General features: G+C 47.1%; 1 protein-coding gene across 5 annotated transcripts; it reads left to right on the forward strand.

The window, feature by feature from the left end:
* The first annotated feature begins 21,691 nt into the window (after positions 1 to 21,691).
* Positions 21,692 to 46,858, forward strand: LOC146809786 (uncharacterized protein ZSWIM9-like). 5 transcript variants are annotated; one of them, XM_085616635.1, is made up of 3 exons: positions 21,692 to 21,777; positions 24,854 to 25,710; positions 44,611 to 46,858. In XM_085616635.1, the coding sequence occupies exons 2-3, from the start codon at positions 25,373 to 25,375 to the stop codon at positions 46,607 to 46,609; spliced, it is 2,337 nt and encodes a 778-aa protein (XP_085472761.1). In that variant the 5' UTR covers positions 21,692 to 21,777; positions 24,854 to 25,372; the 3' UTR covers positions 46,610 to 46,858. The 5 variants fall into 5 exon arrangements, with proteins under 5 accessions (XP_085472761.1, XP_085472763.1, XP_085472762.1 ...); XM_085616637.1 differs by lacking the exon at positions 21,692 to 21,777 and adding an exon at positions 21,868 to 22,385 and having other exon boundaries at positions 44,614 to 46,858; XM_085616636.1 differs by lacking the exon at positions 21,692 to 21,777 and adding an exon at positions 21,868 to 22,033 and having other exon boundaries at positions 44,614 to 46,858.
* Positions 46,859 to 72,089: the final 25,231 nt, after the last annotated feature.

Raw genomic sequence — 72,089 nt, forward strand, 5'->3', positions numbered from 1 at the left:
GGCAGTTCAAACTGTTTATGGCCCCTTCACAGTCGAAACTTCTGAAACTGTTGATGCAAATTATAAAAATCTCTTTACATTAAAGAGACATCTATCCTTTTTTTTTAACACATATTTTATTCGGCATTTCCTATATGAAAAAGCAATTACATGGCATAAATGCCCCGAGGAGCACTCCCAAGGTATAATTGCTAACATTATACTTCTATCACCCAGTATTCAGTCTGGTAATACATCATGCTCTACAAACAACATCAATCCTCATCCCACAATTGGGGCCAGAATGTCAGCCATTGCACATACGATTAACTTCGGAGTGAATATGTTATAACAGTTTCTGACAATTCCGTAACTAATTTACCCCCTTCCCCCACGCTAACAGGTGTAGTCGTATATGTTCCTCCTTAGTTAACGCCTTGCCTGTTTTGACTAGTGTCTCGAGTACGAAGCTGGTGGCTCATTGAATAAGCCGGTAGGAGACCGAGGAGCGCATTTGGGTGGCACATACCGTTGGTTCCTTTGCTAGCAATGGGGTTAGTGAGTGGGATATGAATTTCTACAACTGGATATAACTATGCCTAGTGTATTATCTAAGCTTAACATACTGTGTTGCCACGTCAGGTATGGGATTGTGTGGTCTGCTGATCAGCCTCGTCTAAAGCTTTAAAGGAAGCTAATATTAGATTCCACTGCATGGCTATAGGCCGTTTAAGGAGCCCCCTACGTTCTTCATGTCTGAGAGCGCCGCTTTCTGCCAACCCCCATGTCTCTACGTCCTCCTTCCATCCTTGTGGACTAGGGGGCATTTTGGACTTTCATCTCCGAGTTATTCCTCTTTTTGCTAAAAGTAGAGCTAAGTCTGTACATTTAATCTGGACTTCACGTCCCTTGCGACGAGGATATAGCCCGAATATACATGCTTCAGCAGAATAACCACCTGCATCCCCCACCACCCTCTTCAATGTAGTAGTGACCGATCCCCAGCATTTGTGCACCTAGGGCAATTCCATATCATATGTAATAAGTCAGCATCTTGTGCATTGCAACGGGGGCAGGCTGCTGTGATGTTAGGGTAAATCGCATGTAATTTGTGTGGTGTCAGGTAGGCTTGTTGCGTCACTATTTATTGTATAAACTTAAAACCCGTGTTTCGGGACACACGCGTGGGATATTTGAGCACTGTCTGACAATCTTTATCCGTAAATTGTTTGAGCAAATCCCTTTCCCACTACTTCGTACAACAGTCAAAGGAGTAGTTTGGTGCACTCTGATCTCTTTGTAAAACCATCTAATTAAATGTCGCCGTTTACCAATGAGATATATTAGATGTACCAGCTCATTCGTGGCGAGCTCAATCTCCTGGGGCGCCCAATGTTGTTTGATGAAGTGTGTTAAGTTAGCATGCACTAGGAATAGAGAAGCCGGGACCCTTTGTTCATGGATGAAATCGGTGTGTGTTGGGAGCATGCCGTCTCCGAACAGAGCTCTCCCCTCGGAGACCCCTTCTTGCGTCCACTGTGCTATTCCACGTTTTGTGAGTATCCCTGTGTTAGTTGGTATTCCTAAAATGGAAATATTTGGGGCACAGGAGGAGGTATGTGCTGTGTATTTAATCGTGCGCTTCCAATATTCCAACGTAATCTTGAGGAGGATGGGGTAGTATCTCAGGCACTTCTGCCTGGGGATAAAATGGCATGCAATCTGCCGTGGTCTAGCTTTTGGGTTGTGTACGCGATTGTGTATAAGTTTCGGCCCGCTAACCAATAAGAAACCCATTGTAGTTGGCTCGTTAAACAATATGCATAGAAATCAGGAGCACCCATTCCCCCGCATCTGTCGGCAACTGCAGCTTAATCAGGCTAAGCCATCTACGGCCTGCTGCCTATATTAGATCAGCAAGCCGTGAATTCAGGGTCTTAAAAACAGCACCAGGAATTGTAAGCGACAGGTCCGTGAGTAATAAAGAAGTCGGGGTAGCACCACCATTTTCGAGATCGCCAGACGGCCCGCAATTGAGAGAGGTAAGGTCGTCCAAAATGTGACTTGAATGCGCAGGGAGCAAGTAGACTTTTTTATGTTGCTATCTTGCCATTTGTACTCCTAGAGACCGGAAGGAGGATTGAGCTACTGTGATGTCTTGATTCCCAAATGGAATTACTTGACTTTTCAACTCCGCCTTAAAGGGTAATGCATAAGATTTATCATGTTTGATGGCCAGCCCTGCTATTCGTTCAAACCGCCTAAAACATTGTGCTACTGTGTCCAGATTATTGCGCAAATCCCTGGAGTACATTATCATGTCATCAGCATATAACGAAACCTCATGACGGATGTGATTAATTCCGATCCCCCATGCTGTGGCGCCGGTGCGAACTTTCTGGGCTAAACTTTCAAGCTCTAAGACAAACAGCAGGGGAGAAAGAGGGCGGCCCTGTCTCGTTCCCCTCTGCATATATGCATAATGCCGGCGAGATATGCGTCCCTGTCCTAACCCGGGGGCTGTGGTCCTGTATTTGTACCCAGCGTATGACCTCGGGTGGGATTCCATACCTCTGCAGAGTGGTTAACATGTATACCCAGTCTAGGGTATCAAATGCTTGACGTATATCCAACAATATACATCCTGCTCCTAACATAGTATCCGGGCAAGGAAACATGACGCTGCAGAGCCGATGGATGTTGAGGGACGTGTTACACGCAGGTATGAATCCACATTGATCATAATGGACTAGTTTAGAGAGGAGGGGTTGGAGATGGGCGGCCAGGACCTTGCTAAGTATTTTGTATTCAGTATTTAGAAGCAAGGGTGGTCTATAGGAGGATAAACTGGTGTGGTCTCTGCCGGGTTTGGGTAGAGATTATTAAGGCCTGTATCATCGTGGGGGGTAAGGTCCCAGTTGTGAATGCCTTTTGATACGGTTTGTCAAGTCTGGGAACTAGCAAATGAGCAAATGTGGCTTAAAGTTCCACCGGCATTCCATCTAGACCTGGGATTTTGTTTTTGGGGAGAGCTTTCATTGCCGCATTTATGCCGGGGATTGATATCGGTGCTGCTAACTGTTCTTGCATTTCAGCCGACACCTGCGGTAGTTGTACTGTGCTGAAGAAATCGTCTGTCTCCAGCGGGTCAACTGCCAATGGGGCTGTGTAAAGTGCCTTATAATATGCGTAAAAGGCTTCGTTTATATATTTTGGGGTTGTCACCCGGTGTTGTTGCGGGGTGACTATTTCTAGAATTGGTGTCGGTGGGGGGTATCCCTGAGTATCCGGGCAAATAGTGTGCCTGTCCTATCTGCTTCTGTGTGTATTTTTTGAGTATATGTACGATAATCAATTATCCTCAATTGGTCTAGTAATCCCGCATATTTGATGCGGACTTCCTGAAGGTCAGTTTTAGCAGTGTCATTTCGGACTGCTTTGCGTACCAGCGTGGCCAAGGAGTCTTCAACTTATTTAAGTTCCCTGTGCACAGTCTGACGGGCCCCTACTGTCGAGTGCTGTCCCGCGCAGCACCACTTTAAGCGCCTCCCATTCAATCCCCACCGACGAGGCAGTTCCTGTAATGCTGGTAAAATATGAGTCGATAGTGGAGGCAACAGTAGCAAAAAACACACTGTACCTCTAAGAGAGTTGGACTGAGCCTCCTGGTGGGCACCGGCTAGGGGGCCCGCCCCAGGAGAAAGTGGCTTCTAGTGCACTGTGGTCTGAGATTGTTTTTCAGACGTATTCTGTGTGCCTCACCTGTGTGAGTAGTTGTGGGCTACAGAAAATGTGGTCTATATGAGTATGTAAGTCGTGTATTGGCAAATAGAATGAGTACTCTCTCATGCCCTCATTATGACTATGCCACACTTCATGCAGTGACCAGCCCAGACCCCAGTCTCTCAAAGATTTTGCCAATCTCATGGAGGGCGCTCTGGGAAGCGGAGGCTGGGACTTATCCAGGGTGTCATCTAAGGCAGCATTGAAGTCACCCCCAAGTATCCAAGGATAGAGGGTCCAATCAGCTAATACTACCCCCACCTGTGTGTAGAATGTTTATTGACTCATATTGGGCGCGTATAAACTTCCCAGGACTAATGGAATACCATCAAGTTTGCCACGAACTAATATATAACAACCTTACTTGTCAATTTGTGTTTCAAGCACTTCATATGGGCTCCCTGCTCTGACCCAAATTGCTGCTCCTCATAGAAATGCCGAGTATATTGTGGTAAATAATTGACCACTCCACTTTTTCTGTAATCTAAGGGCTTCTGATGAGGCTAAATGTGTTTCCTGTAAAAATATATTTTGTGCCTTGAGTCTTGCTAACTGGGCGTGAATCCTATGTCTTTTGTGCAACGATCCCATGCCCCTCATATTCCATGTGGTATAATTATAGTGAGTAACCGTCAATATGTATTTTTCTCTCGCAAATGCTACCTGTCCCACTACTAAGATGTTTCACTCTATTGGGATGAGTATTATACCCTGTCAGCATCCCTCCATAACTTCCCAATACACGATCCAACTGCAAAACACTGTTCGACCAAACAACTAAAACAATTTCGACCCAATTAGGCCTGCTATTTGTTCCATTACAAAAGGGGTCATTGTGGCTTAAATGTTCTTGTGCTACCACAGCTATCGGAGGATGAAACTCTGTCCAAGGGGGTGTATGCACCCACCGGGGCCAACCCCCTTCCACCTCCAGTCTGCAGGATAACCAAACGGATGAAAGAGAAGTTGACAGAGCATCAGTCCCAATCCCATTTGTCCTTATCTAGTTGACAACACCATATGGCAGCTGGTGGAGGCAAAGGCACGCCAGAGGGCTGAACCCCTTCAGTCCGACACTACACTTAGGGGTCCCCTGCCACTAAAAGAAAAGGGGGGTCTCACCTCCACTTGGGTCAGCCTTCTCGTTTCTGTTCACTTATGTAACTAGTGTTGAGTCCAGGCAGTTCTTTGATATGACATGGAGGAAGTGGCCCCGAACAGGCTCCATATATACCATCTGTTAGCTTCGCTGCCGCTTAAGTCAATAAGTCATTCGCCCTTTGCGGTGTTATTGAGGGGAAAGGTACCTGACTGTGATGCGACTCCGATTGAGCTGTATTTCCATTGGAGGATTCATCATCCGTGCTCTGCCGTGTATCATGGAACGAGGCGGCTGAACGTATCGCTGACCGTTGCTCCTCTAACATTTGTTCGGGGGGGTCCTAGGTCTTCATCTTTTCTACGTAGTTGTGGACGTCAAGATTTAGGTGGGTGTTTCGCCTTTCCAGGATCCTTGTCACGTTTACGGGTTGCTTCTATTGTCGAATCCAGAAAGGTGTGTTCCAGCCATTCCCAGGCCTCTGCTGGTGTGTCAAAAAAGTGGCTTTGTTGGTTGTGTATTATCTTGAGCTTTGTGGGGAATAAGTGGGCATATTTCAGATCAAGTGTTCGTAGTTGTTGTTTGATTCCTTGGTATGATGCATGCTTCTTTTGGACCTGAAGTGTGTAATCCAGAAATAGGGAGATTCTCACGTATTCATGTGTAATTGGTGCTTTTTCTCGGGCCGTTTGCAGAATGCGGTCCCGGTTCCTGTAGTTGAGAATACGTGCAACTATCGGTCGTGGTGGGATCCTGGTGCACTCTTTCTGGTGCGGAATCGGTGGACTTTCGACACAGAAAGCTTCAGCATTATTTATTCGGAGCTAGTCCTCTATGTAGCTAGTGGCATTTTGACCTTCACTTCATTCAGGTAGCCCTATTATCTGTATATTGTTACTGCTCGAGAGCCCTTCGGTATCTTCCATTCTTTCTTGGAGTATCATGACTGGGTGTTGCAGCCGTTCAACTGTTTCGTTTCGTTCTTTCCGCCATGGTGTCACCTCTTATAGTGGGGCAGTATTGGTGGTTACCTTGTCCGCCAGTTTCTTGTGATCAGCTGAGGGTAATTTCTGTGGTCAGTGTTCCCAATTGTGTTTCCATAGCCTTTCGCAAGTTTCTGATTTCCTGTAGTATCATATCCAGCTTGTCTGGAGTAGAGCAGTCCAATGACGGGGCCGTCTCTTCTGATAGTATACTACCAGAGAGCAAGGATGTTGTCAATCGCATCGTTTCATCTGCATTTTGCTGCTTTCCCTTTGTGCGGCCCATTGTTGATCTTCGACTTTGTAGTACACTGAGTTGCAGACTAACAAGGACTGTTTGACTACTTCAGTGGTAGGAATAAGTGAGCTCTGCTCCCCTTGCAAAGTTGTACCAAGTTCACCAGGGTGTGACTCCACCAGTCTATGCCAGGTAATGCCAGTCGAATGAGACTCCAGAATTTTGAATGCTGTTTAGTTATGGCTTCCAGTTATATCGTGATGTGGTGCCAGGAGCAGGAAGGATACACAGTTCCGCATGGCAGTTACTGAGGCGGGACTGTAGATTAGCACTGCCCGCCTAGGTCTGGAAAGCTGTCTTGGAGCGAACCCGACCCTGGTCTTGGGCTGAGTTGTGCGGCCGAAGGTCTCCCTGTGTTGTACCCCGTGTTGCCTCTCAGTAAGTTCCTCTCACAAATACAGTCTCAGCAGGTGTACAATTGAGGGACCACGGCCTGCTGCGTTTCCCCCCTGTGCCCGTGGACACTGTAATGAGGGTGTGGCGCCACTGCCACCTCCAAGAAATGGATAACCAGGTCCCAATAGTGCATGACTCAGACGTCCAAGCACTATATTCAGGTGGGGACTCCGCACTGGGATCGCAGGATGCTCCCTGACCTCCCTGCAGTCACCACAATGCTCCGCTTCCCATAACGATCCATTGATGTAAAGGGTGGCGCCACAATCATTCAAACAGATGCACTGATCAGCCCGCGACGCGTGTGCCCCGCTGTCGCCTCCGTCCTCGTGCATGTTTCACATAATCACAACCCAGGTTCCAGCGTGAATACACACCCAGCTGTCTCAGGTGGGTGCAGTGTCCCCGCACTGTAGATGGTAGGAGTCCCAGGCTAGGATCACGGTGAGAGCTATATCCTAAGTGCAGACAGCGAGTGGACCAATGACACCTTTTCACGGGGGCCCTGTGCAGAGATCTCTTTTAGCTCTTGCACTCTGCCCAACCCGGGTGCATGCCGGAGATTATTGAGGGGTAGGTGCCATCACGCTTCCCGCCTGCTATCGTAGACCCTCACCTCTGTGCTCTTATACCATCGATGATCCAGCAGTATCTGTCCGCAACCGCTCCCCAGCTACCGCTGACAGCCAGGTCGTTCAGGAAGATGGCGGTTCTGTCGGTGAAATGGACGTTTCACTGTGCTGCTAAAATGGCAGCCCACAGTGCCAGCCGACCACAGGTCGTCATCAGTTGCATTCACTGCAGGTAACTTCTCGCCCTTTGCAACTGACCAAGGACGTGGGGTCTGGAAATCACCCACCACTCCATCCAGGGGTGCGATTCCCCTCCGGAGACGACAGAGACACCTCAGGGGGGAGGTGTAGTTACATTGATACTGCAACTGCACGCGAGGAGTTAGGTTGTCATCTCAGATCCATCGCCGATATCACAGCAGGGCGCTGCTTTATATCCCCCAGTTCACTGCAACTTCCAGGCGGCACCCTGCTGGTCAGGCGAGGGGGACAACCCTGTCACGGCAGGCCTCGCGGGCTGGGTGCGCCATCTTGCTTCAGTGTTTGTCGGCTTCCAGCCTCTAGTTGCGGGCGAATCGCTGGCCCGCCGCCACCTACAACAGCCCCACGGTCCACACCATGGGTTCACAGTGCAGGATCGGGCCGATGCTCCGCTGGATGGGCCGGTGTGGAGATGTCAGGACCCAGTGCGGAGCTGCTCAATTAAGCGTCCGCCATCTTTGGCGGTTAGCCACACCCCCTCCCCCAAGAGGCATTTAGGCTTTCACACCATTTTCAACAATGCTTGCATCGTACTTCGCATATACTGTCATATGGCTAAACTATGTGCTTTGAACATCAAGGTGAAAATGCCGAAATCAAGCACCAATGAGATTGTGTAAAGGCTAGCTGCCTCTTTCCTGTAAATAAATCTTATCATCTGCTACAAAAGTTTCTGAAGTCTCACAGTGAATAAGCCATAAACAGTGTGAAGTGCCCAAGATCACCATATGTTACAGTAACGCCGAGACTCAAATAGGGGTTTTGTACTTTGAGATGTTTATGCTCTGTGAGTATTTGCCCAGTCAGTTAGAGTAATTACTAATGTGGCAACGGAGTGCTTTTAATGTATATATGGAGAAGACCGAAAATATTTAAATGTGTAAGCAAAGAAAGATGAGTTCTACATTGAAATAAAGGCATACAATTTCAGCAGACAGCGCATGGTGTTAAATATTTATTTTTCCATCAGAAGTCTCCTGGCGGATGCAGTAGATGTATAAAATCAATAAATTAACTGGTAGTCATGTTTAAAATGTTACTGTTTCGAATTGTTTGGCACAACACATTTCCATGCCTGCTTTCAAACAATGAAATGGTCTTTATAAAAAGAAACATAATTGAAATGTTACCAAAAAGGGCATCATAAATAGACGAAATAAGTAAAACATATTTTATTAAGGTACAAAGTATGTTACACCAAAAATCCAAGTAGGACTGTGATTATGTTATCGAACTACTGCAGTCACCCGGGCTTTATTTGATGTTCTAAAACATGGGTCACAAAATTCATTATGAGTAGGCTTTACTGTTTTCAGTTTCTATTTCTGGTAAATTCTGGTGGGGTTTTTTCAGTGTTTTCAATACCTTAAAAAACAGTTGTTATCAGTGGTTACACATTTGTGCACCACTAAAAACAGAAAAAGGGTTTTTCTGGAACATTTTGCTTTTATTATTGGTTGCTTTCTGCACTGATAGAACATGGTATATAGACAGTGTACATATAGTGTATATGAGGTCCAAATATATTTTTGCAAATTAAACTTATTGTAGTACACCATACAATACTTATTCAGTGAGTCTTTGGACATGTGCGCTCGCTCTTTCCTTCCCAGGTAAACTTCTGTGAAAAGACCCTCTCAACATTGGCACTTGAGACGGGCAACGCCAAAATGCCAGTACACAATTTCTTAACTCTGGCCGCTGACATAGCTTTCCATGCCAATACTGGTGCACTTGAAGATTGTGATTCTTAGGGTAGGTTCTGCAACATTTGCATTGAGCTGGGTGCTTATGCCCTCAGAGTAATTGAAGCGGTCAAAAATGAAGCAGCACTTTAGAAACTCCGGAGGAAATTCCCCTTTACTGAAGTGATCTAGAACTTACAGAGTACCACAGTGAGGTTTCATTGACTTCAAATGCCATTGGTGGTGAAGGGACATTTCTATGTATCATTGCAAGCCATTTCTCATACATTGTAAAATAAATGTTCCTGATTTGGTCTTCAACATTGCTTATCTTACCAAGTGGCAAGCACTCTAACATGAAACGTTGTAGTGCCAAAGTCACTAAAGGTGTCGCCCTGCCTACTCTCAAGGAGATGTTTCACATCTATCCAACTATGCCGAACACTTGGCAGACAAGGGTTTTTTCAGACTCTCGTTTTTTTATTATGTTCACTACAGCAGTTATGTTTTCCTGTAAAACTCTAATAATGCAGTAGAGTGTACTTTTTTCACATCACTATCAATATGCGACCAAAGATCCTCACATTTCTTGCCTTTGGCATCATCACTCAGCACAAATTCTGTAAACGGTTGCCACATGGATAATATAGCATTCATAGCCCCTTGGACTGAGAACCATCAGCTAAAGGACACGGTTGTGATGACTCTTTCTTTGATTTCACACAAAGCACAAAATGATAAATATTTGTGTTTTAGTTCCTGTGCATAAGAAAACAGTGCACCAGAATGGACTAAAAAGTCAATAGCATCCCTCATTAACTCTGAAGATTGTAAAGATGCCTTCAGCATACCATCTAACAAGTAGCAAGAATCTCCTACAGGGAATCACTTCAGCTCGGGTATCAATTTTGACAGGTCATCACACAACTTTTTCATATACGTAGCTAAATCACTGAAAGTCCCAAAAATATCACTCTAATCTTTGTTGAGCTTGGAAAGAACCTTTTTTCGGCAGAGCATTCCAAGTGACACTGTGTTCCATGTTTTCACGACTATCCCAGATGTTTGGTGATAGCGCTCTTTATACATATACTTGTCACTATACCTTGCATTGAATATTTAAAGCCTGAGGTGTTGGCAATTCATCCACTATCAATACTGACCCACTAGAAACTGTGGGCTGATGTATCATGGGTTTTTACCCATTCTCTGTGGGTAAATATGATGACACATATTAGGAAAGATTCTTATGAAACCAGCCATTTTACCTATCAGTGAAAGAATCAAACACAGCCAAAATATCAAATATGATTTTGATATTTCCTTATTCTCTACAGTTTATAAAATAATTAAACAAGGCCTAAAACATGCTTCGAAATCCTGCCTCTTTAGAACAAAGACCACAAAACTGAAAAAAGCAAAAGGAAGAAGAAACAATATTTTAGTGGCATCCCTAAACAACAAAACTTAAGCAGAATAATGTTACCCCAGTCTTTCTTACTGCTAGCTTGTATAACAAAGTTACATTGTATTGACCCCTTCAGGAAGTAAAACAAAATTACTCTTTCACTCTCTTTTTCCTTTCATTGAATGGCATTTAGTTTGTGGCTGTGCAGGTGTTTATTCAGTGTTTATATGTTTTCACTGGTGAGGGCTATTTCTCTTTCAGTGGGGTTTTATCAGTTATTATAGGTTTAAACCTAAAACCCCACAGCCTAATTATGAGTTAGCACAAAGAATTGTTATTTGTAAATTCAGGAATTCAAGTTGGAAGTTTGTGATAGCACAAACAAGTACTGTGAAGTTGCTAATTAATTACAATCCTGCAATAAATATTTGAAATAGTTTGTATCAAATAATGAGATCTGTGACAGAAAACATTGTTTGCGACAACAAACCTTCAAGTACACTGCTTCAATCACCAAATAAGCTGGATGTTCTAAAGAATCCAAACTGGGAAATCTGTGAGCGTGTTTATAATGACAAAAATTCAAAAGCACAGCTTCAATCATCAAAGAAGATGGACGTTCTAAAGAATCCAATTTGTGAGCACAACTGCACAAATGACATGCGGTTGCCAAGCACACTTGATCTCAAAGAATAAAGTAGATTCATGAAAGTAAAAGTGCAGATGAAAGTTCCAAGGAGGGAGTACTTGGTCCAGTCTCCACTGATATAAAAAACACATTAAGAGAAACCCGAACCCAACAGGAAATAGCATGCTACAACCAACAGAAAGCAAGGATAACAGATTGGCAAGCTGACTAACAAATGGAAAGTAAGGTTGGGTTGTAAGCCCCTCTTAAGATTTCTTTTAGGACTCAACTACACAGCGCATGTGCTGTCTTGAAAAGACATGTTGTATATACTTTGTGGGCTTCAGCTCGCCCATAGGCATCCCATGTGCTGACTCCATTGTCGCTCTCCTATTCTTTCTCACCATTTGTCTATGGCATGCATGATTCATGCTTCTCCTGTGTTTCGCCCTCCCTGAGAGCATGGACCAAGTACTACTATCCATCCACTGCTCCCATTTTAACCACTGTTTTAGGAACTACTGTGTTATTTGATTTTGAGCACTTCACACAAGCACATGTGTTTTCACTCGCTCTGAGTGTCGTTTCTGTAAGCAGGCCTGTAAATCTTGTTCCTATCTCGTCACATTTGCTCTGCATTCAAAGACTGAGATCAGATATCAGATGCTGCTTTCCGAGGGCAGTTGTTCTGTGCCTCAACCCCCCTTCCGCTTCACTGCTTGACCTGTCCCCCCACCCCCTCACTCATCGCTGCTTGCGCCCTCCATTCATCATTGCTTGTCTAGTACAGCACTTCATATGAGTGCATCATTTTACAGGCCGTCTCTACCAGCTCCTCCCCTGCTTGCATTCTGTTGTTGCTTCCACGGTCCCTCCTACCACTTCTTGCATTCCATCAGGGTTGCTTACACTGGGCATGTGCCTCCCACCGCTTTCCGCATTCGAATGGGTACAGCCACAGAAGGAGGCACTGCCTGACACTGCAACTATCTGGTCATGTGAAACTTTACTGGACTTGCTTGGGGATACAGCACCAGTCAGATGAAGACATTGACGATGTGGTGTCATGGCATTTCGGAACTGAGGAGCCAGGTTTCAGTCTCACCATCAGCTCTACATTGTGTGATTCTGCAGCAATCACTTAATGTCCCCCTGCTTTAAAAAATAAATGTGACCTTGTGTAACTCAACTGATGCTTATGTAAATTGCTTCAATACCTTCAGTTCGAGATTGCACTACACAAACCTTCAAAAATCATCTTCCTTAAAAAAATAATTGCGCTCAAGAACCCCAGGGGTGACAGTGCTGAGCTCTACAAATGCTGATTGGTTGACTGACACATACAATTTCAGTGCCAAACAGCATCTTCTTTCAAAAAAAGAATTGCGCTCAAGAACCCAGAACCCAGAACACTTCACTGCCACTTAGAGAGGAAGGGGAGGCGAAAATCACCCCCTTGGTTTAGACAATAGGTTTAAATTTGTATTAAAACAGGTCCATTGTTAAATGCATGGCCCTTCATTCTGATATACCGCCAGACGACACTGCCCCGCGTGTGCCTACAGTCAACTTCTAGGTTTTATACACTATTTCAGAGCCTCAAACATCCACAACACCTGATTGTCAAACACACGTCCCCATTCAATGTCAAACACACACAATAATCAAAGCTGTTACCTCGAGACCTGGCTTTTCGACAGAGACCGCGCACCCCAGTGCCCAAATACCCCCAGCGGTGGCAATGCTGCACTCTACAAATGTTGATTGATTGATTGACACATACGATTTCAGTGCCAAACAACGGGCCCGATTCACAGAACTAACTTAAGATAAAATCCTAAACTTACTACCATTTTGGTATTCACAGAATGCACTTACTGCTTTTGGTATTCACAGAATGCACTTACTACTTTTGGTATTCACAGAATGGATTTACGACTACTAACTTTACGTCTGCACTCGGGCCGGAAATTCTGGCCCGGAGGCGGGGCTTCCGGGACGGAGGCGGGGCTTCAGGCCCAGAGCTGGAGCTACCGGCCCGGATGTGGGGATTCCGGCCAGTGGCGGAGATTTAGCCATGGCCAAAATCTCCACTTCTGGGCCGGAAGCTCCGCCTCCGGCCTGGAAGCCCCGCCTCTGGGCCGGAAGCTCTGCCTCCGGGCCGGAAGCTCCGCCTCCGGGCCGGAATTTCCGGCCCGAGTGCGGACGTAAAGTTAGTAGTCGTAAATCCATTCTGTGAATACCAAAAGTAGTAAGTGCATTCTGTGAATACCAAAAGCAGTAAGTGCATTCTGTGAATACCAAAACGGTAGTAAATTTAGGATTTTGTCTTAAGTTAGTTCTGTGAATCGGGCCCAACATCTTCTTTAAAAAAAAAACGATTGCGCTCAAGATCCTGGAACACTTCACTGCCATTGAGAGAGGAAGGGGAGGCAGAAAACAACCCTTCGCTTTAGACAGTAAGTTTAAATTTGTATTGAAACAGGTCCAGGGTTAAAGGCATGGCCCTTTATTGTGGTATACCGCCTGATGACACTGCCCCACGTGTGCCTACAGTCCACTTCTAGATTTTATACACTATTTCAGAGCCTCAAACATCCACATCGCCCACGTGTCAAATACACATCCCTCCAATGTAAAAACACACACAATAATCAATGCGACGTGTACATATCACTGCAGTGTCCCATGTACTGCACCTCAGCGCCACACACAGGAGCAGATCTTCGTGGCAACTCCATCAGCAACAATTCTCCTCTTCAGCGTGCCCACAGTACGCTTCCCTCTGCTGCCTGTCTACCTGCTACCCTGTTTGTGCCTCCTCTGCTAGTTTCTTGCTCTGCTTGCCTTTTTTGCCCATTTTTCTGCCCTCTTCGTTTTTGCCGTTTTTTGCTTTTCTGCCCTTGGTTTTTCTTTTGCTGCTCGTTTTTCTGCCCTCTATTTTACCCTCTTCTGCTGTTTTTCCTTTTCTGCTTGTTTTTCTGCCTTGTTTTGCTTTGTCTGCTAGTTTTTCTGCCCTCCATTTTGCCTTTCTGCCCTCTTCTGTTTAGCCTTTCCTGCTCTATTTCTGCCATCAGTTTTGCCTTTACTGTTCGTTTTCTACCCTCTTTTTTGCCTTTTCTGCTCTCTTCTTCCCTCCTCCTGCTGTTTCCCTCCTCCCGTCACCCAGGCTCCCACCTCCCCCTCAGGACCTACTTAATGGAAGCCACAGCACAACCCCATTGAGGAGGGCCTTGTGTCAGCTCCCCCTGCAACAGTTATTCTGTCCGATTTGCCTTTGCAGACTGGCTACCTACTGCCCTCTGTTTGTACATCTTCTGCCCATTTCTTACTCTGTTTGTCTTTTCGGCTTTCTACCCTCTGTTTTGCCTTTTACTGCTTGTTTTTGTGCCCTCTGTTTTGCCTTTCCCGTTCATTTTTCTGCCCTCCGTTTTGGCTTTTCTGCCCTCAGTTTTGCCCATTTCTGCTCAGTTTTCTGCCCTGTTTTGCCTTTGTTGTTCAGTTTCCTGCATCACTTTGCCAATTCTGCTCATTTCTATGCCCTTTGTTTTGCCTTTCCTGCTCGTTTTTCTGGTGTTTTGCCAATTCTGCTTGTTTTTCTGCCCTTTATTTTGCCTTTCCTGCTCGTTTTTCTGCTGTTTTGCATTTTCTACTCGTTTTCCTGCTCTCTGTGTTGCCTTTTCAGCCCTCCTTTTTGCCCTCTTCTGCTCTGTTTTGTCTTTCTGCTTGTTTTTCTGTCCTCGGTTTTGCCTTTTTCTGCTTGTTTCTTCCCTCTTCCCGCCATTTCCCTCCGCCCGCCACCCAGTTGTCCGCCCTTCCCCTAGGACCTACTCAATGGAGGCCGCAGCATGACCCCATTGAGCAGGTCCTCGTGCCAGCTCCCCATGTAACAGTTCTCCTGCCCGGCTTGCCGCAGTCAGCTACCCTTGGCTGCTTGTCTACCTGCTGCCCTCTGTTTGTGCCTCCTCTGCTCATTTCTTGCTGTTTTGTCTTTTCTCCTAAATGTTCTGCCCTGTTTTGCCTTATTCTCGTTTTTCTGCCCTATTTTGGCTTTTGTGCCCTCCATTTTACTTTTTCTGCCCTCTAGTTCGCATTTTCTGCTTGTTTTTCTGCCGTTTTGAACTCTTCTCCTCTGTTTTGCCTTTTCTGCTAGTTTTTCTGCCCTCAGTTTTGCCTTTTCTGCTTGCTTGTTTTTCTGCCCCTTTTCCCTTTTTTTGCTCGTCTCTTCCCTCTTCCTGCCGTATCCCCAAGACCTGGCTTTTCAACTGAGACCTCGCACCCCAGCACCCAGATACCCCCAGAGGTGACTGTGCTGCGCTCTACAAATGCTGGTTGATTGACACATATGATTTCAGCACCAAACACACACACCACTTGAGTACTAGGCACACAACACTTCAATGCCCAACCTACATAAACACACGCAAACACATTACCTCTGTCACACACATCACATAAGTACTACACAACAAAATCACTTCATTGTTAAACACACATCGCTTCAGTGCCACACACACACACTATGACAGACCAGTTACATATCGTCCGTTCACACCACCTCAGTGTCAAATGACTATCGCCTGAGTAAAAACACACACAAACATCACTTCACTGACACAGTTACACATCACTTTAGTGCCAAACATGCACAAGTATCATTTCAATATGTAGCTCATACCATGTCTGGGTCTCATATCCATCACTTTAGTGCTAACCACACAACTTGAATGTCTCACAAGAAATTTCATTGTCTTACAAACAAATTAGTGGATTATACACATACATTTGCCACATATAATACATCACTATCACAAACACAGTCCAGTGCCTTTCAAAACAATACTTCTGCCAAACACATTACTTCACTCAAAGTACTGTTTTTAAGTCGAGCCTACGCAGCGCGCATGTACTGTCTCCAATACATGCTGTAATCAGCCTATGGGCTTTAAGCATGCCCATGTATTTCCATTTGTTCTTTGTTGTGCTTGTCTTGAATGCTTCCTTTTTATTGGTGCATTTTTCTAAATGTCCCTGCTTTGTGTGCTTAGTCCTCCCCCTGCGATTTCAGTAAGAGAACATTTTGTTGGCCATCATGCTACATTCACACGCCTTCATGCTTCCTCCTGTTACAGCGTGTGATGGCCCCTCCTCCCATTTGGCATCTGGGCATTGCAGCCTCAGTGTTCTTTTGGTTGCCCATTGACAATTTTCGTGTTCTGGTGTTGTGTAGCTGTACACCATGTTATTTTAGTATTTATTTTCCATTATGTTATTATTTTGTAATTCTCCATTCATTCTGTGCTTTTCCGGTTTTATACCTCAGCTCAGTAAACCTCCTCCCCGCACAGAAAAACAGGGCCGGTAAGCAACTACCTCAAAGGGCGCATCCGAACAAATTGATCACAAAGGGGCCGATCAGCATAAAAAAAAGGACAGAAAGCGAGGTCCTCCTAATGAATAAAGTGTCGAGTAAATATAGCAACTGCACCATGATGACCTTATGTATAGGCTAAACAGTATAAACCTATCAAAAGGAGAAACATCTAGCACGTAGTGCCAAAATACACTCTCTTGTTCGAGCCGTCAAACCTTCGGGCAGGCCCCTATTAGGACATTTATAGTAACTTACTAGTGAATAGCAGAACGTACACACAATACAATGAGTGACGTGATTTAGGAACAATCAGTTACGATTTATTCTACTAGATCACGTTTACTTCAGTATAGCGGTAAAAAATGTTTTAGCAAAAACAGACTTTTTATTTTAACAAAAACGTTATTAAAAATGTCTTGACTGTTCAGAACCATGGAGGAAGGACTTGCGTTCATACTATTCTATCGCAACAACAGACAAACAAAAGGGTCCCTCGCAATCTGCCGACTAGCGCTCAGAAGTCCCCATGGACGTGCTGTAATTAATTGTGCTACCGCCTACCGATGCATTGTCACTCGTGGAACGGTACTATACTCAGGTAAATTAACTCTTCTTTTCATCACAGTCACAATCATTCACAGTGAATTTATTTTTATTTTACTTTTTGCAGTTTAATATAGTATGAACTCTACCCTAAGGTATTGAAGTGCTTTACATACCACCAAACTAGTATGAGCACTGTTGACCAATGTGCATATGTACCGGGTTTGCTGTGACCATACATATTTTAGTGCATCTGTTTCAGTGCCCCGGCAGTGTTTTAGGTCAAGCCTACTTTAACTCCTAACATGCAGTTAGGGATTCAGTACCGTCCATCAGAAGGTGAAATGTTTATTGTTTATTAGTGGTGTCTGCTCTTGAGAGAGACGTATTAGAGCGGCGATATTGAAAATAGTATTTTTTTCCTTTTACCTTATCAGACAATCCAAATACCTAGGACACTCGTTTTGAGTGTAAGCATTTGTTAAAAACCCTTCTTTACAAAATGTCTTGTTTTCATTTGTTGCTGATACTCACTGTAGTGTCTCCCATTTGCAACTGATGCCTCAAATGTTTTTATTATTTCTGTTTGTGTTCACGCGCATAAATGCATGGCGTCATTTCCAGCACTTCTAATTCCCATGCCCTCTATATAAATGCTCTTCCCCCTTTTCCCTCGTAACTCCCCTACCCTTCTGTCATCTAGTCAAATTTCCTTCCCCTTTCTCCCTTGCAACTGAAGAGCATGTGGCATTTTGGCCAGAGCTGTTGACTGGAGAACTGGGGAACCAGGTTTATTCTCTGCATCGGCTCAACTCCTGTGATTCTGGGAAAATACCTTTCCCGTGCTTGAAAACATGAATGTGAATTGATGTAATGGTGCTAATGTCATGCCCTCAAATACTTCTGGATCGTGTTTAAGCTATACACAACTGGAAAAATAAACTACCCTCCTTTCTTCAGCTAAATCCTCCCAGGTTTAATTCTTCCTAGGCCGAGTTTTCTTTTTTCTACAGTTTCCTGCTCCTTTCTGTTCTCCTTTAATGTACTGTGTAAGTATTGAACTCCATATAATACACTCCTCTGTGTGCCTCCACCACTGCATTTAAGGCCTGTAGTTTTGTTTTAAGGTTCATAAAAACGGGATCAAAATTCCAGCTTGAAAGGTACTTTTGGCACTATAAAACACAATGTATTGTCAAATTTGTTTGGGTCCAGTAGACGTGAACTTTGCACTGGTTCAAAAAAAGACTCTAGTTCACTTCGTTTAAAGCTTGCACAAAGAACTCATATTTGTTCTGCCCTAATTGCAGTATCCTGTTCTAAACTGTACTTTGCAGGACTGTCCTACAATCAAAGAAAGTATCCCAATGAGGCCCTGGGGTTGAGCAGCAGTTCAGCAGAAGAAAAATGTATCAAGTCATCCCTGTTGTATGTTATTACACCGGTGTCACTTTACAGACCCAGCTTCTTAAAAGTGTTAATGGGCTAATTGCTGTGGCTAAAGCCTGCTGTTGAAATACTGCCACTGCTTAGCTCCGCGTTTGCAAACATCCCTTTGCTCTTCTCAGAAAACTTGCCAAGCTTACCCCCTTTTGTTTACATTTCCTGGGTGATTTATAGGAGATAATTTCCATATATTGGTTTCACGTTTCTTCTTGTTATTATAAAAACACATGATCACTGACCTCAAGCACCCTGTATTCAAAATTACTTTCATGTGCCAAAAGCTGCACTTTCCGTAATGTATCATAAACAACCACTTTAGACTTTCAAAACCGTGTACATATATTCATGAGTTTACTCAAGAAATGCAAAAGGCTAATCAAACAACCATTGGCAAAGGCAGTATTTCTAGCGCTGGCTACTAGCCTTTTGGATTGGTCAAATGCTTCTTCTGTTTTTTCATGTTTTTTTAAAAACTCCTAACGTAAAAAAATGGCTGAAAGCAAAAATATTTTGGGGTCTCTAAAAGCACGCATTGCCTAGTCCATGGTGAATGGAACTAGATTTTTCGAAAGTGCTCCTTATGAAAGGGCAGAATGTTCCTACTCATAGTGAAGTTAGCCAATGGCTAATGTGTGACCCTTGGCTGTATGCTGTAGAGTGGAAAAAAGTGTGAATGACAGACCAATGGATGAAGGGGTCTGTCCGAAAGACCTATACCAAGTACATTATACATAACATTTTAAGTAACATCAAAAAGGCCTTGGCTCAAGAGGGCAGATACATTGCGTGATGCTGTAGAGGTCTTGACTAACACCATACATAAAAAACATACACAGCTTTTCAAAGCCATGCTTAGACTTTGTGATCACTTGATGGTAATCTCGGATGGAACGAAGGAAGATTATTTATAATACTTTCATTGCCTGAACAAGAAATATAACATCCATCTAACATGTTCTTTGCCACTGTTCCTTAGACTCTTCTCTATGGCAGTTCTCTTCCTGTCATTTCTTCTTTATGTAGTTTTCACCAGGACTCTCTTCTCTATAGCAGTCCTGCACTTGTTCTTTCCCGTAGCGCTACCTATCGCCCACCTCCGTTCGAGACAATGTCTCCCCCACCTCCACTCACAGTGGAAGTGCCTCATGGGGTGGTGCCAGTGTTTATGCCTGTGATTACAAAAAGGAGTAACGGTGCATCAGCTGTGGGTACTGCATCTGCCTGGGGAACACTTACCATCCAGCCATGCAATGCTGAAACACATTAACATTGACAAAACTAATAGATCTCGCATTGCCAAGACCTCTTGGCTTTGCCAATGCATGGAGGGAGATCTGCAGGTACTGCACGTCTGCTGTGTTTTGTGGGATTCCCATTTCAAAATGAGTTTAGAAGCAGAGATGTGAAGGGAACCCCTAGGACTACTAGCAACCAAAGCAGCACTCCACAATGTTCATACCTTCCGTACAATTCATGGACATAAACATCACAGGGGGTTGACTCAGCATGTTTTCATTTTGATATTCGAGCAAGTCTTTGCATATAATAATGTTTTGTAAATGTGTGCGCGATGAAAGGCAGCCTTTCTTAGTAATTATGTTTCATTATTTTTAAATATAGTAACACAATCCACAAATACATTCCACACCATGCCACATAATACCAATCAGCAAAATTTCACTCAATGCCACAAAATTCGACTGTACATTTCCATTCCACACCACATAATTTGATTACAAACCACATATTTCAACTCAACAACACAATTATGCAATACACCACATCCATCCAATCCACACTACAGAATTCCACAAAATCCAACAGCACACCACATAATTAAAATCCACAACACACAATCCCATTCCACATAATTTCAGTACACTCAGTACCACATAATTACTATCCACATATGTCCCCTGCACACCATGTCACATAATTCCACTCCACTCTACACAATTGCACAACTTACAATTCCTATCCAACCCACATAATTCCACTCCACACACACCCACTTTACTCCAATCCAAAACTCATGGGTAAAAGATTTTGGGGCATATCATCAAGGCCATACGATAATTATCGCTCAGCGCTCTTAGCTTGAGGATAATTATCGCCGGCCAACTCAGAATTTTATCGCAGAGATAGCATGCTATCAGCAACGCTTATCTCCAAAGTGATAAAATTCATAGCGCAAGCTGCCAATTGTGCGATTATCGCTGGAAATACAGCGATAATCGCACAAGGTTTGGCGAAAGCTTGCTGATAGGGCAAGGCATACTTAGCCATGATATCCACCTTACTTAGGATATCATGGCTAAGTCAGTTTTGAGGCAGGCGTAAGGAAAGTAGTGATAACAGAGGTTATGGCTACTTTGCTTGTTGCTCTGTAGGTTAGCGTGCCCTTTGATAATTGGAGAAATTCTCCAGTTATGTCAGGGCAGGAACGACCACTTTGCATCTCATTAGAGATGCAAAGATAGGCGTTGGGGGAAAGGGCGATAATGCAAGGATTAACGCGATAGCGTGACCTTGCTGATTAGGCCGCTTTCCGTCCGAAAACAGACGCTAAATCTCCGGGGCTTGATTATATGCCCCCCCTGTCATTTACATCGCCAATACCACAAACTCTCACAAATGCTAGACCAATTTGAATGGCAAATGCTTGTTCTTCCTTCACTTTCAGCCGTGCTGCTCAGCAGCCGCGCTGCGGTACAACGTGGCTAAAGCATTAGCTCTCGCATAGACCTTGCCAAATCTTGTTTTAAAATACAAGAGATTTCACGCAGGCGACACCTCCAACGAGCTCTCTCGACGATCAGCCAACAGACGAGGGGGCCACGGTGGTCTCCTGTCACCTAAGCCCCAGTTCTAAGACAAACACTACTAAATTCCAGCCCGTCCTGACCCTTGGTTGCAACGACAAAGGAAATATGGTTCATGCCCAGGGGTGGTGTGAGGGTTGTGAGAAGGACACAAGACACTGGCTCTCGGTGGGCCCCGGCCAAGCGAGGGGCCCCTGAAGGCAGTGAAGGAGACCCGGGGTTCAGATCGGCAGGAACTGTGGTGGTTATTGGGGGGGTTATGGACGTGAAACTCAAAGCGTGGGGTGGTGGGTGTGAGACTGAGTAAAGTGGTGCTGGAGAGGGGAGGGGGTCAGATTCACGGATTCTGAGCCTAGTAAGGGCGGGATCAAAGCCCCTCGGAGGTGAGAGGGGAGAAATGGGGAAGGCGGGGGCACTTCTCCGGCGTGCTGTGCGGCTCTGAGACAAGCGGCCTCGGCGCGGATAAGGGAGGCCGAGAAGGGGGCTGGCCAGAGTCCGAGGTATCGATCGGAGACCAGGGGCTAAGCAGGGCGCGCGGCTCCACGGCCCGTACTGAAAGGGTTAACGCTCAGTGGTGGAGCGGAGCCTTGTGGGATGGTATTGTTGCAGCCGTCCCTCCCCCACAGTCGGAGCGGTGCTTTGTGGGAGCAGAGGGGCTACGTGAGGTTCAGCATGTGGAGCAGGGAGTGTGGTGAAAGCGGGAGCTGAGTGTGTGAGGGGTGCAGTGGAGGGAGCGTCTGTGCTGCAAGTACTGGGGTGAGTACACCTGATAATGCAAGAAAAGGGAGGCATGAGCGTGCCGCACGGCGCGAGCTCTGAGCGTGCAGCTTTGCAGGAAAGCCTCGGTGGTGCAGAAGGGATTGCAGGAGCGTGCGGGCTTTGTATTTGTGTGCAGTTGCAGGGCTGGGTTTGTTTGGGATCTTGTGGGCGTGTGCATGAAAGTGCATGCGGTAGAGTACTAGTTTGCTGAGCTAAGACGCCAGGTGTGTGTGTGGGCGTGCAGCAGTAGCGAGTGCATGGCAGGTGAAGAGGATCACCAGCTGAGTCTCGTGCCGCCGGTGCACTCAGTGTCCAGTCCCGGACTTTCCTTCAGCGAACGCCTGGAATTGTAGGTATTAGACAGCCCAACACCAGGCGACGACCGGTGGGAATAAGTTTCTAGGTTGAGGGTGGAGATCATTAAACAGCTTTGTGTAGAGGGGACGGGCCGCCACCATTGATTCCTGCATTGATACTGAGTGGCCTCAGTTTTCCGAGGGAAGGTGCACATTCCTTGCATCTTCATTGAAGTTTTGAGTGTGATGTGTAGCCGTGTTACAGACAAGGTTCTGCGCCCATTGTTCCTCTTCCCCTTTCACAAGAGAATAAAGTAGACGCTGTCATTGCCTCTCAAAGTTATATGTGTCTGCTGAACCTACGCCCTTCCTGTCTCAGCACCCTGTGCGCCCGCTGCTGCCAGTGTACATTCACACCTTTCATCTTTGTCACAGAAAGAGCTGCCTATGTCTTTCCAACATTGGTTTCTCAGCAGCATCTCGCCGGGTTGAGAGAGAACAAAACGTGGCTCCACCAAACAAAGAGCGAGTGATGGGTTGCAGTGTGAAATCATGAATGAGTTATTTTGGACTACATAAGCTCCCGAAAATAAGTTGGTACCCTGCTGTTTTTCAGACAACCATGCTGACATTAATTGGTACCCCCTCTGCCCCATCCATTACTGTTGCCATCAACGTGAAAGGAGTGCTTCCGTGCGAGGATTTTGGAGGCCCTGGTCTAGAATTATTTGGAGGGCCCTATTGGCAACAAATTTTAATTCTATTACCGATTTCTTGCGAGTTCAAGTCGCTGTAATGCCAAAAAATACGGATTTTTTTTTGTTAAACTTTAACAAGATCACAAAAATAGTTGAAATATCTTGCTTTGGACCCCCGAAATCCTTACGATGATGCTAGGTAGAGAGATAGTGGTTGGCCGAGAGCGAAAGAAATTTATTAAACAGAAGTCTATTAAAGAAAAAGTTCACTTTCCCGAGGAACCCCTCAGGTGGGGCCCCTGGTCTATTGCCACATTTTAAGGCTCCTAAAAGAAGATTAGGTAGGGCATCTGGGTGGGTACCCTTGTATCTGGGCACTCCCCGCTGGTGAGGGAGGCACCAGGAGGGTAGGGCAGAGGTGATAGGAGGGATCAGCTCAGTAGGCATTAAGCTCAAACCGGTTAATCGGAGGCTCTAAATTTGACAAGACTATAGAGTGCAACAAGCATTTCCTCCTCCTAGATTGAACTGCGCCATTGGTTCGTCCCCATGGAAAGGATTTAGGCACTATTTTAATTTGGTTCACCGTCATTGTAAACCAGATCTGTGTATGTATTCCCGACTTTTTACTATGAATGTTGTATATTGAATAGGAATTTTAGTGGCTATGAGATTATGTTCTACTTTTAGGACGGAAATCACTCATTCGCATTGGGTTATTCCGAGGCACTTGACACTTTAGTAAGGCACATCGCATAGGTTACCTGAATAATGGAGGATTGTTGATTCTATTTTTAATTACGTTTTTGGAAATTAAGTGTATTGTTTTAACTATTTTATGCTTAATTGTCATGGTTTTAATCAACTATACAATAAAAATGCTAAGTAATTGCCACATTGCCCATGCATTTAAACATCTCCCAGGTTGTCTTGCATGTTTTTGCTAATGTTTGCTTCGGTGCTCTGTGTTCCTGCATGCATGCACCTTTGGGCTTGTAAATGGCTCCATCAGACACAAGTGCTGTCAGATACCTGAAAAACCTGACTAGTAGCGGATAGAGTTGAGAATGCACAGTCTTTCCTTGATGGGAAGGAGGCAAGAACTGCTGACAATGTAGCTTGTATCGGGGAGTGAATGTGAACAAAATATCTAGATTGGGAAATGTGTAGAGACCCTAAATTCCGTTAATGAGCAATGTGTATACTTTTTTTGGCCTCCCACAAGCATTTTCTTAGTGCAGAGCATTTTTTTGATTTCCAGTGCCCTATGTGACAGGTGCCATGTTGACTCTATTCGGAACTCTTTATAAATTGTCATAAGGGGTGTTTGGACGACTGGGTTCACTACCATCAGATCGATCTTTTACAGATAAATACTTTTACATTGATAAAGCCTTCAGCTCGACATGGCAAGTACCGCAGCATGTGCAGTTTACTATTATAATAGAAGTTCTAGCGAATTTGGGTGCTAGACCGTGTTAAGGCTTCAGTGGCATGTTTGTAAGAGTTTTGTCTGATATAGAAAATATTGTTTTAGTGATGAAGGTTGGGGTGTTGTCCTGCCATCTCCACCTTGTTCCAGTGAGCTCCATTAGGCCTTCCACTACTTTCCTGGTTGTATAATGCGTGATTGGGGCACCAATCTCTGTGGAATATGCAGCATTTGTTAAGATTTGTGAGTTGTTCATTTTCCTCTTTATTGATGGAAACGAGTGGGGTTCGGCCATGGAAATATTGTAAGGACATGACCGTCATTGCTTTCATTTCTCAGACAAGAACACAATCTTAAAACTTTTTCTCTTTCTGTTTTTTTTGTCTTGCAGCTTGGTTGTCTCTTCTCAGTACTTCCCTTGGGCAAGAATATTTCTGGTTCCCTTTTTCGTTACTTGCACCATAGTTTCCTCTCAGTTCTTGCTTTCTCTAACTTGGCTCATGGGATGGTTACCTCTGCAGTCCTTGTTCCCCTCCCTTTTCGTAGATATTTTTAGAATATCCTCATGGGCTTCCCCACTGGCAAGGCAGGCGGGCTCCAGTGGGTCTGTGTGGGGCCAGTTATGAGCCTGCATAGGCTAGCATACAAAAGAGTATTTGCCATCTGATATTAATACATTTTGAAAAACAATGTTAGCCTGGTAGCCTTTCTTCAGCATTGGTGTTTGCATCACATTTAAGACTCTGGGGAGGCTTTTTGGTGCCTTTTTTTTTTTTGGGGGTTGGGAGGGAAATAAATCCCCTTCACTTTCTAACCTTAAGTCTTACAACTCTTCTGCCCCCGCACCTCTCCTCGACATTGCTCCCCATTGTTCACATTCCTGACTCATAACCCTGTCCCTCCCCTTTCCATGAACAACTTGAATTCGTTGAGCCCTGCAATGGAGGAGAAGGAAGAGCCCCCAGCTGCCTTCTTGCCCCTGGACCTCTCTCTTCCACCGGCATCATCCTTGCTTGAAGAGCGGGAGCTTCGTGGAAGGGAGTTCCCTTCTTGGGAGGCGTTCTGCACTTACCTCGAATCCTGGTGTGAGCAGAAGGCGACCATCTTCATTATCCGGGAATTCATACCATTGAGCCGATGCGAATGGGCGGCAGACCTGATGAGCCCCGAGGCGGTTGCAGCTCTCAAATACAGCTACCTCCGACTTGTCTGCAAGGGAAGGAGACGGTCCAAGAAACTCGATCCAGGGTAAGGCCAACTTGCTGTGCTGACACGTGCAAAAATGTCAGATTCTGAACTATTAAACTCTGTAGGGCTTATGCACGTATTAGTAGATGGGCAATATTTTTGGCTGTTGGAATTATGTGGCAATGGATACCTAAATGATGTGGCTGGGCTATTTAAATTATTCGTCAAGTAAAGACACATTATGCAGCACTTTCTGTGGCAGTGTGATCTAGCTATTATATCATTTGCCAGGCGTTTGAATCAAATGGATGGCAGTGCTATTCCAATCTAGTCCATTTGTAAAGCACATGGGTATCCGGAGATTTCTCAGCGCTGATCCAAACCAGCAGATCCTGTAGACCAGGCCACCTGAGAGATGAGCGAGAGGCAGTTATTAAACGAATAGCCATGTCTTAAGAGCTTGCCTGAAGGCTGATGCTTTTGGAGAGGCAGGGAGTTCCATATTCTGGGCCTAGGAGTTTTTAAAATAATGACCACCCTGTCTGAATTGGCGGATCCTGCTTGTCGTTGTAAGAAATGAGGTGGCAGATCTCCAGGATCTGCCGGAGTTTTACGGGTCGATAAGCGCAAAGAATTTGCGCTCCCTTCCTGTGAAAAGCCCTGTGTGCAATGCACAGGGATTGGAACCGTACCTGTTGTTCTATGGTTAGCCAATGAAGGTTATATATAACAAGCATTTGCAATGCAATAGGTCTTGCATTTACGAGAGTTTTAGCTATTGGCAATGCAATAGCTTAAACTCTTGCAAATACGAGACCTATTGCATTGCAAATTACTAGCGCCCATATGGCGCTTTCACATTTCTGAAGGCCGCGCCCCTTTCTTTAGGCAAGCCACGTCCAAAGAAAGGGGCATGGCCGACATTAAAGTGAAACCGCGGCATGGGGCGCTTTGACCAGAAAAGCAGCTGTTTGTCAAGTTGACAAACATGTTTTTTATTTTTTGTTTGTAAAAGTGCCCATGCCGCTCTTTCACTTTAATAGCGGCCGCACACCTTTCTTTAGACATGGCTTGCCTAAAGAAAAGGGTTGCAGCCTCAATCCATGTGAAAGCTCCGCATGGGTGCTAGTAAACAAAAATAATAACTATTTGTGGCTGCTATACTTGAAGCGGACCATGCTGCTAAAATAAATAAACGCTGATGCTATAGTTAAAAGCGGACCACCATTAGTAATTATAGTTAAAATAAAAGCGGGCGGTGTGCTGCGACGTAGTGGGTGGTATAGGGGCAAATCATTAAGCAAAATACTGCTTACAGCCAAGATAAAGCAGACCGTGTAACAAGACGAGTAAAAGGTCCAGTCGTTATGGGAGGTACCAAATGCAGAGAAGACGGCCAAGGAGGGACTAACAAGCCTTATAACTGCTCGGAAGCCAGCGTTTACGAAGGACAATGACATAAGTCAATGACAAATGTGGGCGGGGCTTCAAAGCCATACTCCAACACTGCATGCCTCACAGCAGTGCATGCGATGCCCAGGCTTGACCTAAAAAATATATGGGCACATAGAGAAAGAAAATATACATAGTTAGCAAATCATATATCAGATGGTTGAACAGAAACGCCATGTTTCCAGAATGTGCTGTTGTGCATACTGCCATATATTGTTGGGCTTGAACGTTGCTGGTTGTTTATTTTTCAAGAAGGCTTATTAGTTTCGGAGTGACTTGTGATAAAGCCTATAATGTACTAGGATACAGACTCCACCTTAGATTGTTTTTTTGCCATTGGTTTGGTCATGTTTTTACTGCTCTGTTATTGCTGTGCCACAAAAGAATATTTTGACACCTGCGAACCAGCGCACCGATATCTCAAGACATTGAAGATACATTGATGCTTTCAAACTGACCGTGGTGAAGGTTATATGAGAATGCCTTGAGTTGGGGGGAGGACTGCATATCTGCACATGGGAAATTTATATTCTACTCCTCCACCCCAACCTGCCCCCTCTCCCCAGCCCCAGTCATGAATTCTTGTGGTCAGACTTGGCTCTGTAAGCTGTTTGTCGCAAGGGACCACAACGAAAACGCCTGCCCATAAAATAACGCCTCTACTCAAAGAAGACCTTCATGCACTGATGGAAGGGAAAGTGGGCGCTCAGTGCCACAGTGCAGCACCAAACCACTACTGAGTCCTCATCTGCAGAGGAAGCTGAAGGAGCGGACTCTGGCTGTGAAAAGAAGGGATCCTCCTGTATCCTGGATACTCATAAGGATTGGAGGCCCACTTATGTGTCTTCTCGTGACTCCAAAGACCTCTAGGAAGGCGTGCTGGCAGACTAGCAGGAAGCCAAGATCAATCAATAAAAAATATGCTGGCTGAAAAGTCCTAACTTTCACCAGTTCTATGCAGGGTATGCATTTTCACTGGAGTGGAGGGAGAAGACACCAAAAGATCAAAAGGGATGTTTTTTTCTGAGAGGACAGGGGGCGTGAGGAGTAAACTACCTGAGCGCTCTTTTATTGTTTCTAGATGGCCTTGGTAGAGATTAAAGACAGAGAACGTATTCCGGTCATTCGTTTCCTAGATAGCTTAGGGCTTTGCATGAGGACGCTAGAAGTGCAGGGTCACCCTCACATTGGTATGATGGTGGAGTCCCTCCATCTTGTGTTGAAAACGTGTGACTTTGCAAAGGACTCTGACCACGCAGCATAAACATGTAACATATAAAAACGATGCATCAACTACTCAGCCAAAGAAGCACTCTACACTCTAAAACACCTCCTCAAAAAATCCAACCTTTCATTCCCCCTGAAGTTTTTAAGACAGTAGTGCAATAACTAGTCCTCTCAAAACTGGATTATGGTAACGCCATCTTCACAGGAACTCCAAAAATTCACTTTGCCCCTTAAGTTCAGTTCTGAACATGGCAGCGCGGCTACTAACAGGTTGCAAACAATTTGAGCACATCACACTGGCCCTCAAGAGCCTCAATTGGCTCCAAATCGAAGGAAGATGTTTCAACAAGACTGCTTGCATCACCCACAAAGCCCTTCACACACATAACCCCAACTATCTGGAGAGCAAACATTTGAAAGCTGGAAGAGCCAGATCTCTGAGGAGCTTCAACTCACTTCTTATACCTCTGAAAAATAAATTCTCCCAGACACACTCATTTTCTGGAAAAACTCCCAGGACCTGGAACTCACTCCCTAGAGACCTGCGCTGCAACCCCTAATTTTCCTGCTTTAAACGGAACCTTAAACGCCTACTGCTCGACAAATATTTTAATACTCACCCTAACTGAGCTATGTTCCCAAAGCTCACACCCATTCTGACTTGACCAGTTGCAACTGTACATTTATTGTTTCAGCTGTGTACTATGTCTTGTACCCTATTAGCTCACGCTGTACCTATGTCTGCATACTGTAACTAACTTTACGGTCTTACTATTTTCTTTGTCTGTATTTATGCATGTACTTCATTCAAATGATCTCGCATTATATGTAGAGCGCTCTGAAACCTTCTGGTCTAGCTAGTGCTATACACAACTTATAAATAAATTAATAAATACTCAATGTTATGACGTATCACATGCATGAAGTGAAAAGGTCTGCTTACTGGGGTTGTGGAATGAATTTTCCATGTGATAGTTGGTTGGCCATCTTCCAGCGTCCTTACATAAGTCTTTGCCCCTGAACTATGTACGCATTGTCCAGTAATTGACAGTCTCTGTCTACTAGTCAGAAGCAGTATCCACTTTTTGCTCGGGGGAGAGTGCACTTTGCATGCCCTCCTCCTGCTGATTGACAGAACCATGGAGCACAATTGGTGAATCTGCTATTGTCTAGTTCACGGAGGGGCAAAATATGGCCACTTAAGAAAATGGGAAGACTCAGCCACATTGTGTGGCTTTAATCTCTAAATTGCACACGCAGAACACGTTATTTTGCATCTGTGTCGTCTTCTACACGGTGTAGGGACGGATGGTCCACCACCAGTCCTAGCAGCAGCCGGTCTCTAGGGTGTTGAGATAGAGCCCCGCCCCAAACAACACATTTATTTGTCCCTTTGTCAGTCTGAAGTTGAGCCGAACTACAGAGTGGCAGCTAAAGCAAAGCAAAAACTGAGCATACGTTACAAGAATTGTGCTGGCACGTAACGCAGTACCTGCCCATTAGGGGCAGTAGTACATGTTGTTTTACAACATACAAAGTGTTTTTGCATAAACATGTCTGTGTAACTTTCTTTTTTACTTTGTTCCATCAAAATGACATGAACACTGACTGAGAATATATGTGTAAGGGGCAGGGTTGAAAAATGAAAGGAAATGGAGAGTAGAATTGAACAAGCATTGGCATAGCCAATAAGTCTCGCCTTTGGGACCTTATAAGTGTTTAGCCATGCAACAGTTGCACAACTAAATACTTATAAGGTCCCAAAAGCGAGACCTATTGGCTATGCAAAGCGGCCGTGCGGCCGCTAAAGTTAAAGTAATCGCGGTAAAGCGCGGCACGCGCACCTGCGCACATGCACTGTAGCACTATGCTGACCTGGTAGCACTTTTTGGAGCCCTCTCAATAAGTCTCGCCAGACCAGCGCATGCGCTGGGTCAGGCGAGACCTAAAAAGGAGCGATATTACTGCAAGTGTTTTGGAAAATGTGAAATCGAGTGCCCATATTTCTTACTTAACTTTTATACCTGTGGCTTTCTAAATGCATTTTAGAGCAATTGTAGTTTTGTCACCAGGCAGTCAGGTTTGCTTAGCCGACAAAGAAAGTATTGAAATTTAGGGAAGAAATATAAATGAACTTTTGACTTTACGGTAGAGGCTCCCCCGTTGGCTTTTTAGATACCTTTCATGCTTCAGTCCATGTGTTTGAGGGGCTGTGAATTTGAACTTTTACAGTACTGAAATTGGCTCCCTCCTTGTATTTTCTGTTGTGGGAGGAGAGGCAGTCCCTGTGTGCTTCTTCTATTCATCTGGGCGTGTTGATCTCTGCAGAGGTTGAGGAATGCTCTCGCAATAAGAGAAGTATACTACCTTCATAAACCTCAGGATAGAATGACTTGACCCTGCGACCAGCACTACCCATTGCATTGGTCCCCCTGGACCTCTCACTCGCTTTCAACCCCATCAACCAATGGGTGCTCATCAAAGGTTCATCAGTATTGGCCTACACAAGAGGAACTGCAAGTCCATGGTTTGTTCACTCTTACAGAACCATTCCCTTCAGGGCAACTGGGCCCATATCACAACAAGCATTTACAATGCAATGGTCTCTGCATTGGTAAAGTTAGAGCTATTGGCATTGCTCATGACATTATTTTTGTTTATGTTTTTGTTTTTAAAACATTTAAAGAAACGGCATTGTCATGAGCAATGCCAATAGCTCTAACTTTAACAATGCCGAGACCGTTGCATTGTAAATGCTTGTTTATGTACTTGCAAATAAGGAGGAAGACCCCTCGTCTCACCCCTTCCCCTCCTCATAAACTGTCCAGATTTGCCTTCTTGCCAGGTGGTCACCCTACACTGGAGTATACCTTCACCTGCGCCGTCCCGGAAGTCCCCCTGCTCCTCCTGTTACCTCCAACACTCCTCCTCCATGCCAGTCTCAACTCACTTGAGGTACCATAGCCCCAGCGCCCGCTCCTCTCCCTCTCTGATCTTCTCCCCTACAGGCTCTCATCTTCATTCTGTTGTGCACTCCTCCTCCTCGCCCCCTCCTTCATCTGCAGCCCCCTTCCTGTCTTGTTCTTTACCCTGCTGTCTCCAGTTTACTCCTCTCCTGCCTTTCTTCTTTCTTTACCTGAGGGCTCCCTCTCTATTCTCACGCGGCTCCCCACGCCCCTCCCTTGTGCCGCTGCCCTTTGAAGTCCCCCTCAGAGGTCTCCTCCCCTTGGGTCGGCCCTCTATTTTGGCATCTCTCCACCCCGTGTTCACTTGTACCATAGCTGCCAAGGTTTCAAATTGCTTATGTGTGACCTTTTCATTTCATTGTAATTATGAGTGACATTCAGCGATTATGAGTGACACTTTCTCGCGAACGGTAAAATGCCACCCACACTCAGTAGAATAATGTACCCCTGCAGTACACCCCTCCCCCTGTTATACAGTCTCTCTCCACTCTCTCCACTGTCTCTCACTTCCTCGTGAAGTCTACATCCGTGACGTAGCACGGGTGCCTTGGTCCCTAATGCAAGCAATCAGATTGGACTCCACGCCCTGTTTTGGTAGTAAAAACGCAGCTAGTAACTGGGGTGAGGTGGGCCGCTAACATACCTGGGGCTTGGTGCCACTACGCCTGCTGCTCTGTTGGAAGCTACGCCCCTGTTCTGAAACTATCCTTGCACACAAACAGCAGCCCGTGCCTCCCCTGGAGCTTGCCACCTCCCTCCGTTCCCCACTGTGGTCTCTTCCCAGCTCTCCTCCCGGTCTATCCTTCCTGCAGCCCCCCTGCTCTAGTCTGTCACCTCTCTCCATCTTCCTCTCAGGTCAACCCCGTCCTTCGTGCAGCCTGCACCCACCCGTCCCCTGTGAGGTCGCCTCTTCCTTCCACCTTAGTTTCCCTCTCAGCCCCTGCAGACTTCCACCTCCCCTACTCCCTTTCACTCTCACCCTACCTCCTAGTCCATAGCTCCTTCCTCCGGCAGTCTCCCTCTTGGCGGTTCTCGTTCTTCGCGCACCTCTGCCCTGTAACCTTCCACCTCCCTGCACTCTCACTTCCAGCTCGCCTCCATCAGTCTTCTCCCCTCCCTCTGCCCTCCCGTACCCAGCAGTGTCTCTCAGATCTACCCATTCCTCTCCAACGTGCAGCGTACCACTCACTCCCAGCTCTCCACCCTCTCTCCTCTCTCTGCCTTCATTCTCCCCTCCCGTACCCTGCAGTCTCTGTCGCCGGTCTCCAGTCTCCTCCTCCCCGCAGCGCCCTCCCCCGCCCTCCCCGTCAGCCGGATGGTTGTCTCCGGGGCTGGAGGAGGCGGGCCCGGCATGTTCCAGGGATGATGCTGGGCTCCGGGAAGGCTCCGGACAGCAGCAGGTTCCCGCTGCATCACCTGGTCTGGAGGAACCGGCCCCTGGAGCTGGAGAAAGAGCTCAGCGTGCGGCAGGTGGGTGAGCGCGAGGGGAGGGCGGGGCACGGCCATAAGGCATGTGTGGGGGGGGTGGAGACGGGGAAATACTTGGGAGGGTGAGTGAAAGCAAATCTGGAGGGGCTGAGGGTGTGGGGGTAAAGGGATAAGAGGGTAAAAGAACAAGGCAATAAATCAGGAATCTATGCGCGTTTTCGCAGCTTTCCTCGGGACAGAAGGCCACCGGCCGAGTGCTGTGACTCCAGCGGGTCCCTACCACGGAGCTGCTCCTCTGTGCTGTTTGCTGCTTTAATGTTCAGTTTCTGGCAGGACAGAAGTGCCTCCAGGTGGCTCAGTGAAGCGGTGTCGCGAGACTCTAAGATGTAAGTCCATTTTGAAACAAGGCAGAGCAAAAGGCACACCACTGCCTTTCTCCGAGGTCAAGAAGAAATGCCTCGGAGAAACGCAGTGTCCTTTTCGGATTCGGGGGCGTGTTTGTCTTTTCTCTCCTCCAGCCATTGGCTGGAGGAGAGAATGAGACTTCTTGCAAAAAACACGCCCCCCGATCCGAAAAGGACGGGGCCTAATCGGAATGACTGACCTCTTCTCCAATGGCTGGCCAGCATTCAAGAGGCCAGCCAATGGAGAACAGGGGAGAAGAGGGGCGGGTTCAAGCCCCTCTTCTCCAAGTCATTAAATCGCTCGACTTCCGGTTCTGCCTTCGGCAGACCGAATGGTCCCGAGACCTAAAAAACGTCAGTTATGGCATTTCAGTCGCTCTGCCTTGTTACAGATGCTATTCTATGTTTACATGGCATTTGCTGTTTTGGACGGCTACAGGATATGTTCAAATAAATCCGGTATTTGTAAAGCATAAACTAATCACCCCTAAGGGTCTCAAGGTGCTGGTGGCCGTCAGGGAGATTAAGTGAGCTATTGCCCAGAGTCACATGATGCTGAGCTCTGCTGCTGCGAGCCCCGTATTCAGCTGCTCTGGCCGCTGCGCCACACCTCTTATCACATGTAGGCTGCCGATAACATTTTTAATACCTCAAGCATGATGCTGAACCTAGTAAGGTGCACAGCAGATCTACCTGCCTTTCACAGGTTCACAGTTAGATGCAATATAACTGACCGTCTCGAAGGAGACAAAAAGGAATTTTTGCTTCTGAGCTCTAACACCCTCCACATCCCTTCAATCTTGGCTTGAGGTATTGGGTTCTCATGAAATCCCTGTGGAATAAAGCTTCCGAAATGGGAGTACTCTTTGATAGGTTGGCTGATTTATAGAAGCCTACGTGCACCACCCAGCGGCTTCCTGGTGTTAAGATGAAGAGCTAAAACACTGGCACGAACAACCCGGGACAAATTAAACCAAGAAAGACTTTAAAATTCTCCTAGAATTCACAAGGTTGCTGGTTTGCTGAAAAGGCTGTATGTAATAAAGCTGAGTTTTATAATGTCGACAACATTAAAGTCAAGTTTATACTGTCAAGTAATAATGTTGTATTCTTCAGTATATTGATTACCTATGACGATTCCTAAAATGTTGACTCTTAAAAGTTGTTTTTATTACTTGCATTCTTTACTTTATGTACCTATACCCTAATAGTCACTTAGTGATCCTTAATGCTTCCCAGCTATGTACCCTAAAAACCCAAGCTGCACCATAATGCTACCTTTCTCTAAACCCTAAAACTACCCTTTAATGCTATCCTTTCCTCAGCCATAAAAATCCCTTACTACCGCTTAGCACTGCTCATCCCTCAAACCTATAACCATGTACTACCATGTACTCTTCCGGAACCCTAGAAAACACTTACTAATCTCTCCAACAATGACCCCTAAATGCTGCCACTCCAGCACATTTCATTACTCTCTAAGACAAGCAACTCTGTCCTGTCGTCACTGAGCTTAGGAAAGTTATGGTCCACCCTCTGCTTGATAGCCCACAATCTCACAGGTGTATCATGGAGCTGGGACCATTTTTGTCTAAAAGGATCACCATCTATTTATCATCAGTACAGAAAAACACGTGACAACCAAAGACTGGAAAGATGCTAAACACACTTGATGAATAATATCTTGCACAGTAATGATCCCTGAGACCTTTTACCTGCATGGAGACACTTTTTTAGACCAGAAGGAGGAGAGAGTCAGATACTGGGAGCTGTCTTTAAGAAAATACTTAAACAATGCCCACGTTGTTCCCAGGACATTCAAATCTGACACATTGTTAGCAGATGGGTGTGATCTGCAGTTTCAGACTTGACAAAAAGCTCTCGCCTTCTGTGTTCTCATCATCTAAGATATCTCTGATACAAGCACCAGGATTGAAGGGAGTGGCCTCTCGGCGCTCCTGAGGGCACTGGACGTCTGTCTCAAGACAGCTGTGTTAGAGCTTTCTAAGTATGCATGTCTGGTTGCAAGACGGCAGGGCAAAGGGACATGCAGACCCAGCCATCCCACCGTCCTTGCTCTTGCTGACTGAGCAAGCTCCACCCCGGCCTGACCCGGGACGGGTGGATGAAAAATATAATGGTCATTTTATTTCCATTTTATGTTTCATCTCTGGGGTTTTTTGGCGGGGCTTTTTAGGTGGCCGGCGATGCGCCTCCACTCGCACGGAAGAGCTGACTTGCCCGTGCAAGTCAAAGAAGCAGTTGCCTGCTAATAGGCAGTGGGGACAGTCAACTTAAAACGGGCTGGACCGAACTCACTATGAAAATAAATATTGGAGACCAATTTGCTCCTTTGTTCTTGTGTGCCTAGGGTAAAGTTAGACTGTTCTGCATCAGACTGCAAGATAAGTTGAGGCTATTTTGACCGAATGAAATCCCGGCATTGATAGCTTGAATTTAATGGTGAATCAAATGAATTGCATTTTTACAGATGGTGGTACTGCGGCTTTATTGCTGACCCTGATATGTTGAGGTGCGTGTGTGGGGGGAGGGGCTTTTCCACCTGTGATGCACTGTTGAATGTCCCCATGCTTGTTAGTGAAAATTTCTTTGTATTCCTGTCAAGTCAGCCAAGTATTAACCCTCTTTAGCTTACCTACAGTTACGAGATAGAGTATGGTTTACAGTGTCTATTACAAGCTGGAGTGCATCTCATTAGCTGTTGAAAGCCAGTCAATGTATTCTAGCTGCTTAAATCAGTTGTGTGCCCTTATCACACTGCCCGTCTCCCAATGAAGCAAAGAACAACTTTCAAAACTCTTAGCTTAATTTTAAAAGTTATCCATGGTCGATGACTGAATTAACTCGCAGCATTGTTGGTCCGCTACTGTCCAACTGGGCAGTCTTAGGTCTGCCAACAAATGTCTTGACTACTAGCCTGAACAGGTACATAAAGGTTTGAAGGTAAAACTCATTATGTGCGGGGCTTCTCCTTGTGGAATTCCTACTGTTACATATTAACACTTGAAGGGGTCTTCATCAAATCGGACAATCCTTGAAGACGTGCCTATTCTCCCTGGCATTTGGGTAAGACAGTCTTCAAGGCGTACCTCTTCAGTTGGCCCCTGAGGCCCTTGATGTTGTGACGGGCAGAAGTCTGAGACTATCATGCCGTACTGAACCTTATCATGACTGTTCTTGGGCTTTGTCATCTTTTTTTCCGGAGTTTTATATAGCCCTAACTTGACCCAAAGGTCAGAGCGCTTTACACGAGCACCAGTTGCGAAACAAAAGGACAAATTCATTTTTGTTAGACACGGGGAGATTAAGTAATTTGCCCAGAATCACAGGATGTTGAGCGTCATTGCCAAGACTCGAACCATGTTCCCCAGATTTTAGCTCGGCTGCCCTAGCCATTAGACCAGATCCTCTCCCCATGGTTTGGGACACATTTGAAGGCAGACATCCTCAGCATGCCTCATCCTTACCTGATGGACTACTGAGTCTACAGCACCAGATATTCGCAGAGTACTATCCTGCTACCCGCTGTTCTTTTGATGTATCCAAAGTATTCATACCTCAAAACTACCAGAGGGTTGTTAGGGGTGTTTCACAAAAACTTAAGTAAATTATATTTACCATCATGTTTATGGAAATGGTAATTTCCTCAGTCCTACCACCTGCCTCACCTTTTCATTATCTTCAGTGTCTCCTTTGTAAATAGCCATCACTTGAAATACCTGACTAGTCAGGTGTCTGATGTAGACCTAAACTCTTCCTCTCTTTTCTAGTGTATATGTTTAACCAGTTTTGTTCCAGCTGTACATTCTAATCCAGAAACCTCTTACCTTGTGAGTATGTCTATCACCTAGTCAGGCTCCCTCAGTACACTCAGTGTGCCTACTGATGAGTCCAACTCTTTAATGGAGATGAATCCCCAAGAACTATGATCCTAACGATTCCTGAATGCCCCAGCATTTCACCAGCAATCTCATGAATTATTGACAAGTGTCATTAGCTCACTGACTTTCTAGGTCTCATCACCTGTGTTTGTTGTCCAAAAAATCTTTCGATTGGGGGAATACTTGTGTTTTACCCTCAAAGGCCTGGAATGTTGTGGGAAACCAAAGTGACGATGGACTGGGAAGAGGCCTAACGATTGCCAGTGGCTGAGATTCAGTTAAGCATTCCTCCCATGACTTTTTAGGTCTGAACTTAGGCAAAACCGTTTCATTTTGCTAAAATTGTACATATTCGTACTTGTAAGCAATTTTAGCCAGCCCTTTTCATCCAAGGGATGTTGTTGTGTCTTTAACAGTTTTCTTCCACTCTCTGCACTATACTGCATGGGTCAGTGGGCCTGCCCACTTCAGCCATGTGCTAACTTTGTTGAGACTCTTCTGGGTCAGATAGGCCAGGCAAGGTTTGCTGTACCCCTTTTTGCTTCCATAGAGCAAAAAGGAAACTTCCTCTTACCCTTCACTTCCTTATCTTTAAAGGTGTTCCGGGGAATGTCTGGTTAGAGGAAATTGAGCAAAACTGTTCTAACGTGGGCCAGATCAGAGCTGCACCCTAGGAGGGCCACTCCTCGAGTCGCTCATAATGTGACCGAGGCCATGTGGCAAGGGCTGAAGAGCCGCGTGTCGGGTTTTGGGGAGTACAAGTTGTTGCACGTATCCTTCTAGCTCTACCTGTTGCCACTCCCGGTGGTACACCAAAAGTTAATCTTCATCAGGGGTCCTACCCTGCAGGGCTCAAGGCTTTGATATGGGGGTGTTCTCCTAGTTCTAAAAGATGCAGGATTCTTGGACATCAAATCTTCACTGAGACAGCAAGTAGCACTCAGATTTGCTCGTGAAGTTGACATCTTGTTGTCAGTCTTTCTGAGCTTCTTATCCTCCCAGCCCTGCCATGAGCCACTCCCAGTGGTGCAGCAGGGATTCGTTTTCCACAAGGCCGATACCCAGCATGGTTCACTGCATTGATTTGGGGTTGTTCTCCCAGCTCCAAAAGAAGTAAGGACACCAAATCTTCTCTGAGACAGCAAATAACGCTCTGACCCTCGTACAGCTGCCATCTTGCCCCCATGCCCCCTGTGTTTGCCTTTGGGTGCTACATTGGCATAAAAAAAAAACAATCACTAAAATGATAAACTTTGAATAATCAGAAATTTTAATCTTTCTCACGATTAGGTCTGAAAATTGCCATACAACTGTACCCAGATGAATGTTTTCCTCCCAATGATCAGGAAACCCCTCTTACACAACATAATGCACAGGTACAGAAAACATGGGCTGACTTCTCTGCCATTCATACACATAGCATTGGCAGTGAATGCCTGCAGCATTTCACTCGTGACAATGGTTTCGCTCATTAAATATGTGGGCCAAATGTTGCCTTCTTAAGAGAAAGAACTGGTTAGAGTAGGGGTATAACCTACTGTGCATTCTTTATTGGCCCCTGATTGCATTCTCCTTATCGTTTGTTGCCCTTTTAAGTTCTATTTCTGAAAGCTGTGTGGCAATTGTGTGTGATTATATCACGGTACTGTGTCAGAATCCGTGATATTAAAAACACTTGTTAAGCTCAGGGAGGGATGGATAGCACTCCAGGCATTCAAGAAGACCTAGAGGCAACCAATCGCCATTTTACCAGAATCGCTCACTTGTGCCCGACAGAAATTTTAAAATCCCCCATAGAAATATTGCCTATACTGTAAAGAAAGTTGAGGATACATCCCAACCATTCAATACTACTCATATTTAGTTTTGAATAGCAATAAAAACAGGTCTGTTGTCTGCACCCGAAACCACTTTGATTCCATCTACCGTTTAATTGGCATTCAGGCACAACTGGTCCAAGATAAATTTATTAGAATGATCACCTACTAAAGCACCAAAAATCAGTACAAAGGGGTTGTAGTAAAAAAAAAAAAGAATTCCTTAAAGCAGACCATCTGTTGTGGGATTTTAATTACCAGCAGTTTTATCAGCTTTGCTCTTAATGATAAAAGTTCACCTATGCGCAGCAGGAAGGCTAGAGCACCCGTGAGGTCCTGATACAGAATGGCCAATGCTTTCTTTCCACATTAGTAACACAGCACCCTTACTCTGCCCAGTTTTGGGACCTGGGTTGCACAACGCTTTGGGGCTACCCCAGTGGTGACCACGCAATATGCAAATGGAGTACCATACCAAATGTTGAACAAGTAAAGAGAATAAGAAGACATCAGACCAAAATTTGGTCACTTGCACCTGACAAAACTGGATGCAAGTGCAACAGACAAGGCAGCCGCAAGGATGTCCCTTTCAGCAGATTGTTAGAGATTTGTGCTATGGTGTTGTAGCAGAGAAATATTAATGGCGCATTGTGCAACAAAGACGAGTTTCACAGCAATCAATCAATCAATCATAACACTTGTATAGCGCACTACTCACCCGGAAGGGTCTCAAGGCGCTTGGGGGAGGGGGTCTGCTACTGCTCGAACAGCCAGGTCTTGAGTTGTCTCCTGAAGGCGAGATGGTCCTGGGTCAGCCGAAGGTGGATGGGGAGGGAGTTCCATGCCTTGGCCGCTAGGTAGGAGAAGGATCTGCCTCCGGCGGTTGCTCTTCGGATGCGTGGTATGGCGGCGAGGGCGAGGCTAGTGGACCGTAGCTGGCGGGTGGGCGTGTAGAAGGTCAGGCGGTCGTTGAGGTACTTGGGGCCCAGGTCGTGGAGAGACTTGTGTGCGTGGGTGAGGAGCCTGAACGTGATCTACTTGTTGACGGGGAGCCAGTGCAGGTCCCTCAGGTGGCCGGAGATGTGGCTGCGTCGGGGGATGTCCAGGATGAGCCGGGCGAAGGTGTTCTGGATGCGTTGGAGTCTTTTCTGTAGCTTGGCTGTGGTTCCGTCGTAGAGGGTGTTTCCGTAGTCCAATCGGCTGGTGACGAGGGCCTTGGTGACCGTCTTCCTGGTTTCGGTTGGGATCCATCGGAAGATCTTGCGAAGCATTCGTAGGGTGTGAAAGCATGAAGAGGAGACGGCGTTGACTTGTCTGGTCATCGAGAGGGAGGAGTCCAGGATGAAGCCCAGGTTGCGTGCGTGGTCTGTTGGCTTGGGAGCGGTGCCCAGGGCTGGGGGCCACCAGGAGTCGTCCCAGGCGGAGGGCGATGGTCCCAGGATGAGGACTTCCGTCTTGTCTGAGTTCAGTTTCAGGCGGCTGTCCTTCATCCACTCGGCGACGTCTTTCATCCCTTCGTGTAGGCTGGTTCTGGCGGTGTCGGGGTCTCTGGTGAGGGAGAGGATCAGCTGGGTGTCGTCGGCGTAGGAGATGATGTTGAGGTTGTGTTGGCGTGCGATGGTGGCAAGAGGTCTCATGTAGACGTTGAAGAGGGTGGGGCTGAGTGATGAGCCTTGCGGAACGCCGCAGATGACTTCGGTGGCCTCGGATCGAAACGGGGGGAGGCGGACTCTCTGTGTTCTTCCGGCGAGGAACGAGACGATCCACTCCAGTGCCTTCTCTTGGATGCCGATGTTGCTGAGGCGCTGGATTAGGGTGCGGTGGCAGACAGTGTCGAAAGCTGCGGAGAGGTCCAGGAGGATGAGTGCCGCTGTTTCCCCGTTGTCGAGCAGGGCTCGGATGTCGTCGGTGGCTGCGATGAGGGCGGTCTCGGTGCTGTGGTTGGCTCTGAAACCGGACTGTGAGGGGTCGAGGGATCCGTTCGTCTCGAGGAAGGCTGCAAGCTGTCTGTTGACTATCTTCTCGATGACTTTGGCAGGAAAAGGAAGGAGCGAGATGGGGCGGAAGTTTTTGAGGTCGGTGGGGTCCGCTGTAGGTTTCTTCAGTAGGGCGCTGAGCTCGGCGTGTTTCCAGCTCTCCGGGAAGGTGGCGGTGTCGAAGGAGGTGTTGATGACGTCTCGGAGTTGGGGTGCGATGGTGGAGTCGGCCTTGTTGAAGACGTGGTGGGGGCAGGGGTCAGTCGGAGATCCGGAGTGGATGGTGTTCATCGTGCGGGCTGTGTCTTCGGTGGTCACCGTGGTCCAGGTGTGGAGGGTGGCGGTGGGGGGCGTTGGTTCGACGGTTGGGTGCGTGGATGGTGCGCCAAAACTGTTGTGGATGTCGGCAATCTTGCGGTGGAAGAACGAGGCGAGAGAGTCGCAAAGATCTTGTGAGGGAGTGATGTCGTTGTTGCCGGTGCTGGGGTTGGAGAACTCCTTGACGATGGTGAAGAGTTCCTTGCTGTCGTGGGCGTTGTTGTCCAGTCGTTCCTTCAGTGATTTCTTCTTGGTGGTGCGGATGAGCTGGTGGTGCTTGCGGGTGGCGTGTTTCAGGGCGGTCATGTTGTCGGTGGTCTGGTCGAGGAGCCAAGCTTTCTCAAGGGTGCGGCAGGTCTTCTTGGAGTTCTTGAGTTCGTCGGTGAACCAGGAGGCCTTCTTGCTTCTGGGTCTGCTGGGAGGGTTCTTCAGTGGTGCAAGGTCGTCTGCGCAGGCGGTTAGCCACTGGGTGAAGTTGAGGGCTGCTTTGCTGGGGTCCGTTGTGCTGGCGGGTGGGTTTTGGCTGAGGGAGGTGGTGAGCTGGTCGGCGGTGATCTTGTTCCAGCTTCTGTGAGGAACCTGTTGCGGGTGGTGGTGGGTTGTGGTTCTTCTGAAGCTGAAGTGGACGCAGCTGTGGTCGGTCCAGTGGAGTCCGGTGGAGTGGCTGAAGGTGATGTGCTTGCTGGATGAGAAGACGGGATCAAGCGTGTGGCCGGCGTAGTGGGTGGGGGTGTTGACCAGTTGCTTGAGTCCGAGGTTGTCCAGCAGGGCGGCGGTGTTGCGGTCCTTGTTGTTCTCCAGTTGGAAGTTGAGGTCCCCTAGGAGGATGAAGTCGGCGGAGGGGAGGGCGTGTCGGCTGATGAAGTCCGTGATGTCTTCGCTGAATTGTGTGCGGGGTCCCGGGGGTCTGTAGATGAGGGTGCCTCTGAGGGTCGTCTTTGGGTCGGTGTGAATCTGGAAGTGGAGGTGCTCTGCGGCGGCGAAGGTGTCGTTGGAGTCGGTCGTGATGCGGATGGTGTTCTTGTGGACGATGGCGATGCCTCCTCCGGTCTGGTTGACGCGGTCCCTCCTGATGATCTTGTACCCGTCCGGGATGGCGATGGCGATGTCAGGGGCTGAGGAGGCGTTCATCCAGGTTTCCGTGAGGAAGGCGACGTCTGGTGATGTTGTGTCGAGCAGGTTCCAGAGTTCCACGGCGTGTCTGTGGACGGAGCGGGTGTTGAGCAGGATGCACTTGAGGTTGCTGCTGGAGCTTGGCTTGGCGGGTGCGGTGCAGGTTCGGAGGCAGGTGAACTTGCAGGTTCTGCAGGTGAAGGGTCCGTGAATGCGTTTCGGGGCGGCCCGGCAGCAGGCGGGGTTCCGGCCGGTATTGAGTGCGTTGAGGGCGGCGGTGTCGTAGGTCTGTCGTGTAGTCTTGCATCGGCGGCGGGGGCCAGGGGTCCTGGCGCTGGGCGCAGTCCAGGCGCGTACGGGCGCAGACGGGCTTGCCTTTGGCGCGCCTTCGGCGCACAATCGGCGCACCCGCTGCGCGTGGGCGAGGGCGTCATAAGAAGGAGCCGGGAGGGAGGAGCAGCTGGGTGGCGGGAGCGGGGCGGCGAATGGGCAGGAGGGGGGCGGGGCCGCAGGGAGGCAGCGGCGGGAAAGGAGGGCAGGGGGCGACTCAGCGGCGGCTGAGTCATCCCGTCTTGTGGAAAAGAAACGAAAAAAGGCAAGGCAGCAAGGAAGGGGAACGGGGGCACAGCAGAGTCACAAACAGCACAATAGATGAACGAGGCAGTAATACGAGGGCACCACAGAATAAACAATACGAGGGCACAATAGATTAAACAAGCGAGTCAGCAGAACGAGGGCACAATACAATGAAAGCGAGGCAGCAAAACGAGGGCACAGCCGGCAACAAGGCCAGTGAGGCAGTAGCAGGGGTGTGTGGGGGCGACCTCGCCTGGTAACAGGCTCAGCACAGCAAAAGTGCAACTATTACTCCTGACTGCATATAAGAAGATGGTATACTGGGTAATTAAAGCTTGTTGGGACTAACTCGGGCTCCATCAAGGTATACTAATCCTAATTTTGAAGGTGACTCTGGGTGACTGAGGTTCTTTCGAACAGCTTTAACCTCCCGGCAATCACTGTAGGTTATGTATTTTAAGTTGGTCTCTATTACTATCAAGCTACTAGGAACGAGAATGTAGCTCACCTAAAATGCCATTTCAAACCTCATGGTGAGTAACCATCCTATTTCTGTGTATGTTGTCCATGTGCATATGTGCAGCATCTCTGGGATGCGCTTTTCAGTCCCAATTACTCGTACATGAAGTTGGAAACTAAATGTGGTACTTGTGAGGCTAGTGATCCAACCCTTTTAATCAACCACCCAGGTCCTTGAAAGATCCACTAAACGCTCTGAAGAGATGCTAACACACATTAAATGCCAGGCAGCAGCAATATGTCACTTGGATAAACCCAGAATCCAGAAAGCAGAAACCATGATGTGCCAGATGCATAGTTCATTTGATACTGTTAAAAAGTACAAGCAACTACAAGAAAAACCCAACCTCCATGGGTATAAGGGCGACACGCAGAGTTCTTGGACAGTTTCTCTGTAAAGCTGAAACTTGTGCTACTGCGTACACTTTCGCCAAATATTATTGGATCGGTTCTAAGTTGAAGAGGCGTTTGGTGCAAGAACTGCTTAAGAACCTATTTGTAAGCACGCCAACCTCATGCCCACTTCCATGTAGAAGGACGAATGCACAACATGTGACTACGAGAGTGTCTCTCCAGATTACATGAGATGCCTTTCTATAAACATTTGGCAGTCAATCCGCAATGATTTAGTTTTAGATACGCTAGAAGTTGTATGTTGCACCAGTTCTGTAGGCACATGGAACCATTATCCACGACCCTCTGCGCAAAATAGTCTGTGCTGTAAATATGTTAAAATGAGGAAAGGGAAGTGGAGACTGGGCTGTTGTCGGTGTCTCTCTAAATACCAAATACATCTGTGGGTTGTATCAAATCAAAATGACTTGTCTTTCTACTTCATGGGATCTAATCTCTGTATGCCTTCGTTTTTTGAAGAATTATTAATAATTGTGCATGCAGACTTGATGTCAGAACAATGCAAAGCATTCACATTTGTAACTGGCACCAAACCACAGAAACTGTTACAGGTAAGTAACCTCTTCCAACTCCACAAAGATATTGAAAGAGGCGCTCTGCAGGAGAACAGTACGTGCGCATAGAAGACCGGTATGTTGTCCTGATTAGTTGTGCAAATAGGGGCAATATTAACTTATTGCCAACATGTAACACCGAAGAGGCTTCCACACGTGCAGGTCTGTTACATTTGCTAGCGTTGCTTGTGCTCAAAGGGGAAGGAAGGGAGGCTGGTGGGTTGATTTGAATCTGCAGTTGAGCACTTATTTTTAATTTTAAAATGTTAATAAAGTTTCGTTTCTTTCTCTCAGCAGTACAGAAAAGAAGATTTGCCCGAGCAGCATTGCCGTCCGATTGAACCAGAGAAAAGATCATCTGGTCATTGTGGACTGCAAGTTCACACACAACCATGTACTGTGCCCGAATAAGTTCAAGCGCCAGTTTAAGAAGGGTCAACTGCTATCTCACAATTCCCTATCCTTGAGCAAGCTATCTGTGGCTATTCGTAAGCCTGGCAAACCTGGCCGCCCCTCCAAAGCAGAGCGCCAAGCCATGTATTATCTTTCCCAGCCTCTGCAAGATCCTCTTGCACCTGTGCATCATTCACCCCAGCCTGTGCATCATTCACCCCAGCCTGTGCATCATTCTCCCCAGCCTATGCACCATTCACCCAAGTCTGTGTACCATTCACCCAAGCCTGTGTACCTTTCACCCAAGTCTGTCCATCCTTCACCCAAGTCTGTCCATCCTTCACCCAAGTCTGTGCATCTTTCACCCAAGTCTCTGCATCAGTCACCCAAGCCTGTGCACCATTCTCCACAGCCTGTGCACCTTTCCAACCAGCCTACGCACAATTCTTCACATCCTATTCATTATTCCCCCAAGTCCATGCAACAGCCCTCTCAGGCCATAGATGAGCCCTCCCAAGCAGTTCACCATCACTCCCGGGTCATGCGCCGTACCACACAGGCCGTACGTCTATCCACTCAGGGCCTTATACGCCAGTCTTCCAAGGCACTACGTAAATCATCTCTGACCATTCGTAATCCCTCCCTAGCTGTGCGCCATGCTTCCCAGGCTGTACGCCGCAATGCTCGAGTTGTGCGCCGAAACTCTCGGCCTGTGCGCTCCAAGAAGGCTGCAAAGCAGTTCCTGGGGGACCATGACATTCGACGTCTCCTCTCATCCTGCAAAGGCCGTGATCTTGATCTGCAGGATACCCTTAAGGCATTGGATGGACTTTTTGCCGGCGATCCTGCTTCTAAAGTAAAAGTCATCTTTGTTAAAAATAATGCCATGATTCAAACAGTCTTCATCCAGACCTCGTTGATGAGGTCCCTCTGCCAGCGTTTCCCAGAAACACTCATATTTGATCGAATGATGGGCTTCAATGAGGAATTCGCTCTATTCACACTCCTCTGTGTGGATGCTAACAACAGGGGCAGGGAGTGCGCCTTCTGTCTTGCACGAAAAGGGACACCTGACCTCCTTCGTTTCACCCTTTTGTCATTAATCCAGAGCATACCAGAGGTGACGTCTAAAGTGAGGTGTGTGTCTGTTGGCGTAAGAGTCACTGAGCCGGGGGTCGTAAATGAGTTTCTGCCTGGTGCCCGTGTTCAGCTATGTCGCTTGGAGGTCCTCGGGGCTCTTTTGAATAAGATACAGGAGATTGGATCTGCTCAGGATGAAAAGTCCTGGCCACTTCTCTGTGACTTGGCTTCCTCTAGCTCCACAGAGACATACGCTCAAACAATGGAAAAGATGCAATTCTCCTTCTCTCGGGAATTTATGAGGTACTTCCAGGAGTACTGGCACTCATGCCGCAAAATGTGGGTGCCTTGTTGGGGGCCCGAGACACAGCAAGGCACCAACACACTTATCAGAGAACACCAACAGAAGCTGGTCTCTGGCTTGAGTCCCTCGCCCACACTGGGACAGTGCATCCTGGACCTGGTGGCAATGCAGGCACCAATGGTAGACTTGGAGAACTTAAATGGGGAGGAGGTGGCTGCCTGCTACCGATCTGTTTGTAACCCTGAACCTGCTAGACTCATCGAAAGAGAGCTTGGCGTGGTCTGCCAGGGATCCTACAGCATCCAAGGGACAGAGGAAGGGTACACTCTCGGGGATGGCACTTCCAAGTATTTGCTGGACCATAAGTTGACCACCTGCAGTTGTCTTTTCCATACTTCCAGTCTCCTGCCTTGCCGCCACCTCTTTGTCACTCGATTCCGCACAGGTGATACTCTGTTTGATGTAAGCCTTCTGCAGAAGAACAAGTCATCCTTGATCAAAACGCTTCAAAAATGAGCAGACTGTTCCAGAGTTTTGTAGTGTGCAATTAGAGGGAGAGAAATGTGTTGTGTGGTGTCCACACGTGCTATGGTTGACAGTTACCTCTCACAAGCAGCAAATGTTGAAGGGGAAAATTGTAATAATAATTTTCGGCCGTTGTAGTCCAAAATTTTGTATGTCAGTTTTTTGTATTTTTAAGCAGCAGTAAAAGGGCTGCACAATCGAATAACTTGATTTATATAAATAAAACACCTGAAAAGGTAACTTTGTGTTCTCACTTTCTCGTGCAATTTTGAGCAGCCAGAGTACTTCTAATGCAGACTAGCGACTGGCCCATACATCTCGGTTCACCACACTAGAACTCTGCTTGAGCATGAGCTCACCATGGAAAGACGCACAGGATGTGAACATATTTATGTATGTTATGGCCGAAAGTGTTGGAGAATTCAGCCTTCATTTCCAGAAACAGAGCATGGTGCTGTGGCAGCCAGTCATTTATTCAGAAGCCAAAAAACCTGCCTTAACATTTCTTAGGTCTTGCACTCTCCACAAGATGTCAAGCAGCCTTCCATGTTCATTTGTTTCATATGATAACAAATCAAACTTGCAGCCGTTTTTTGTTCACACACTGGTTTTCTAAAAGATGCAGCGAAATGCCGGCCCTTTTGTCAACAGTATCTAGTATACAATATTTTGCTGTGTTTAGCTTTTAAGTTCACCACTTGATGCAGATTTCATCTTCTGACTCATTTTCTTAACACTTTTATTTAAAGGTACATCTTAATTCTATTATAGGCTGTTCAACAAAGGGTTCCTACTCCCAACTGGAGGCCCACACAAAGTCGACCAATCATCAACAAACACCTCTGCCAACCAAAAACCCAGTCCTATTTGCTCTCCCAAAGCTTGTTGACACTTTGCAGGTGCCCTACCAGCCAGTTACTGACAGGCAACACAGATGGCTTGCGTTACAGGAAGAGCACGGAAACAACATGGGTAAGACGGTCAAGTTCTTCTAAAGGGGGAAATAGACAATACATAAAAATACCTTACTAAAACTTGTAGCATTCTACATGTCCCAGGCTCACATCCTGTAAGATGGCCTAGTGCGGTCATACCTGTCCTTTGAAATGAAGGTCCTAGATTACAACCTCTTTCATATATCCCTGTATGCGTTCGCTCCGTCTTTTAAACTAATATTTCAATCCACATCCGTTGGGACTTCGAACTTGCCACCCTGCTCACTGTTCTTCCCACCAACAGACGTGCCGCCCACCGCAGGATATACTTATTGTAGGTCACAGCACAACCGGACGCAGACTGCACCCAGCGGCATGACCCCTGGTTCTCCTGCTCCGCAGATATTTAATCGCTGAGCTCTACACCTTCAACCCTGGAAGCCACAACAAACATTGCCACAGCACCCACCCATGGTAGGACCTTTCACTTGCACCCACTGCTCCTTCACCTGCCACAGCACATACCAGCCCCACACCACAGACACCACCTGAACAAAAACACTTGCATGCATGCGCCCTTCTCAAACCAATGCTCACTATCGTACACACCACTGAGATTTGGTACCTCGTTTCCACCATCACACCCATCGTCCTCTTCCTTACTGAGACCAGTGAAACCCCACTTTCACGCCCGACATTACCACCGTAATTCCCAAAGGATAAAAGATCACCCTCTGCGATCGAATCAACAAGCCTGGCTGAGGGATCATTATCATACACAAGGAATCCATCCAGTGCACCACCACAAATGATGGCCTAACCCCAGCCATGGAACTCCTCCATGTCCGACTAAACACACAGCAAAACCTTCATCAGGTGCACCCTTCCCTGCCGTTCTCTAGGACCACGTCTTAATGACCCTAACTTCCATCTCGATGACCACAATTACATCAACACTACCAACCTCCTCGACAGCATGAACACGACCCCATGTACACCGCAGGTCACACGCTAGACCCCATCTTGACCTCTAGCAACCCCATCGGGTACAGCCACACCACAGAACTCCCCTGGACTGACTACTCTATCGTCCATTTCAATATCACCAGATCATGGACCACCACCAGCCTCCCCAATGCCTACCCCCACCCCCCACTGCAGCAAAATCCCAAAGGACACATATATCAATGCCCTCAACACCACCGACCCCGCCCCATCTCCACCAACAACCTAGACCAGAACGTCCGAAACTTTGAGTGTAGCTCCCATCGGCGATAACACCCTCAAAAGGTCCACCAAGTAGTCCTGGTACACTGAAGACCTCAGAACCACTAAATAACACTGTAAAGGAGATTGCGCACCAGCAAAAACACAACCAACAAGATTGCCATCAAGACAGCCCTCGACCTCCACCACAGACGGTGGAGAGAATTGAAGAAAAAGGCCTTGGCCTCACGTCCAGCTCCAATGAACTCTTCATCATTATCTAAGAATTCTCCAACCCCTTAGCTACAACATTACCCCCCTCACAGGAACTCTGTGACAACCTTGCAAACGTCTTCCACAACAAGATCGCCAACATCTACAGAAACTTCAGACCCAAACCCAAGGCCACCGACTTCTTCCATCAACACAACAACCCCTCAACCATCACAAACATCCGCCTAAAATGGAGCCAGTTTGCCCCACAGGAGACAGCCTCCATCATGAACTTGGTCCACTCTGGGACCCCAACCGACCCATGCCCTCACCACATCTTCAACTTAGGCGAAGCCAGAATCAGCCACATATTCACAACCTTGTCAAACACCTCTGTTGCCACAGCCACCTTTTCCAAGGACTGGAAACACGCACAAGTCAACACCCTACTAAAGAAACCATTGGCAGACCTCTGCGATCTCAACAACTACCAACCGATCTCCCTCCTCCCTTTCCTGGCAAAATGATTGGAAAAAGCCATCGACCAACAACCCTTCTCTCATCTGGAATGGAACCTCTTACTCAATTCCTCCCAATCTGGATTCTGCAGCAACCACAGCACCAATAGTGGCCACTGACGTTATCCGACCCGTACTTGACTGTAGAGAGACTGCAGCTCTGATCCTCCTAGACCTCTATGCGGCCTTCGATAGGGTCCCTCACCACACACTCATCAAAATCTGCACAACATAGGCATCTAAGGAGCTGCTCTCTGATGGATCACCTCTTTCCTCACCAGAAGAACACAAAAAGTCCAACTTCCCCACTTCACCTTCAAACCCAAGGAAATAATCTGTGGAGTACCCCAAAGATGATCACTCAGCCCCACCCTCTTCAACACTTACGACACCTCTGGCCAGCATCGCCATAACCCAAGTACTCAAGATCATATCCTATGCTGATGACACGCAACTAGTCTTCTCCCTCTCCGAAGACACCATCAAGACTAACTTCCACAACTCCATGACTTACATTACCAACTGTATGAAGGACAACTACCTGAAGCTCAACACGGACAAGACCGTTCTTCAGAAACAAAAGCTCCCTCTGGGAAGCATCCTGGTGGTCCTCAGAACTCGGACCTATTCCTATCTCCACTGGCCACGCTAGGAATCTAGGCAGTGTTCTGGACAACATGCTAATCATGACGACTCAGGTCATCCTCCGCATGCTTCGTAAGATATTCAAATGGCTACTTCAAAGCTCAAGATGCATCATCACCCAGGCCCTCATCTCCAGCCGACTTGAAAATGGCAACGTTCTCTAGGCAGGGATCACGACCAAACTCCCTAGATGAACCCACACCACTCAATACCTCTGGGAATTCCACTGGTTTCCTGTACAGAAGAGATGCCAGTTCAAGCTTCTCACACACGCTTACAAAGCCCTAAGCAACTGCAGCTCCACCTATTTGAACCACAGCCTAAACTTCATCAGCCCACCAGACACCTCCGCTCCGCTTCCCTTTCTCTAACCCTCACCTCCTGCAGCCGATGTAGCGGATGCAGAGGTTGCTCCTTCTCCTTCCTAGCAGCAAAGACATGGAACAATGTACACTTTCATCTCCGGACTTCCCCTTATCTTCCAGAGTTCGGAAAGTCCCTGAAGACATGGCTGTTTGGCTAATCAACTGGACCCTAGCTGCCCCTGGATACACTCATGGGAGACAAGAAGCACTCTACAAATCTACTGATTAATTTTTTGTGTTGTACACAGCTCTCTATATTTTACTTTGGAATGTTTGTGCTCTGCCTACACCCTTCTCTGCATTACAGCAGGGCTTGAATGTCTCACTGGTTTAGTTGATAAGCTAGGTAGAAGGGCATGCACGTATCTGGCAATGTATTAAGTGCAAACCCAGCTGGAGCAGCAGAGCACTGTTCAAGGCTGGTGCTGTACCTTCTAGGAGTTTGATAGAGAGGCAGAGCTTTGTAATGGTTTCATACCTGCCTGGGAAGGCATAGTTGTGTCTTTTAATAACTTCATTTGATAAAAATGTTGTGAGAAATGCACCAATTTAGTTGTTGAAACTGAATAATTCACAAAGCAAAAAAAGAGTGCAAAACACATGAAATGAGGTGCACAGAAAATGATTTGAGGGAAGTATCTACTTTTCTGTAAGGGGAAACGGATTCTTCTGTGAGAACAGAATATGTACCATTACAGAAAGGGCCCACTTGGTCCCAAAGTGTGTAAGGTAATTTTCTCTGATGGGAAATAAATGCCTCGGAGGGAAAAGTCCAGTTACCTCTACAAGAAGGTGCCTTGAAATGGGATTTTCTGTAATATGAAGTTTCTGCTTTTCTGTGAGAAGTAGGGATGTTGAAGGTCCTAATGCAGAAGTTTCATTTTTTGGAGTTTGGTTTGTCGCCCAGCTCTCACTCTCGCTGTCGACCCCCAAACAGCCGGATGCCCTTCTTGCACCTCGTGTTTCCCTTTTCAAAGTCTTTGCTCTTTGTGCCTGATTCATTTGCCCATTTCTCTTACGTGCCTGCGCCTCGTTTTTTCCCCTCCGTTTTCACCCCCTTGTTTTTTTCCCCTCTTGTTTTGCCACTGCGTATTTCCTGCCTCCCACCAGCATCCCTCCCTCCTCCCAGGACCTAGTTAATGGAGGCTGCACTGCTGGTGCACCAAAGGCAAGCCTGTCTGTGCCCAGCGCAAGGAACCCTAGTTCTCGTGCACCTGGCAGCTACACAGTCTCCAGACTCCAGGCCCTGGATGGACACCACGACAACCGCTGCTCAAACACCTCCCCACAATCTAGGGTAGGATCTTTCTCCTGCATTCACGGCGCCTTCTCCTATCTCATCAGATCGCCCACCACCATGTGACACAATGCACATACTTCACAACAACTTGCCTGCCTCCTCCTCAACACAGGCTTGCTTTGCAAACACACCACAGAGATCCGTGACCTCATCACCACTCTCACCCCAATGTTGTTTTCCTCACCGAAACCTGGCTCACACCCGCGTCCACTCCTGACAAAGCCATAGCAACACTAAATGGATACAAGATCATACACCGAGACCACATTAACAAACTCGGAGGATGGATCGCAGTCATCCACGAAGAAAACATCCACTGCGCCACCGAGATAGAAGACACCATCCAGACCATGGAACACTTAAACTTCAAACAGATAGAAAAATCACCATCAGGGCCACCCTAGCCTAAAGACCACCTGGACCCCGCCCCAGCTTCTGCACAGTCATCCCGACTTCATCCCCCCTCTCGCCATTGACTCCAAAGATAAAAACTTTCTCAGAGATCTTAATCTCCACCTCGACCACACCAACAGCCTACTCCACAGCATGGATAACACTGGACTCGCCCAACTTGCCAACGACCACACCCACAAAGCAGGACATACGATGGACACCTCTTCCTCTAGAAATAGGGTCAAGTACAGCCACATCACCAAACTCACCTGGTCCGACCATTCCAACTTACACTTCTACATTTCCAGCCCCCGCACCTCCACCACGAAGCCACCCAGCACCCCCCCCCACTGCAGTTGGAGCAAAGTATCAGAGAGCCAATAGACCAACGCCCTCAACACATCATGCCCCAACATTGTATCAAACCTCGACCAAGCTGTCAAAAACTTCCAACTCCTGCATCACAAACTGCGCCACCATCATCGCTCCCATCGAGATTAGCAGACAAAGGAGATCCACAAGCAGGCAAGATGGTACACCAAGGAACTGAGAATAGCAAAACCACTGGAAACAAGATGGCGCTCAAGCAAGGGTACCTCAGACAGGAATCACCTTCAAGACTTCCCTATACCTCTACCACCGGCTACTGAAAGAGACAAAGAGGAAAGCCCTAGCTGCCTGCATTGAGTCCAGTTTCAACCACAGCAAAGAGCTCTTCAACATTGTCAGAGCGTTTGTCAACCCTGCAGCCACAGAAAACAGCATCATTCCCTCCCAAGAACTATGTGACACCTGCCAACTTTTTCCACGACAAGATCACCACCATTTATAAGAACTTCGAACCCCAGTCCAAGCCCTCCGACTTTATTCACCTTCATGCATCCATCAAAATCAACACAGACTACTGACTTACCTCATAGGACCAGCTCACCTTTCAGGAAACAATCATCATCGTGAACTCTGTTCACTGAGGAGACCCCACGGACATCTGCCACACCACATATTCAACCTCAGAAGCCGCAGTATCAGCAGCAAGCTCACCACCCTCAACACTTGCCTTGGCCACTTTCCCGAAGACTGCAAACATGGAGAAATGTAACCACTTATCAAAAAACCACCCGCCGACCTTAGCAAACTCAAAAACACCTCCCCATCTCTATTGCCCCACCAGAAATATCTGGAGCAGAATCTTCTCCTAGACACCACATAATCTGGATTCCGTGACAACCATCAAGAGACTGCCTTGATCGCAGCCACCGAAGACATCAGAGCCCTCCACGACCGGGGAGAAACAGCGACTCTGATCTCCTCCACCGCTCAGCAGCCTTTGACACTGTATCTCATCACACTCTGATCAGAAGAATGCATCACATCAGTATCCAAAGAAACACACATAAGTGGATCATCTCCTTCCTCACCAGAAGAACGCAGAAGGTCTGCCTACCTCCATTCACCTCTGAAGCCAAGGACATCAAATGCGTGTTCCTCAAGGATCATCCGTCAGCCCCACTCTTCAACACCTACATGACCCCCTTGGCCAACATCGTCAGATCCCATGGATTAAACATCAGCTGAGCCGAAGGTCTGGGCAGGAGAGTGGTTGGAGAGCCTACATTTCCCCTCATACCTCGCGAGCAGGAAGCGTGTAAAGCAGAGGCGCCGTCCCGCGGATCCCCCGTAGCTGAGCCGAAGGTCTGGGCAGGAGAGCGGGTGGAGAGCCTACATTTCCCGGCATACCTCGCGCACAGGAAGCGCGTAAAGCAGAGGCGCCGTCCGCCTGGGCAAAGCCCGGGCCAAGGGCAAGTCCGTCGACGCCTGTTGGATCGCGGACGAGGCCGGGCTGGGCCCACCCTCTAACCCCCGCATCTAGGTAAGAAAATAAGCTTAGCCCTGGTCAGCGTGGGTTGTCTAATAAGTGGGTCCATTCTGTGGGACAAGCGTGGAATCCAGTGCAATAACCTACAAATACTTTACCTATCTGGCCCTCTTTTTGAACATCACCTTGATGGTCCGACCTTTAGGTGTCATTAAAACTTGAAAGAGGGGTCGCTAGCAAATTGCCGTAGAAAAAGCCACGATGAGTACTAGAGGTGCAGTAACCCCCACGAATCCCCAGACGACGGGGAAGATAGTGAATACCTTGGACTCATTCCTGACGAGAGCGACAAATATCTTGAAAAATGAGATAGCGATGACTGAGCGTCGTCTCTTGGCGGAATTTTTACCCCAGAAAAGTTCTTCGTTAGGAGCATTTTCAAATAACATTGGTTTAGGTGGCCAAGAGCTCATTGAGGTGGCCTTGGAGGAAGTAATAGCGGTGGCCCTGGAGGATGTGACATTGCAAATCCTGGAACTAATAGCACCCAGTGAGAACATACAGAAGACCTCCACAAGGGCCAAAATCCCAGGAAAGCAAGCGGGACATGGGGGCAAAAAGAAAGCGGGGAGGGGGTCCGCAAAGGGCAAATGCAGCAAAGTTTTCAAAATTAAGTAAGAGCAAAAGTATATGTGAGGATGAGGGAGATGTTGGAGGAGAAGCTAAGGCGAGAGGAGTTTTTAAATAATGTAAATCCAGATACAAATCTTGGACTCTACGAAGCGTCATGGCTTAGATTTGAAACCTTGGTTTCCTCATTGTTAAATCCTATTACAGAAAGGTTGACACAGATGGACCAAAAAATGAGTGGTGTCGGGGTGTACGTATTGGAATTACACAATACAATGGAGGCACTAAGGACTAACACACAGAGGCAGCATCCCCCCACCGCGCCTCCGGTAGTGAGGCCAACTGATTATAGATTAAGTAGATCAAGCGGGTCTAATTTAGACTCAAACACCCCTGAAGACCCGAATGTAAAGATTCCAGGGGGCCACTTAGATAAGAACCCAGGAAATAATAATAACAGCGCTACCAGTTTACTGGGAATGGATGAGGCATCGATGCCAGCGGGTCAACGTGGGGATGCCGTATGGAGGGAAACGGGTCTGACTAAGGGGCGGGTGGCGAGGATGGATCAAACCCTACATCTCCCACCAGCAGCAGCACCCCTGGTCTTAGTACTGGGAAATATTCCCCAGTTAAGAAGGGATCAAGATGAGTCTACCCCACAGTTGATATCGAAAGCCCTTCATTGGTTAAATCAAACTCTAAATAAAACAGGAGCGTCGGGAGGGATGGTAGCATATCAAATATTGATGGCAAGAAGGGTTGCATGGGTGGGGCCCACAAGTAAGCACTGGGAGGGGGACTGTGTGGTTGTGAGTCTTAATAGTAGGCATGTAGTAGGTTCTATTTTAACACATTTAGGCCAGATGTCCCCAAGTATCTCCAAAATTGTACCTTTGCCTCTGGGTTATTTTTATAGGCCGCCCAGAGTACAGAGAATGCAGCCACAGATCTTGTATACTGCCGATCAGGGCACGAACCCTCAGCGGGATGATGGTACTAGGGGCTTATTAGGTTCGAGGCATGTGGGCTGCTGAATTCATATCTGTGCATAGATCGCCGCCTAGTGTTGGGTCCGGATGTTTGCACGTTGTTGTCCTGGAAGAGTCTTCGAAGTATCCTTGGATAGGTGACTCCTCCCCTGGACTACAGTGCGCATGGGCATCCTCTCCATCCTCAGATTGTTTTTTTCCGCCATTGGGTTCGGATGTGCTATCTTAGCTCAAGTTAGGAAAAAATTTTGTCGAGGCCTTTAGTTCGCGTCGGTACTGTTTATCGATCGGTTTTCGATACTCTCTGTTAGTTTACTAACTTCCAGCACCGACTTTGTTCGCATTTACCTGTCCATCAACTACTTCGACGATGGAATCGAGGACGCCATTCAAAAGGTGTCCGGTATGTAATGCGAAGTACCCACACATCGACGTCCATCCGGTGTGCAACAAATGCCTTTCGCCGGACCACGACGAGTCGACATGTATGGCCTGTGCCCGGTTCCGTTCAAAGAAGACTCTGCGGAATCGTCGAGCGGCGAGGCTCGAAGCGCAGCACGCGGCACCGGCCCCAGCTGACATCTTCGACGACGCGGACGACGTCGAAGAAGTAGAAGTCTTACCCTCCAGTCCCGTTTCCGACCAAGAACCCGGATCGGACGAGGCCGACGAGTCACTCTTCCACAGAGGTGAAGACGACACCGAGGTAGGAGACGACGAGGAGGCCTTAGGGGCCGAAGAGAGTAGCTCCGATGATGAACAAGGCCTACCTGTTCAAACCGAGAATTCACCAGTGCCACAGACTATGGCTCCGGTCGAGGGATCGCCTTCGGGCCTTACCCGAGACCTATCACGCAGTCCTTCGGCCCCGCCCTCGGGCCCGGCCTCGGACGTTCAGCGGCAGCCATTACCGCTTAAGCCAGCTGGTTTCCCTTCCACGAAACCGAAACCGAAAGCTGCTCAGGTTCCTACGAAACCGAAACTGAAAGTGGCGCTAGTCGGATCGAGGCCTTCAACACCTTCGACGCCGGCGCACCGTGTCGGCACCGACCGCACCAAGGGGGACTTCGGTGCCGAACTCGAGACGGGCGACATGGGAGTCGACAAACGGAAGAAGGCCATCGGCGCCGAAAAACCTGCTCGGTTACCGGCGTCGACGCCACCGACACCGAGGGCCGTCCCGCCTGCTACGCCTCGCAGCACCCCCTCGACGACACCGAAACCTCACGTGTCGAAGACGTCGACGGTGATCTCCGCACCTCGGCTCGATGCACCACGGGCGCAGAAGATATCTGCAGCCGCCTCGACGACCCTGGCGGGGGCCACGACCTCTAAGGCGCCCCGAGTACGGCCTGGCGCAATGCCAGGCTGCAAAACCAAGGCTGCCCTCCAGGACCAGTCGGGTTCGATCGATCCAGCGGTTTCGTCGGTGCCGACCAGCATTACCTTCGGCTTGCCTCCATCCACAATCCCGAAGGCGTTTCAACTCAGGACACAGGCCACCAAAACTGCGGTTACGCCTGTCGAGCCGTCACCGTCACGCGTCATCGACGCCGACACTGGCAGGATGATTCTCCACGACCGAAGGATAACTTCGGAACCGCCATTGGAACCTTTCAGGATCCCGCTAAAGAGGAAGCTGCCTGTGGACACAGAACCTCTCCTGTATGAACCCTTTCATTCACCCTACCAGGATCCACACCGGGCCTCCCCCACACGCTCCGACACGGATGCATTGGAGGACTACATGGGTGAACAAGTCCCCTACCATGTGGACACGGACCCTGATGACCAGCAGGACCCTGACCAAACTTGGGGCGACCCTGCAGACCCCAGTGCACCTCTTGATGCACAGGACCCACAACTATATGGGGCAAAAACGTCACCCACAGAGGATACTGCGGCGTTCAACGCTCTGATTGAACGGGCGGCGAACAACCATGATGTACAGCTTCACTCTGATATCATCGAAGATGACTTTCTAATGGACACCTTTGCATCCTCAGAAAGACATGTAAAGACTCTGCCAATGTTGAAGGGGGTCCTTAAGCCAGCCACTGACATTTTCAGGGAACCCACCAGGGCACGAGTGATAAACCCCAGGATCGATAAGAAATACAGATCAGCACCTGGGGATCCTACTTACATCAGAGGACAATTACCACTCGACTCCATCGTTGTGGCGAATGCCCGCAAGAGGGCACACTCGCAGACAACGGGTGACGCTCCTCCCCCGGACAAGGAGTCCAAGGTGCTGGAGACCTCCGGCAAGCGAGTTGCCGCACAAGCTGCAAGCATATGGCGCATAGCTAACACTCAAGCGCTCCTCGCTCGCTACGATAGGGCGCACTATGACACAATGGAGCAACTCCTTCAACACCTCCCTGACCCCTACAAAGAAGGTGCAGAAATCCTTATCAGAGAGGGACAGCTACTCACAAATGCTGCCATCAAATGTGCACTAGACGCTGCTGACACGGCTGCCAGGGCCATCAACACTAGCGTCATCCTACGACGTCACGCCTGGCTACGTATCTCAGGATTCAAGCCTGAGGTACAAAACAATATCCTTAATCAGCCTGTCAACCCCGACTTTTTGTTCGGGCCTGAGGTTGACGCCACCCTCGAGAAGATAAAAAAGGACACGGACACTGCAAAGTCCATGGGCGCCCTACAAACTCAGTCCTTTCGGAGCGGCTCCTTTCGTCGCCCCGGAAACAAGGGAGCAGGCAGAGGACAGGGGTCACAACAAACATATAACAAGGGTAATACGCAGACCACCTACGATAAGAACACCCGAGGTGGCTATCGTGGCTCCAGTACCAAGGGCAGAGGACGTGGCTACGGCAACACCAGGTCCTCCCCCAAGAACAAGCAGTGACGCCCTCTCCCTTCCTCCCGACCACATAACACCTGTCGGGGGAAGGCTACAACGGTTCCTGTCCACGTGGAACTCCATCACCACGGACAGGTGGGTCAAAGATATTATAAAATACGGTTACTGTCTGGAGTTAACTTCCACTCCACCCACAATACCACCAAGAAACCGTCCTATGTCTTCAGAGCACTTGACGCTCTTACAGCAAGAGGTAGAAAGTATGCTTCTAAAAGGCGCTATCGAGGTCGTACCCGTCCACGAGCGGGGCACGGGGGTTTACTCCCTCTACTTCTTAATTCCAAAAAAGGACGGGTCGCTCAGGCCTATATTAGACCTGAGACCCCTGAACCAGTACATTCTTTCGGAGCACTTTCACATGCTCACTCTACAGCAAGTCCTTCCGCTTCTCCAGCAGGGAGACTTCCTAGCATCACTGGACCTCAAGGATGCGTATTTTCACATACCCATCCACCCCTCACACAAAAAATACCTCAGGTTCACTGTTCAGGGGCAGCACTATCAGTTCAAAGTCCTTCCCTTCGGCGTGACAACAGCGCCCAGGGTTTTCACAAAGTGCCTAGCTACGGTGGCGGCACATTTACGGAGACAGCACATACACGTCTACCCCTACCTAGACGACTGGCTCGTTCAAGCGAGATCGGCCCAGCAATGTGCAAGCCACGTGTCCCGTACCATTCACCTTCTTCACAGTCTGGGATTCTCACTAAATTACCCAAAGTCTCATCTCCAGCCCGCACACGTACAACAGTACCTAGGTGCGACTATAGACACTCTGGCGGCCACAGCTCAGCCAAATTTAGTGAGGATCAACGGCATACAAGCGCTGATCTCCAAGTTCAGACCCAACCACTCGCTTCCAGCGCGAGTGTTTATGCAGTTGATAGGCATGATGGCCTCCTGCATCTTCATAGTCCCGCACGCGAGATTACATATGCGCCCACTTCAGGAGTGCCTAGCACGTCAGTGGAATCAGGCTCAAGGACAGTTGAAAGACCTAGTGTTGGTGAGCGGTCGGGCATACAACTCTCTGCATTGGTGGAATCCACAAAACCTTTGCAAGGGCCGACCGTTCCAAGAGCCTGTTCCACAAATAGTACTGACAGCGGACGCGTCTCTCCAGGGATGGGGAGCTCATGTACTCCACTACACAGTGCAGGGACTATGGACGACACAACAGAAGAAGATGCACATCAACCTTCTGGAACTGATGGCAATCTTCCTGGCCATGAAGGCTTTCAAAGTACATCTGTGCAACAAGGTCGTGTTGATCCGGACGGACAACATGACCGCAATGTACTACATACAGAAGCAGGGAGGGACACACTCTCCACAGTTGTCTCATCTGGCTCAGAGCATGTGGAAGTGGGCCATTCAGAGGAACATGTTCCTCATGGCGGAACACCTCCCCGGCAAGGACAACCAGATGGCGGATCTGCTCAGCAGACACAGCCACCAGATGCACGAGTGGGAGTTACACCCATCGGTACTCCAACCGTACTTCCAGCAGTGGGGTCACCCAGAAATAGACCTATTCGCGACAAGCGAAAACGCAAAATGCCAAAGCTTCGCCGCCAGATTCCCACACCCGCAGTCGCAGGGCAATGCGATATGGATGAACTGGTCCGGCAAATTTGCGTACGCTTTTCCTCCAGCACCGTTGATACCGCTGGTGGCTCGCAAACTCCGACAACACTCCCTGACACTCGTCCTAGTTGCTCCCACGTGGGCACGCCAGCCGTGGTACACCACCTTCCTCGAACTTTCCGTGGTACCGCATCAAAGGCTGCGGATCAAACCCGCGCATTTGACGCAGAACCATGGAGAGGTTCAGCACCCAGATCCGCAACAGCTGAACCTGGCGATCTGGCTCCTGAAGTCCTAGAGTTTGGCTATCTCAATCTGCCACCTGACTGTATGGACATCATCAAGGAGGCCAGGAGACCCACTACAAGAGCTTGCTATGCAGCCAAATGGAAACGGTTCGTCATTTATTGCGGTAATAATGACATTAACCCGCTGGACGCATCCATCCACAACATCATATGTTACCTCTTACACCTATACCGATGCAATCTGGCGTACACCTCTATACGGGTCCATTTGACCGCAATATCAGCCTATCTGCAAACCAGGCAGCACCTCTCTCTCTTCAGAGTGCCTGCCATCAAAGCATTCTTGGAAGGACTCAAACGAGTCATTCCACCTAGTCACCCACCGGCTCCAATGTGGAACCTCAACTTGGTCCTCACACGCCTGATGGGTCCACCCTTTGAACCTCTACACTCATGCGAGATTCAATTCCTTACCTGGAAAGTAGCCTTCCTGGTAGCGATCACTTCCCTAAGAAGAGTTAGTGAACTCCAGGCACTAACCGTTCAAGAGCCATTTATTCAGGTTCACGCCAACAGGGTCGTACTACGTACCAACCCCAAATTCATGCCCAAGGTAATATCGCAGTTCCACATGAACCAGACTATTGAACTGCCCGTTTTCTTCCAAAACCCACAAACTGTTGCAGAGAGGGCATTACATACACTAGATGTACGGAGGGCCCTCATGTACTACATCGACAGGACTAAACCCTTCAGGAAGACAAAACAACTGTTCGTTGCCTTTGCCCCACACCACAAAGGTAACGCCATCTCCAAAGCAGGGATAGCCAGATGGATAGTTAAGTGTATTCAAATCTGTTATCAAAAGGCAAAACGCACATTAACTATTCCACCACGAGCCCACTCAACACGCAAGTTGGGGGCTTCCATGGCCTTCCTAGGAAACATTCCCCTGCATGATATATGCAGAGCAGCCACATGGTCCACTACACACACATTTACAAAACACTATTGCGTAGATGTGCAGTCAAAACAGCAGGCAGCTGTAGGACAGGCTGTTCTCAAAACACTTTTTCAGACCGCTGCAGCTGGCACGGGTAGCCGCCGCCAATAGAGGGCACTGCTATGTATTCTATGCACAGATATGAATTCAGCAGCCCACATGCCTCGAACTGAATATGCTACTTACCAGTATGCATCTGTTCTTGGCATGTAGGGCTGCTGACATTCATATCGCCCTCCCTCCTCCCCGGCGCCTGTCGCAGCTGCAGCTCTCAGAATTATTGCAAGCATGGTCATCACTTTCTGTATCTACTCCATCACTGCCACAATGGCGAAAAACAATCTGAGGATGGAGAGGATGCCCATGCGCACTGTAGTCCAGGGGAGGAGTCACCTATCCAAGGATACTTCGAAGACTCTTCCAGGACAACAACGTGCAAACATCCGGACCCAACACTAGGCGGCGATCTATGCACAGATATGAATGTCAGCAGCCCTACATGCCAAGAACAGATGCATACTGGTAAGTAGCATATTCATTACGAACCATCAGAATTGTTTTGCACCCCTATCTGATATAGAGGAGTGTGACTGACTCCAAGCCAACCCCCGTGCGTTGAAAGTAATCTAGAGGACCAGGCACCCCTAACTAATAACAATGTTAATGATATTTCATCTCAACCCCCATTGGGACTGAGAGCCCAAAGGGACAATTTAAAAATTGCCTCCTGGTACGCTGCAGGACTATCAAATAGGCTGACTGAAAATGGGTGGTTGAAGGAATGGCAGGATCACCAGATAGTGTGCTTTCAAGAAATTGGGCTACGGACCTGGTCTTTGTAAATGGCTATAGATCCTTTCAAACTAAAGCAATTCCATCCCTCTCAGGGAGGGCAAAGGGGGGTCTATTAACCTTAATTCAGAATCATCTATTGGTCACTGTGGCAATGCAGAGTAATCATAACCCACATTTTCACATTCTATTGTTGAAAATATCGCAAGAAGGGATATGGCTGCTAGTCAATTACTACAACAATAGATTTGGACCACAGATGCATCAGTTGGTGGGGGAGGTTGAGAAAGAGATCACCACAGTACTGAATAAGACCAGAAGAGTTATTAACAACATAATATGGCAGGGGGACTTTAACATACACCCCTGTAAAAACAAAGTACTCTCTATATGTGGTGTGGTAGATACAAGGGGCAATCCAACCCATCATTTTGCACATGATGAGTATGGAGACAGATTAAACCAGGCGGTTACAGAGTTAAATATGGACATGGTATGTCAAGATACCCCAGGGACTGGAAGCATCGCAAAAACATTTAGGAGGAACGGAGTGTAGAAAACGCTTGATTATATTCTGTTAACCCCTTTATTAAGCCATAGGGTATGCAAGGTTAGCTATCTCTTTAACATCTATAGCGACCATGCCATAGTTTCATTTGAGCTGAAGTCTGCCCGCCAAGTGAGACAGCTCATTAGAAATGTTGGTAACCCAATAGTAGGAAGAAGAAACGGGGTCCAGTTAAAATGGGGGAAGATAGATAAAATCAAGGTTACCCAGGAGATAGTCTCGAACTCACAGGATGAAATTAATATGTGCCTGAACTTGGAAGCGATTCCTTCTGATGTAGTCCAGGCTTACGTTGGAATCTTGCGAAATATCAAAAGAGCATTATTATTAAGGCCCAAAAAAAGCGCCAATGATGTAAAGAAAGGGTGGTTTGATGCTGCTTGTATAAAGGCCAGGGCTACCCTGCACAGAGAGCTTAAGGTTAAACCTAGAAACCCGGCCCACATAAATAGTCTCCGAGCCTTGTATAAAGAAGCTAGGAAAACCAGAGAGAGGGAGATCAGGGTAGAACTGTGGGCAGTCCTAGATAGAGCTGCCCAATTAGGAAACAGCTCTGAGTTTTGGAGACTGATAAATGCCCCGTATTTTAAAACCGCAATTGACCCGTCCCTAGATGTAAACATGGGAGAGGATGCCTGGGTTTGTCACTTTGAACAAATCTTTTGTGGTACATATATTCAACCGGGTCTTAAAAGGCCAGAAATGGAGAATCAAAGTCAAACCCTAATATTTTCTTACAGTGAGGTCAAGAATGGGCTGGAGGCCTGCAGCTTGGGGAAAGCTCCCGGGCCTGACGGCGTTCCAATATATATTTTCTGTGAAAATGTAGATTTATGGACGCCGTTATTGACAAATGTTACGAACATGTTACGAACAGCATCACCCGGGTTGGTCCCCCCCTCCCTCATGGTCCTCAGGAGTGATCGTCCCGATTTACAAAAAGGGAGAATGGTCTAATCCGAATAATTATAGACCAATCTCCCTGTTGGACACCACTTCAAAGTTAATGGGCCGACTTTTATTGTCCAGGTTAGAGAAATGGGGAAGGGATAATAACATCCTTATCCAAGCCCAATACGGATTCTAGCAGGGGAGGGGCACTATAGATCAAGCCCTAAACTTAACCTTGACGATAGACAAGTACACTAGCATAAAAGAAGGAAAACTATATATGGCGTTCATGGACATGAGCGTAGCTTTTGACTGTGTGGTCCATGATAAACTTTGGAGTATAATGCAGTCGATGGGGGTGAACCTGGCCATATTGACCTTCATAAGGCAGCTATATGCCAGTGCAACTGCTTCAGTTCGCTACACAACAAATGGAGACTGTGCGCACCCATTTACAATTGGCAGGGATGCGTGTTGGCTCCTTATCTCTTCTCTCTGCACACCAATGGAGTAGAGCAAGCACTTTGAGCGGTATCCGAGGATGTCCCTAGATTTGGAAATCACAGAATTCCCATACTGGCGTACGCAGATGACGCTGTATTGATAGCAAGGACGGGGCTGGGGCTGCAGAGATTGATTCCGGAATATATCTCTTTTATGGGCGCCCTCCAGATGAGAGTTAATCACACAAAGTTGTTTGTAATTGTGGCAGGGGCGGGAAAAAGAGATAAAACCCCAAGTTTTTATGCGGAAGAGAATAAGTTCGAAGTGGTAGACTCTTGCCCGTATCTGGGTATCCTCTTTGATAAAGACCTCTCTCGGAAAAACTAGTGGAAGCCATAAAGAGGGTCATGGAGAGGGGCATTACCGCACTGAAATCCTTTGCTAAAAAACTGGAGGCCAAACCTCTCCTTACCATTAAGAATATTTATCAGGCCTGGATAAAAGCATCTGTATCTTATGGAGCAGGAGTTTGGGGGTGGCAAACTCTACTGCACTGCAGATAGTTGAGAATAAATATTTTAAATCTGTAGTAGGTCTTTGTCCTTCGCAAATTGTATACTACATATGGAGTTAGATATCACATATATCGCTGAACAAATTAAACTGGCTCCACTACTCTTGTGGTACTCAATATGGAGGAGGGATTCTGTACCGCTTACGCAGCTAATAATTAAGAGCTGCCTAGACACGGACCACTGGAAGAGATCTAGGTGGCTGAGCTACGTGGAGCACACTTTTAAAGAAATAGGGCTTCCGGAACTTTTTAATGATCGGTTCGCATGTAAGGGGATATCCAAACAGAAGGTTACTGATGGGTTTTCCCGAATGGTGGAATATAAGAGGTCGAAAATTGTTGTGGGGAAACACGCTCTCCGGTTATACCAGGGAAGTACACCTGCGATAGAGGGAGGGCTCTCGTATCTTGCAATAGCAAATATCCCACAGCATAGATACATTTTGTTAAGGTTTAGAACTAACCTGATAGTGTGTATGCTAGGCTACCCAGAAAACTCCTATAGCATTAATGATTTAAGCATTTGTCCGTGTGACAATGCACCAACTCAATCTGAAATACACCTAGTCCTTTTCTGTACATTATATAAAGAGGAAAGAACAGCATACCTGATGCCGATTGTAAACAAGATGAGGTTTACACAATGTCAGGTGGCCTTATAATTTTTAAAATCTTTACCCGACCCGTTTGTCTGTTTCTCAATGGCCTCTTTTTTTATGGGCTTGTTTGAAGAAGAGAAAGGGGTTGGTTATGAGATCTGTGAGAGGTATCCTGAACAGCAATGAATCTTTTTTTAATGATTATTTCTTAACATGACTGGATTTTAATGACGCTATTTTATGAATTTGGCATGTGTATGTATTTATTCTTTTATGATCATTTTAAATTTTGATCGAATAAAGAGTTTTGAATATGGATTAAACATCATATTGTATGCAGATGACACCCCGCTCATTCTCTCGCTCTCAGAAGATACCTGCAACACAAGAACCAGCTTTCACAGGTGCATAATGAGCGTTGCCAACTGGATGAAGTACAACTGCCTGAAGCGCAACACGGACAAAACAGAAGTGCTGATCTTCAGCAACACCACCCCTGCTTGTACCGACTCATGGTGGTGATTGGAACTACAACCATCACCCATACTGACCGATCATGTCAGAAACCTCGGCATAATCCTGGACAGCAAACTGAGGAAGAAATCCCAGAGCTGCGCAATTGCTTCATCCTGCTTTTGCACACTGCATTCTACAAAAAGTATTTAAATGCCCCCGCACCCGTAAACACCAGGCATACAGTCACTCAGGCCCTAATCAACATCCAATTAGACTAAGGCAACACACACTATACTGGGATCACCAAACACCTGCAGAGACTCCAGACCATACATTACTCCACTGCCAGACTCATCCTCCCCCCCCCCCCCCCCATGACGAACCCACTTCACCCCCATGTCAAAAAACTGTACTGGCTCGCCATACAGAAGAGATGGTAATTCAAGCCGATGATCCACATCTACAAAGCACTGCTCAACCAAGGACAAGCCTACATCAACCATAGTCTGAACTTCCACCACCGTACCAGACAACTATGCTCCACCTCCCTCTCATTCGACCACCCACATCCACCAAGACAACAGCAAAGGACGCTCCTTCTCCTACCTCACGGTGAAAACCTGGAACGATCGCTCGCCGAAGCTACGACCGCCACCTCTACTTAAATTCCAGAGAGCACTCAAGACATGGCTGTTCGACTTAGTCACCTGAACCATCATGACACCCAAGCACCTGGGTACCCTCTCGGGTGGCCGCACTATATAAATCTTCGCGATAGTTGATGTCGATGGAGAAAAGTTGTGCTTACAGGGAGATGATGCAAATGAATTGGTGCAAAAAGCTGAGCTTATAAGTTCATTTGTAATCCTAACTACAGCCTTAGGGTGGATAGTGTGCAAGGGTGCAGTTTGTGCCATTTTTAGAGCCTGAGTTAGATGGTCTTGTCTTTTGAGTAAGAGTTTATTGTACTTGGTTTCTCTGCATGGGAAGTGAGGATATATCTTGTACTGCTTCCCCAGAAAGACATAACTTCTGTCACTTGCATAGTACAAAACGTTGTGGATTGTTTGGCCTGCCCTATACAAACCTTGCCACAAAACACGTCTGATACGTTCCAAAGTTTTGCCCACACCCCATAGATTTCTTCTAGTCTCCTGAGCACGAAGAGCAGAAACGGACCGGTCCCAAACGGAATATTACAGATAAGGTCTGAATTTGGATTATCAGTCCCGCCAAAGACTCAGTAGGGATTGTTCCTGAGCCCCATCAGTCAACACTCACAGGGCTTGTTAGTGCTTTTACTGTGCACTATGGTAGTGTGGCTTATAAATTGCATGATTATAGTTATTGCATTATTCAAGCACACCTTATGAAAGGAATGGGGCACGATGGGAGCCATATTCTTCTTCTTGAGAATGTTTTCACCAAAAACCTAATAAGGTATATATAGTAGGCCATTTGAGATGTATTTTATGTAAAGGTTCTTAGTAACATCAGAGAGCCAATGAGATGTTCATTTCCGTTGTCTGTGAATTCAGTCAGTATGCTGAGGTTAAATGCAACCCATTATTCAGAATTTTACTTCTATAAATTTATATTTATGGCTCCTCCATTTCTGTGGTGACCTGAGAGAAGGCATGTGACCCTGTCGGCTGTAATTCCACTGCTTTGCTTGGGGCTCTGGAGATCCATGCGAGGAGGGATGGTAGGGTGGGTGCCAGGGAAGTTGGAGCTTCATCTGGTGACATCACAGCGTGGCAAACACATTTTGTGGGACGTAGCAGTAAAAAAAACACATTTAGAGCCTGCTGTTCAGGTTACTGGCTCAATGAGAAACATAAATAACAAATGTTATCCTAGTATATTACAGCTGTATAATAAATACTACACCTTTATATTGTAGTATAGCAACTTAGGTCAAAGGTATATGGCAGTACTCCTGTGGCAGCGTGTGACATATCCTCCCACTTGAGAGCTAGATTAGATACAGCTTTAAGAAGAATAGTTAGTGCATCTTCGAAACTTCGGTACATGCATGACGTGACGTAAAGGGACTCGCATCACAGGGTTGGACGTCCCATCCTTGCCATTTGAGAGATTGATGTGCTTATATCCTCCGAGCACTTCTGTAAAAAATAACAAGCCCTTATCTTCTGATTGTTTCAAGCTTCAGTTTAATAAGGGAGCACAAAAAGATTCTAATGTATTCAGTTGATGCGTTCAGCAACACGCATTCGAATTAAAACTAGGGAGGATGATGTGCCCACAGGCAAGGAACCTCTTTAACAGTTTTTGAAGGTGAATTTGCACACTGTTCAAAATTCTGTTCTAGTTGTACGCAGGCAATCCTTCATGATACGTGCAATATAATGCAGTCTGTCCTCGCAGTGTACTTGTGTCTGCTCAAGTCTTAATGTTCACCTGCTAGGAAGTCTAACTGAACGAAAAGATTTCATAAAGGATGCTGCTCCAGACAAAAATCCTTGGGTGGGAATACTCTATTAGGAGCCCCAGATAGCCCACTCATCCTCCCCTTTTGGCATCTGAGGTGATCAGTGCTTTAGGCAGATTAAATAGGAACATCTTGGTTCAGGTCAAGAGGACTCAAATGTTATTTATTACTTGTCTGCATGCTACTCTGCCAGGCACAAGAGCCAAGAGCTGGAAGTATCTGGGTGCTAGCCTCCCAAAGGGGCTCAAGAGTAGGTAAGTTGATGCAACCACAAAGGCGCAAAATAAATTGAGATTCAATAATGTTCAACAATCTAAAACCATAGACCAGTATTTCCTAAACTGGGCCATGAGTCAATTTTTGGGGTGCACAAAAGTCAAAGCAATAAATTAAGATGCCTTTAAATTCTGTATTTATCGTTGCACATTTGCTGCGTTTCAAAGATAGAGGTCAAATGTCAAGCTGTGTCTTGTGACAAATTGCTTCTTATTATGGTCGAGCCTGCGACAGCATGCACAAGCGAGACACCTAACAAAAAGGGTTTGGGGCCTGCCCGTTGCTTACCACTTGTTGGCTTGCGTGGCACTCTTCTTTACAGCCTCGTAATTCGTCAGTCAAGGCAGGCCTAACATAATTTCCATTCTTCACTGTGGAGCTGGGACCAAGCACTGATTGATTCAACTAAATCAGTGCCTGTCTGGTGCGGTCAACGTGATTGAGGTACTATTTTGTTCTTTTTAACTTTTAGTGCCATGCAAACAGAAGGTGTGTGGCTGACAAAAAGGTGTCCAACAGGACCAACAAATTGCAAATATTTATTTTTTATAGTAAACTTTCTTATAGTTTGCTAAGTCTTCTTTTCTCACTTTGCACTCATGTTTTCTTTTGATTTTGCTATTGGGTGTTGTTCTCAAAAGATGAGGATTATTTTATTGCAAAGTGACATTGTTTATTTCTTATGTGTAATTTCTGAAATGCTTTAACACATAATCATGCGGTATACCCCAATCAGCCCCACTCAATCCAATCCACCATACTCCAGTCTTCCCAACTCACCCCATTCTTCCCAATTCCAATTGGCCCATCAATCCAAAACAATCTGCCTCACTCCAATGAAAAACAATCTGCCCCACTCCAATCATTAATCAATGGATTATGAGGCACAGCAAATCCCCAGTGAGGGTCCAAAGACGTTGGTGTTGCTAACTGCTTCGTGATGATCTTGTTCATTCAAACAGCCAAGTCTTGTGTTCTTTCCTGAATTGCTGGAGCGATGATGTGGTCCTAAAGTGCAGGGGAATGTTGTTCCAAGCTTTGGGTGCCAGGTGTGCACAGGAGTGTCTTCCGTAGTTGTTTCAGCAGATTCAGGGGTGTCTGAGTGGAAGAAGAAGGGGGATCAAATCTTCCCCAGTCCAATCCAAAACAATCTGCCCCACACCAGTCCATCCCACTCTAATCAAAATCAATCTGCCCCACTCCAATCCAAAACCAATCCAAACCCATCGTCCCCACTTCACCCACCGCATCCCAATTCACCCCACTCCAGTCCACCTCACCCCATCCCAAAACAATATGCCCCACTCCAATCCACCCTACCCCAGTGCAGTCCGCTCTAATTTATCCCACTCCAAATCACTCTCCTCTAATATAATCCACCACTCCAATCCACTTCACCCCATTTCAATCCAGTCCACCCACTCCAATCCTCCCCACTCTACTCCTATCCACTCTACTCCAATTCACTGCACTCTGACACACTCTGCCACTGAACTCTACAACATTCTACTCCAACAAATTCAGTCTACAACACTATTCCTCCTACTGCACACCACTCACTTTTAGCAATTTTAACAGCAGCCACACTGGTGTACAACACGGCAAAAACACATTGTCAAGACTAGTAGCTCTTGTATAGCTGAGACTTATTGGCTTTGCCAATGCTTGCTTGTTTAATATGGGGATTGGTGTTTACAATTAAATCTTACATTTCAGTCAGTGAAAGAATAATCAAGTGGATTATGTGATAATCTTGCTGAGGTACAAGGAGTGTGGAACGACAAAAAGTAAGATTTCATTATTTTTGTAACAATAAAATGTAAATGCCTGTAAATGAACTATACACATTCTGAAGTTAGGAAAGCAAAAATGAAGCAATTTTTGGTAATTCTGAAGTGGGATGGAAACAGAAAGATTTTAATAGGGTCAAATCAAGACTCTTAGTGATGCACAAATGATCAATATTCACTGAAACCCAATTTCTGACATCCGTGCAAATATGGTAGCCATTTCAAGGGAAAATGTGCTATCTGTAAATGGCAGTGCACTACCACACAATACTTTAATTACATTCAAAAACTGCCTGCCTTACTTACAATAAGGTAGATAAGGTTAAGATAGAACATAGGTTACAGGAGAGGAGACAAGAGAAGGGAAAATTTGAACCCCGTTATATAGCCACCAGAGATAAAAAGACCGAGTCCCCTAAGGGCATTGAGGAAGACGAGCCTATGCAGATCGGAGTGGTGAGGGGTCCCTTATCACCCGAAGAACGGCAAAGAAGGCAAGCTAATAGACTATGTCTTTATTGTGGTAAGGTCGGACATTTCTTGCGCCTTTGTCCGATTAAGCCAACTCAGACCATGAAGTCGGGAAACTAGAAAGCCCGGGGTTCTGTGAGACACGAATCCCGGGTAGCTCTGGATGCACTGTCTCCTCCTCTGAGATCGACACCACACCCACCTCACATTTGTATGTATCCACTTATTTGTCTTTCCAACAACAGGGTATTCACGTAGCAGTTATGATTGATTCTGGGGCTTCCGGGAATTACATGGATTCAGATTGGATTAGAGAGAATCTCATACCTACCATACAAAAACCCATTATGAGCAAAGTCACCACTATAGACGGTAGTCCCCTTGTTTCAGGGCCCATAACACATAGTACGGTAATGCTTCATATGAGTATAGATCCCGATCATCACGAAGAAATCGCTTTTGACTTAATCCGGTCTCCACAGATTCCTGTGCTCTTGGGCATCCCATGGTTTAAGGTTCATAATCCGGTCATAGATTGGAAAACTTCTACTCTGACATTTCGGGCTACTACTGGTCAGGAGTCTTTGATTGCTAGTGCACAGGTGAACCATGACTTAGAGCAAGAGGAGTCTACTACAGAGCTACCCTTCTGTTATCAAAATTTGAAGACAGTTTTTGATCCCAAAGAAGCTGAGGTTCTTCCCCCGCATAGGGTGTATGACTGCAGTATAGATCTAGAGACAGGAGCCAGAATCCCCTGTAGCCGGGTCTATGCGTTGACAGAAAAGGAAAATTTGTACTTGAGGGAGCACCTGGACATGATGTTGGACAAAGGATTCATCCGTCCTTCTCGCTCTCCTGCCTCTTCTGCGTTGTTTTTCATACCCAAGCGTGAGGGGGGTCTTCGCTGTTGTATAGACTACAGAAAACTCAACCTTGTTACCATTAAGAACCGGTACCCTTTACCCCTCATCGCCTCCCTCCTTGACAGAGTACATGGAGCCCAGTTCTTTACTAAGCTGGACTTGCAGGGCGCTTACCACCTGGTGCGTGTCAGGGAGGGAGACGAATGGAAAACAGCTTTTTTTACCAACTATGGGTTGTTCGAGTACCTTGTAATGCCCTTTGGGCTTTGTAATGCTCCTGCGGCATTCCAATTTTTCATCAACGAGGTGCTCAGAGATATGCTGGACGAGTTTGTGATCGCCTATATTGACGATCTCCTAATCTTCTCCCCTTCCATGGCTGATCACACCCGCCATGTCCATAGAGTGTTGGAACGCCTCCGCGATAATCACTTATATTGTAAACTGGAGAAGTGTACCTTTCATTCCCGGGAAGTACCCTTTTTAGGGTTTGTAGTGTCTCCTTGGGGTCTTGCTATGGACCCCATCAAGATCTCCGCAGTTCT

The sequence above is a fragment of the Triturus cristatus genome, chromosome 7, assembly GCF_964204655.1.
Source record: "Triturus cristatus chromosome 7, aTriCri1.1, whole genome shotgun sequence".
NCBI classification, from domain to species: Eukaryota; Metazoa; Chordata; class Amphibia; order Caudata; family Salamandridae; genus Triturus; species Triturus cristatus.

Coding starts and splice junctions, on each gene's coding strand:
- LOC146809786 (XM_085616635.1), top strand. CDS start 25,373: ATGAACAACTTGAATTCGTTGAGCCCTGCAATGGAGGAGAAGGAAGAG. Junction 25,711..44,610: donor TCCAAGAAACTCGATCCAGG/GTAAGGCCAACT, acceptor TCTTTCTCTCAG/CAGTACAGAAAAGAAGATTT.